The sequence below is a fragment of the Salarias fasciatus genome, chromosome 1, assembly GCF_902148845.1.
Source record: "Salarias fasciatus chromosome 1, fSalaFa1.1, whole genome shotgun sequence".
Classification (NCBI taxonomy): domain Eukaryota; kingdom Metazoa; phylum Chordata; class Actinopteri; order Blenniiformes; family Blenniidae; genus Salarias; species Salarias fasciatus.
Genome location: NC_043745.1, coordinates 1,431,341 through 1,501,822, shown reverse-complemented (window position 1 = coordinate 1,501,822; position 70,482 = coordinate 1,431,341). Strand labels below are relative to the sequence as shown.

Here is a 70,482-nt window from a genome sequence, read left to right as displayed (position 1 = left end):
TGAAAAGAACAATAGAGAACAATATATCCTCGTATAAAAGATGATCAGAGAGGTTTATTTGTTTGAACCGTCTGTGACGTTATCATGATTATGACAGCTGAAGCGCCTGAAGGAAGCAGAGACCATGATGTCTCCAGATGGACAGTCACTTTGTCCAGGACATTTACAACCACTGATCTGTGGACAGGAGAAAATTTTCCTTCCATCTTTCGTCAGCATTCTTTCATCCATCCATCTTCTGTACTCTTTATCCTGGTCAGGGTCGCAGGGCGCTGGAGACAATCTCAGTTTACTGTGGGTGGGGACAAAGTACTCCTGGACAGAGGAGGACAGGTGAAGACGGGGGTACGGGCGAGGACAGAGAAGGCACATGTACAGTATATACAGCAGCTTTGATTTTCTTCTGTTGTTTTTTTTTACTTGAAAAAACACAAATTTTATCAATGAACTTATTTACAACAAAGGTTTTATATAAAAACAACAAAAAAACTAACTGTGTTCTCGCCACCCCGGCGGTATCGTGTCTGTCTCCTTCCAGCTCGGGTCCTCTACCAGAGGCCTGGGAGCTGGAGGGTTCTGCAGGATCTTAGCTGGTCCTAGGATTGCGTTCTTCTGAACAGAGCTCTCAGATGTTGTTCCTGGTCTCTGCTGGAGCCATCCTCCCAGCTCGGGGGTTCCTGCTCCCAGTGTCCCGATCACTCCTGGTATCACTGTTGTCTTCACGCCCCACACTCTCTCTGTCTCTTCCCTCAGCCCTTGGTACTTCTCCAGCTTCTCTGCTCCTTTTTCCTGATGTTCCATCACTTGGGATTGCTACATCTATCACCACAGCTGTCTTCTGCTGTTTATCCACCACCACTATGTCAGGTTGATTGGCCATCACCTGCTGGTCAGTCTGGATCTGGAGGTCCCACAGGATCTTGGCTCGATTGTTCTGGACCACCTTTGGAGGTGTCTCCCATCTTGACCCTGGGACCTCCAGTCCATACTCGGTACATATGTTCCTGTACACGATGCCCACTACCTGGTTGTGCCGTTCCATGTCTGCCTTGCCTGCCAGCATCTGACCCCCTGCTGTGATGGTCTGTCTGGCTTCTTGGCACAGTCTGCACCTGGGGTCTTGTTTGGTGTGGTGGATCCCGGCCTCTACTGATCTTGTGTTCAGGGCCTGTTCTTGTGCAGCCATGATTAGTTCCTCTGTGCTGTCCTTCAGTCCAGCCTTTTCCAGCCACTGGTATGTTTTCTCAATGTCAGCCACTTCTTCAATGTGTCGGTGGTCCATGCCATGCAGGGCTTTGTCTGTCCATGATAGCTGCTCTGGCTCCTCCTTACTGGGCTTTTGATGTCTGAGGCATTCACTTAGCAGATCATCACTGGGGCCATCTTCTTGGTATACTCATGGAGGCTCTTGGTTTCCTCCTGGATAGTGGCTCTGACACTCACTAGTCCTCGGCCTCCCTCCTTTCTCTTGGTGTACAGCCTCAGTATGCTGGACTTAGGGTGGAACCCTCCGTGCATTGTAAGGAGCTTTCTTGTCTTGATATCAGTGGCTTGCATTTCTTCCAGTGGCCAGGATATCATGCCAGCAGGGTATCTGATTACTGGTAGGCAGGATTGGGGAGTAACGGATGACATGTAACGGCGTTACGTAATCAGAGTACAAAAAAATTGTAACTGTAATCCGTTACAGTACACGCAAAAAATGTGTAATCTCGTTACAGGTACTTCTGATAAAAACACGTATTACTGAGGGGGATTACTTTTGAAAATCAGACAGAATATACCAACAACAGCCGTATACACACGTTGTGACACTTTACAGCACTTTACGGCACAAACCGCCACACCGTGGATCTATAAACAATACACACCGCAGATATAGATATATAGACACCGCCGCATTGACCGCTGTCTTGGAGCAGCCTCCCGCTCTGCTGATATGTTTAATTGTAAATAAACAACTCGTGCTGCCGTGGATTTTACCCCCTGCTGCTGGAGTCATGGCTGCTCCAGGGAGAGAAACTCTTCTGGCTGGAAACGGAGACATTTTGTATTTAAAGGGACTTAAGGCAACTTTTCAAAATTTACCTCAGTTCTGCCGCGATAGGCGCTGCGGGTAACTGCAGCCACCAGCCAAGGCGGCACGGGAGCGCGCACAAACATTTTACAGAATGTCCGTCTTCACAGCGCTGCACCAGGGATGCTCCTGCTGTTTACTACGTCGCGGATTACTGCAGGACCACAGCGCATATTATGTGATTTTTGTAAGCATCCATTTTCACTCCCAAATGCAGCTGAAGTTCCCTCCATGAATCAAACGCATATCCAATATTTATTCGGGTGCCTGCCCGGCTTCGGTCATGTTTTTATTTTTTTTATTTTTTTTTTTTTGACTCACGAGATAAGGCTGATAATAGGACTGCGTTAAACGATTACTTTTGTAATCGATTAATCTAGGAAATAGTTCTTCGATGCATTCATTAATCTAACGATTCATTTTTAAATCAGTCGCGGAGCTCTCCCGTCAGCCTCCGTGGGGCAGCTCCACTCGGCCCGTGGAAGCCGCCGCCTGCTTCACGCGCCTCCGTGGAGCAAGCCGCGGCGCGGCAGCTCCGGATCTCCGCTCCCGGGCGGAGACGCGCTCCGTGCCGGCCGCGGAGCGCGCGGGGACCCGCCGCATAACCACGGAGGCGCGTGAAGCAGGCCGCGGCTGCTGGAGCTCTCCCGTCGCCGCCGTGGAGCAGCTCCGGGCCGTTTACCCAATCGGCCCCAACTCAGCAGGGGGCGCTGCTGAGACTGGCCGCCTGTGAGTGCTTTGGGACGGGGGAGGGACTCACGCAGCACCCGCTGCTTGCTGAGAACAGCGGAGACGTCCTGTCACGTCTCCAGAGCACCAGAAAAAGCCGCTAAATTTGTCGCTAGTTACTTTTGACAAAAAAAGTCGAAAAGAGGCTTTGAAAAGTCGCCAGATTTAGCGAGAAAGTCACCAAGTTGGCAACACTGCCCGCCCCTGATCCCAGCAGTGTTTGAGTCCGTGTCCACGGCGGCCATGTTCTTCCTGTTTGGCAATGTGCATACAGCGTCAATTTACGTCACATCCTCACGATTGCGCGGGAAATTCGGACCCCGAACAGCAACAAATTATTTGGCACACAGCCTGTATAAGGCAACAGACAGATACGCGGATTGGCCTGTTATTTTAGGTTTTTAATGCTTCACGACCCATTAGCACTGAATAAACTGGAAATGCATGTGTAGTTTTTCACAAAACTTGCCTTAAGTCCCTTTAAGTCAGATGAGGCCAGAACTTCTCTGTACAATGTAAACTCTGCCTCCAGCTGTGAAAATACTCTCATCATCCAGGGACTCATCAAACCTGAAGACACATCTGCAGGTATGAAACACATCTGAACTCACAGTGAAGCTAAAGTGTTGTTAGCCTGCTAACCTGTCAGTAACCTGCTAACCAGTCAGTAACCTGCTAACCTGTCAGTAACCTGCTAACCTGTCAGTAACCTGCTAACCAGCCTCACCAGGCTGAACTCAGAAGAATCTGATGGAGGAAATAATCTCTTCAGCCTGGATGGAGGATTTACTGGAGACTGCATGTTTCCTTCTGTCACTGAGGAATGAATCAACTCCGAACTCTTGAAATAATACTTTGCATGGCCGACCTGAAGACAAACCTGCTCCTCACTGCAGCAGTACAGCTACACAGCAGACTGAGGATAGAATAGAAATGTGTGTTAACACTGTCAGTCCGGCTCCTGGTGCTGCTGGACTGTAGAACTACTCGAGGAACACAGTCTGGACTGATGGAGCTGATCCTGAGTCAGAAAGACAGAAAGTCAGATTCTCAGTAGGTTAGAGGTTAAAGGTCATGTTGTTGGTATTAATTGGGGCTGAACACAGAGTTCAGCAGAGTTCAGAACACTCAGAGCTTTTAGTGTTACTGTGTAGAGCTGTCAATACACTGTGGGGACGACACATTGTATTTGTCTTTATTTTTATGTTTGCTGGTGAAGTAATCTCAAAGTAAGTAAAAGTAATCTGGTACGTTAGTTTTTAATTGAAGTAATTAGAGTAAGTTACTGATTACATTTTTTGACAAGTAACTTGTAATTGTAACGGATTACAATTTAAAAGTAACCCTCCCAACCCTGCTGGTAGGGCGTAGGTGTTTATGGCCTGGATCTTATTTTTTCCATTCAGCTGGCTCTTCAGGACCTGTCTTACTCTCTGTAGGTATTTGGCTGTGGCTGACTTTCCAGCTGCCTCCTCATGGTTACCATTTACCTGTGGGATCCCCAGGTACTTGTAGCTGTCCTGCACATCTGTTATGTTCCCTTCAGGCAATTCAACTCCTTCCCTCTTCTAGATACCATTCGTCCACACTTGTCCAGTCCGAATGACATGCCGATGTCATTGCTGTATATCCTGGTGAGGTGAATCAGGGAGTCGATGTCACGCTCATTCTTGGCATACAGTGTGATGTCATCCATGTAGAGGAGGTGGCTGACAGTTGTTCCACTCTTGAACCGGTATCCAAAGCTGCTCTTGGTAATGATCTGGCTGAGGGGGTTCAGGCCTATCAGAACAGCAGGGGGGACAGAGCATCACCTTGGTATATGCTGCATTTGATGCTCACCTGTGCCACTGGCTTTGAGTTGGCCTCTAGACTGGTCTTCCACAGCCCCATTGAATTCTGAATGAAGCTCCTTAGAGTCCTGTTGATGTTGTACAGTTTTAATCACTCCAGTATCCACGTGTGTGGCACTGAGTCATATGCTTTCATGTAATCAATCCAGGCAGTGCACAGGTTGGTGCTGTTGGCCTTGCAGTCTTGGGCGATTGCCCTGTCAACCAGTAACTGGTGTTTGGCCCCCCTGGTGTTATTGCCAATCCCCTTTTGTGCTTTACTCATGTAATGATCCATGTGCCTACTTATCTTGGTCGCTATGATGCCTGATAGGAGTTTCCATGTGGTGCTGAGGCAGGTTATGGGCCGGTAGTTTGATGGTATTGTTCCCTTCTGGGTGTCCTTCATGATAAGGACTGTCCAACCTTGGGTTAGCCACTCTGGGGGGGTCCCTGATATTAGCAGCTGGTTCATTTGTGCTGCAAGGCGTTCATGGAGTGCAGTTAGCTTCTTAAGCCAGTAGGTGTGGATCTTGTCGGGCCCTGGAGCTGTCCAACTCTTCATTTTGGCCACTCTTGCCTGTACATCTGCTGTTGTAATTACTACTGGGTCTTGTTCTGGGAGGTTGCTGTGCTCTGCCTGCAGGCCTGCCAGCCATTGGGCATTGGTGTTGTGTGACACATCTTTCTCCCAGATACTCTTCCAGTATTGCTCAGTCTCAGCCCTGGGTGGGTCTGCTGTGGTCTTACTACCCTGCCACTGAGAGTAGACCTTAGCTGGATTGTTGGAGAACACCCTGTTTATTCTCCTGGTCTCCACTTCTCTGGTGTATCTCTTTAGGCAGGTAGCTAGAGTTGTGAGTCTTTGCTTAGCAGTCTCCAGTGCCTCAGTTATTGACAGCTTTCTGTATTTCTTGGGCAGTTCTTTCTTGAGATTCACCCCTTTGCTTAGTTCTGGGAGGAAGCTGACTTCTCTCCGTGCTGCCATGATTTTTGATTTTTTATATATATATATATATATATATATATATATATATATATATATATATATATATATGTATTAAGACACTCATTTAACAACAATTAAGAACCAAACAAACCAAACTGAGCTTAACATCAGATTACATTTATTCACCAGTGGGTTCAATTAAAATCCAACTGTGTGGGTTTCATGAATCTCAGGTTGCCACATTTCCTGTTGCCCCCTGAGGGAGGACAACTTTTCCAGAATGCACACCTCACATCCAGTATCGAGCCATTCCTCCACGGTGGGATCTACTGTAAACCACTTCCTCCTTGTAGTTTTCTTACGTGTTGCCAGCATTGTCAACCATCATGTCACCCAAATATATTGTTTCACACCAAAGAGGAATGTTTAAACCACATCTCTTATGGAAATGCTCGTGGAACGGTTCCCATTAAGTTCTAATAACCTGGCACTCCCAGAATCCGTGAAAGTGGTTAAACTTTCTTCGTCCCACAGAGCCTCAAACAAGCATCTCAGCTGTTGGCATGTCCCTCTGCCAACAGCTGGCCCTCCCTCGGCGAGGAGCTGAACCTGTTTTATGACTAGAGACAGTAATCAGCCAGTGCTGTGGCCACGCCCTCCAGCTGGGCTGCATCAGGCTCCGAGCCGAGAGCACTCCAGGTCAGGCTCTGGCTCCGCCAGGACCCAGGCGGTGCAGCAGGCCAGGTCTGAAGGGACTGTGCTGACCGGTTGGCCGAGGTTTTCATTGACATTCTCAGTCAGTTCCTCGCCTTGTCGTGTGTCCCTCTCTGCCTCAAACATCCACAATCATCTCAGTTCCAAAACAGGAAGTACATGCCTGAACTCCTCCGGCCGGTGGCTCTCAGACCCCTGCCAGCCAGTGCTCAGACAGACTGTCCTCCGGTGTCCTGCATGTTTCAACTCTGTCCCCACGTCTGTCCTCATTCTGGTCCTCATGTCTTCACCACGCTTCTAAAGAAGCAAAGTAAGGAGCCCTCCTTGAAATCAGGTGTGTTGCGACCAGTGATGGGAGTAACTGTGTTCAAATAAATGGCGTTACTATTTTTACAAATGAGTAATCTAATTACTTTCTCCAGCATTACAACGCTGTTATAGTTACTGACAATAATATGAGGCGTGGTTCTGTTACTATACTTCACCTTCCAGCTGGTTTTTCCTCCTCCGGAGTCCAGCTGAGGGCGGAGCAGGAAGTCTGGTCCAGAAAGAAGGAACCGGACTGGAGCAACGTGATAGAGATACAACCATAGAGCCTGATCATTACAGCAGATAGAGATACAACCATAGAGCCTGATCATTACAGCAGATAGAGATACAACCATAGAGCCCTGATCATTACAGCAGATAGAGATACAGCCATAGAGCCCTGATCATTACAGCAGATAGAGATACAGCCATAGAGCCCTGATCATAGAGCAGATAGAGATACAGCCATAGAGCCCTGATCATAGAGCAGATAGAGATACAACCATAGAGCCCTGATCATAGAGCAGATAGAGATACAGCCATAGAGCCCTGATCATAGAGCAGATAGAGATACAACCATAGAGCCCTGATCATAGAGCAGATAGAGATACAGCCATAGAGCCCTGATCATTACAGCAGATAGAGATACAGCCATAGAGCCCTGATCATTACAGCAGATAGAGATACAACCATAGAGCCCTGATCATAGAGCAGATAGAGATACAGCCATAGAGCCTGATCATTACAGCAGATAGAGATACAGCCATAGAGCCTGATCATTACAGCAGATAGAGATACAGCCATAGAGCCCTGATCATAGAGCAGATAGAGATACAACCATAGAGCCTGATCATTACAGCAGATAGAGATACAGCCATAGAGCCCTGATCATAGAGCAGATAGAGATACAACCATAGAGCCTGATCATTACAGCAGATAGAGATACAGCCATAGAGCCTGATCATTACAGCAGATAGAGATACAACCATAGAGCCTGATCATTACAGCAGATAGAGATACAACCATAGAGCCCTGATCATAGAGCAGATAGAGATACAGCCATAGAGCCCTGATCATAGAGCAGATAGAGATACAGCCATAGAGCCTGATCATTACAGCAGATAGAGATACAGCCATAGAGCCCTGATCATAGAGCAGATAGAGATACAGCCATAGAGCCTGATCATTACAGCAGATAGAGATACAGCCATAGAGCCTGATCATTTAAAGGCAGCTTTTAAATGGAAGCACAGACATCTATTAATATACATCTATTGTGTTTTTTTTATTTTTTTACAAATGTAGAAATGCTGTTACAAATGAAATGTGGTTGGAGTGTTGTCTCATATCATCACACAGCAACGTTTGATTCAGATTAATGTAGTGTTTCCTGTTTGTAATTTATTCTGTCAACAGTCGATTTATTTCATTAATCATATTAGTATATACAGTTTTATAATCAATAAATGAACGTGCATCTTAAAGCTCCATTAAGAGAGAATCTAAATTATTTGACATATTTAAACATGTCTTTTTTAAAGCGATACTTCAACATTTGGGCAAATTGGCCCATTTAGGGCAATTCCCTAGTCATTTAGAACAGCCTACTTACTTTTTTTGTGAGGGCGAGCTGTTGTTTATTCAGCGGTAGGTCTGAGGAGAGCTACATAATGGAAGTGGACGGTACAGTTGCTTCCCTCGTCAAACTCATCAAATACACAATCCAACAACCCCAAAACACTTTGGTGGACACGTTATAATCCACACATTCACTGCGCTGTGAAATATTAATGCAAAATTACGAGATTGAGTGGTTTTTGCAAAGATTGCTAAGACGGAACTACTTACTAAACATGGCGTCTGGGCGTAGTGATCTCAAAAGAAAAAGTAGTTCCCAGTATTTGCTTCAGTGTCGTAACGCTACAATATTATTTGTTGGTGTTCCACAGCGTAGTGAATGTGTGGATTATAACGTGTCCACCAAAGTGTTGTGGGGTTGTTGGATTGTGTATTTGATGAGTTTGACGAGGGGGAACAAAAATACCATCCACTTCCATTGTGTCCGTCCTGAAAACCTTCCCCGACTCACCTCTGAATAAACAACAGCTCGCCCTCACAGAAACAGTAAGTAGGCTGTTCTAAATGACTAAGGAATTGCCCTAGATGGGCCAATTTGCCAAAATGTTGAAGTATCGCTTTAAGTAATGCAATAGTTGTGTTGCCTAGTAATTACTTACTTTTAAAATATTGTATTATTAACTCGGTTACTTTTTTGAAGAAGTAGCTACAAACTAGGAGTATCAGCATTTACAGTGTTTTCTACATGTGTGACCAGGACTCTGACCAATGTGCAACCAGACCCCGCTCCGGAGGAAAATAGGTGGGGGGCCGGGGCTTGTTTTGGGGGCCAGTAATCACTCATTTTCCTTTATTTTGAAATGCATTCATTTAACGTTTCGAAACACATAAGGAATTTGGTCTTCAATACAAAATAAAATAAAATAAAATAAAATAAAATATTCACTTACTCAGTGACTTGTTAATTTACTCAGCTAAACTTCAATCATACATTTCAGAATTTTTAGGAACAATAAATCTCCAGATTCTAATCGAAGTGCTTGCAAAAACCAAAACAAATAAAATCTTAAGAATGGAAACTTGAAGCTGACAATCTATAAACTTCTGAAGAGAAATTAAAATGTTTCTTTAAATCTATTTGTCATTATAATATTTCCTCTCTTAAATGTAAACCTAAATGTAAAGAAAAACAGAAATGTGGAAAAACACAAATCAAAACATTGACATTAAAGCTAGGGTTGGCGATCTTGGAAAACTAGCATGTAGCACGAATGTAGCATCTCCCAAAGCTCCGCCCAGCTCCCACCCCATTGGAGGAGCTCCGTTGGCGTAACCTGTCCTCAGCGCTTCGTTTCTTCGTTTTTCTTTATTTGCACTACGCCAAGTTATGGCGCACTCACCGGTAAGTAAAGCCCCAAACATTCTTCTCCGCCATTCTGCAACGACGCTCCGTCCTTCTACGCGCACTGAATCAGGGTCAGTGCACGCCATTGACATGTACGCGCAGGGGGCAGGTCGAACGGCGAAGGGATTTGATTGGTTTAAAAAAAGGTGTCCCGTCAAGACGATTGGTTGCTGTTTTTCCTGTTTTACTCCTGCTGTAGGGAGCAGATATTTTCCAAACTACTTTAAGAACACGCCATGAATTGCTTCCCATCGGGTCATAAAGATCATTTTAACCAGTATTTAAAAAAATGTATCTCATTCAAATCGCCAACCCGAGCTTTAAGTGTGTGTTTTTGTGCCTCTTTGTGCTGAAAGTGCATCAAATCCTGGACACGAGTGCTGCTGCTGCTGCTGCTGCTGCTGCTGCTGCTGCTGCTGCCATGCAGTGGTGGACACTGGTGAAACTGATGCGCTGGCTGCACTCGCATCACTGACGATGGAGTTAATGTAGGATTAGCAGCATCATTACTCCTTACACTGGCTGTGCTCTTTTTTTAAACCACATTCTGATGTCCATTTTGGACATTTAGGATAATAATAGCGTGGAAAATGACTCTTCTTCTGTGTGCCTCAGTCTGTGAAACACAGCACTCTGCTAATGTGACAGTCCGTCAGTGTGGTCCTCCATGTCTGGAGAACATGACATGAAAAGCTTACCGGTAATCATAAACAGCCACTAAAGTAGTTGCAGCTTCATTTAAAATAGTGTTGTAATCTGTCCATGGGCGGGCCTCTAGGCCCGGTCTGCGTGTAACCGGTTACATGAAGTCACAGATTTGTGATCTTTTTCTACTGCAGATGCACTATATATCCACTAGAGGGCTCTGTCTCCACTGACATACAGTCCCTAATAATCCCATTAAATCAAAGACATTCCATTAGTTGTCAAACAAAAGGGCCAACATTTCAGCTATGAAGTAGCTGATGTGTTCACTAGGTGTTGTGTCACACTTCTTCGATTTGTTGTATGTAAAATCCGTCATGCTAGTCTGTGAACTGCGGTGCTAGCTAGCGGTAGCAGCTGTCAAAGCACAATGTCAGATGTCAGAAAGACATCTCTGTCAAGTCATTACCACATGAAAACTCAAAACCGACAGTAACTAAATAACGCAGTGACTCCTCACTACTGAGAGTGACGTCTCCGTCGGTCCCTCCAACGGAGATACGGTAAATGGTCTACACTTATATAGCGCTTTTACACTGCATTGACAGAGCCCAAAGCGCTTTACACCGCATTAACGCACTCACCCATTCACACGCACTTTCACACACCAGTGGAGGCGGCTGCCATGCAAGGCGCTCAGTCCATCCACTGGGGGCAGTTCGGGGTTCAGTGTCTTGCCCAAGGACACTTCGACATGCAGACAGGGGGAGACAGGAATCGAACTAACAACCTCCCGATTGCAAGACGACTGCTCTCCCCACTGAACCACAGCCGCCCCAGCAGCGACCGTCATCACGGAGCCAGACCTTTAAACGGCTCTTTCAGAGGAACCGCTCCTCATGAACCAGCCAGAATCCCAGCTCAACATCAGGCAGGCGGCACGGCGCTGCAGTGGTTAGCGCTGTTGTCTCACAACTAGATGGTCCTGGGTTGGAATACCGGTCATCCAGGTTTTCCTGGGTGGACCCTGCCCTCATCCATATGAAGCTGTGACTGGCTCCGACCCCCCACCGAGACCCAGACAAGTGGCGAGGAAAATGAAAGACTCGCAAAAAAAGTCTTGCATTTAAATGGAAACATTCTCAAAACAATGTCAATTTACATCCCAGCAGCAAAAACACAGAACACCATGTAGTTTTCAGGCTGGTCCACTAGTTGGTGCTGTTGGTTGTTTTTGTGATGAACCTGCTGCAGAGATAGAAATACAGGTTACCAGAAGTCACAAGTTCAGGTTCAGTCATGTCTCCTTTATTCATGATCAGCAGGTGACATCTGTATTTGGAAGTCAGAAGATAAAGGACATTTTACAGAGAAAGATTTAAAGCATGTAAATATATAAAAGAATATAAATGCAGTGAAAACATTCTTCACTTCTCTCTTTAGAGATGTACAAATGTCAGACCCACCATCAAACCAGGGATCAACAAAATGTGAAGTGGAAACACACACACACACACACACACACACACACACACACACACACACTAGAACACTTCATTACAGTTTAAAGAGTTAAGTCGTTAAGTTGCAACAGGCGAACGCTAACGAATGCACAATTAAGTTGGAGGCCGGCCCCCCACCTCCAAAAGGAGGCCCAACAAAGAGAGGAGATGCTTTGTTGGCGACAGGAAGGACGGCCTGAAACACTGGCTGCAGTGTGACGGCCGGAGGGGGGGGAGGGGGGGGGGGGGGGGGGAGGAGGAGGAGGAGGAGGAGGAGGAGGAGGAGGAGGAGGACACACGGGGGAAACAGTCAAAGTACCACGCTGGCATCATGGGAGGAGCTGGGCTGTAAACAAATACATCCCAGAGGAGGAGGAGGAGGAGGAGGAGGAGGAGGAGGAGGAGGAAGACGAAATGGAAGACATCCATTGGGATTCTAGTGAAAAGCCTGTATCTGTCTGGATATTTGTGACTTTCTCCCATGAAAACTGTCTAACTTCTCCAGCTCTGAGGCCCCTGTTGGTCCTCTGAAGGCACAGCTGATAAATAAACAGACCAAAATGAACAACATTCATCCAGGAACTCCAGCCAGGAACTATGAGAGGAACTTCAGGAACAGCAGCAACCGGAGTGTACTGCCCCGTTTACAGGGCTTCCCGTGAAAACACGTGGTGCTGCGTTTTAATTTCAGAAAAGTTTCTTGTTTATACGGCAACATTTTTAAAATGATGTCTGTTTCCATGGAAACAGCAAAATCACTGAAAACCATGACGTTGTCATGTTGGTCCACTAGGTGCTGTTGGTTGTTTGAGGGATGAAACCACAGAGAACAATACACTCTAAATATTAACACTGGAGAAAATATGGACAGAACACCAGGTTGGATTGTTATCACAGTGACTGTCAACTCTAAAACTACCAAGTCCAGGAGGATCTGGACTGGAACCAGCACCTGGAGGATCTGGACTGGAACCAGCACCTGGAGGATCTGGACTGGAACCAGGACCAGGAGGATCTGGACTGGAACCAGGACCAGGAGGATCTGGACTGGAACCAGGACCAGGAGGATCTGGACTGGAACCAGCACCAGGAGGATCTGGACTGGAACCAGGACCAGGAGGATCTGGACTGGAACCAGGACCAGGAGGATCTGGACTGGAACCAGCACCAGGAGGATCTGGACTGGAACCAGCACCTGGAGGATCTGGACTGGAACCAGCACCTGGAGGATCTGGACTGGAACCAGGACCAGGAGGATCTGGACTGGAACCAGCACCAGGAGGATCTGGACTGGAACCAGCACCAGGAGGATCTGGACTGGAACCAGCACCTGGAGGATCTGGACTGGAACCAGGACCAGGAGGATCTGGACTGGAACCAGCACCAGGAGGATCTGGACTGGAACCAGCACCTGGAGGATCTGGACTGGAACCAGGACCAGGAGGATCTGGACTGGAACCAGCACCAGGAGGATCTGGACTGGAACCAGCACCTGGAGGATCTGGACTGGAACCAGGACCAGGAGGATCTGGACTGGAACCAGGACCAGGAGGATCTGGACTGGAACCAGGACCAGGGTTTCAGGAAGATCACTTCCCCCCATTTCCATGGAGCTCCATGAAAAGTTCCACCTTGTTGCTTAAAGCTGTTTCACTACTATAATATCTGCTATACTTTCAATATAAGCGGTCAGTTTCTCGGCTGAGGAGGAAGAGAACACTGCAGACATGAGTTTTAAGCTCAGTAACTGTGCTCAACAGCAATGAGGTCACTGAATGTATTTTCCATCGTCCACACTTTTAGCTCTTTCTCCCAAACCAGTGCCTGAATCAGCGTCAGCAGCAGTCATATCCAGGTCAAGTACCATGCTGCGTGTTTGAACAGTTGGCGGGCAATAAGAAGACGAAATCAAACATCAACAAGGCCATAAAAAGGAGAGAGAGCAGGACTTCCTGCTGTGACGGACGGAGAGAAGGGTTCTGATGGAGCTTTAGGGCCTGTCTGCACCACAAAGTGTTTGAGTGACAACCTAAAACTTCCACGGCATTTTGAACGCTTGTTTACCTCGACGCTGCTCAGATCACTGAAAACACAACCTTCGGTAAACAGCTCTCAAGGTGGAACTTTTTGAAAACACTCAGACTCTGCCTCTGTGTAAACAAATTAAAAACTGAAAACAAGCTTCATTTTTATGTGGATGGTCCTGGTCCCGGTCCTGGTCCTGGTCCTGGTCCTGATCCTGGTCCTGGTCCTGGTCTTGGCCCTCAGTGTGTTGGTCTCCATGTTCTCCATTATTAATGCGTGGAGTGTATCGTTCTCTGCAGCGTGTGTGTGAGGTTCCATTACGAAAACCAACAACCAGCTCGACCACACGGTCTGCAGTTGCTGTCAGGTCTGTTCCGACTGGAACCGGTTTCTGTTTTCTGTAGTTCGACTGTATTTTGGCCTGTTGAGTCGTGAAATGAACAGCTGGACTCACTGGATCCTGGTTCAGGTTTTGGACATACAGGGTTATATACAGTAAGAAAAACAACAATGAAAGACGAGAGGTGGACCAAATGGGGGGCTGAGAGGAGGTGGAATTAAGGAAACGAGGGTCTTTGTGCTTGAAGGTGGAGTGAAGGTAGGAAACAGGTGGAGAGACACAAGAAGTGAAGAAAAGAGGTGGAGGACGGATGAGAGGAGGCCATGATCCCAACATGACTTTGATGCCAGGGACAAACGATCCGTCTCCCTCCTTCCCTCTTTAATCCGGGCCTTGATCCATTCTGCCTGGAGAGGCAGTGGAGTGGCTGCTCCACTCTGAGCCACGCTGCCCACACCAAACACTGTTTGTTAACCGGGACCCCGAGTTCTTCTGGCTGGGGAGCGGGAGCGCATAGCAACCCTGCGGCACTTCCTGTCGGGCCGGGGCCGGCCTGCCGGCGCCCGTTGTTCGGCGCCGTGGCCCCTCCGCCTTCAGAGAGGCGGGCGGGAAGCCGTTCGCGGTCAATCGGCTTTGTGAGGAGAAGAGAAATGAGCGGAAGGCCGAGGAGCCGAGTTCACCGCAGCCGGACCCGGATCTGCCTGAGGGTCCAGACCCAGACCTGCGACTCTCACTCCAAACGCCGTGTCCGTGGAACAGTGTGCGGCCGCAGCTTCTCATTTCACAAAGAGAGCAGTGGAACCTGTGGCAGAGCGAGCACACACACTCACACTGAGCGCATTCACTGGAGTCCAGTGAAGGTGATCAGCGGGAGTTCAGCTCCGAACAATGAGCGGAGCAACAGAGTCCAGGCCGTGTCAGGATTTGAACCTTTACAGTGAAGGACTCATCTGATCATGTTTCATCGATATAAAATAAGAAACCAGTCCCTGCGGGAGGATCTGACGCTAGCTCTTCAGTACTGTGTGGGCTCAGCTCATGACCTCTGCCCCCGGCCATGAATCATTTCCATCTGCAGTACCGAACACAGCCACCTGGCGCAGCCTGCTGTGTGAATGTGGCAGCAACCGCCTGCTTTTCTCCACATTCACTCGCAGTTCACGTCAGTTTTTATTGGCGTCCTCGTAGGGCAGTCAGCGCCGCAGTGAAGTTAGAAACAGACATACTTATTGAGCAGCGGGACAGTGCAGCGTGCTGACTCAGTACGAGGTCAAACACACTGAAACAGGTCCGCCTGTTGTACTGATCACCTTTTCTTTGTTCCCTTTGAAGCTCTTTGTTTTAGTTGACTTCAGGTTCCTCTTCACCTGTGACCAGGCTCTAATGAAATGGTGAGGAGCTGCTTGTCAGGTGTCCCGGCCTGGCCTCCAGGCACACCCACAGGTAACTGGGACACCGACGCCTCGGGATCGGGTTTCTACTCCCGTCTGACCAGTTTTCTCCTGCGCTGGCTGGTGAAAACACTGGCCGCCGTAGAGCAGCGTTTGTTAAATACACTCACATCACGACAGATCTTCACTGAGAACCACAGTCCAACGCTCCATACACACATTATGGCAGAAAGGCTTGAAACAACTCAAGGAGCAGCTGAAGTCGTGTGTGTCTGAAGTGGAAGACGGACTTTAAGGTTTCAGACTGAACACGGGTCCGGACTGTTTTCACACAGGAGGCTGAGCAGGCTCCGACTCCTGACCTCAGAATCACATGAGAGCACACTGTTAGTGAAGGGAGCAGCCAACACCACCCAACACCACCCAGCACCAAGAAACACCACCCAGCACCAGCCAACACAAGCCAACACCACCCAACACCACCCAGCACCAAGAAACACCACCCAACACCACCCAACACAAGCCAACACCACCCAACACCACCCAGCACCAAGAAACACCACCCAACACCACCCAACACCACCCAACACCAGCCAACACCAAGAAACACCACTGAACACCACCCAACACCACTGAACACCACCCAACACCAAGAAACACCACCCAACACCACCAGGAAACACAGCCAAACACCACCCAATCACTTCCAGTAGAAATAAGAGTCATGAGAAAAGGTAATTAATTCCTCCAAATATCCACCTGATGGAAACAATGAAAATAAGCATGAATGAAGAAACAAACTCAGACGGAAGTGATCTTTCATCACAAAACCAAACCAGAAAAAACAGGAAGACATTTAAATTTAAGCCTTTGGCGCCATCTGGTGGTCAGAAGAGTAAGTTACTCTTCAGTTATCTCAAACAAATGCTTCACACCAGCAACCAGCCGCTCCATCACCAAACACCACCCAATACCGCCCAACACCACCAAACATCCTCCAGCACCATCTGAACCACCCGACAACACCACAGATCCACAACCGGATCCACAGTTCAGGGCCAAGGTCCCTGTTCTCCAGGAAGGTTCCAGTTCTCCAGGAGGGTTCCAGTTCTCTAGTCAGGTTTTAGTTCTGTTTTGATCACATCAGTGTGCAGAAACCTGCTGAATACATCCCGGTAGAGAAAGTTCACTGACAAACAAAAAGTTCCTGTCATGAAGCTCCCTGCAGGACGAGCAGCTGAGGCTCGGCTGGTGGCTGCTCTACGATCAGATGGTTGTAGGTTTGGCACCATCGGTACTTGGTATAAAACAAAAAATAAATAAAGTTTTCAAAATAAAAAGAAGGTTGTTGGTTTGATTCCCAGTTTTTACCAAGTGTTTGTGAGCAAAGTGCTGAAGGGAGGAGGAATATCCCTGAGTGGATTGATACAGTGTGATTAGTTACTCATTTTTTGTAAAAAAGAAGAACAGTTTTTAAAGAACTCCCGTTGTGTTAGTTTCGAATTGTTTTTCATGGTGAGCTTCATCCAGGAGCAGGAATTAAGGAATTACCTGCCGGTCAAAGCAGAGCCTCGCCGCCACACAGCATCAGTCTGCAGAACCAGAGCCTGCAGAGGAGAATGGCTGCAGTGAGCCTCCACCCCTCACCCCGCTGCAGCTGCAGACCAACTGAACCTGTTTACCACTGCAGGTGAGTGCAGAACACCTGATTCCTCCTCACGTGCAGCACCGGGCCACAGGCCTCCACCCGCCTCCTCCGCTTCACTTTACACATCCAGCTGGAAACCAGGAGAGCTTCGCCCACCAGCTTCCTCCAGCCTCTCCCCCTTGAGAGGCTCTGAGGGTGGAGCTGTGTTCATGTTTGGCCCTCAGCTGCCATCAGTCAGGAGATCCTGACTGGCCAAGTCATTTAGTCCTGCTGGAGTTCTTGTTTTACAGTCTGTTTGTTGAGGTTCTGAAGAGTCTGGATCTCCTTCCAGGTGCAGCGGGTGGAGTCCCGGGCGGATGGACTGAAGTGGCGCGCCTTCCCCTCAGACACACCTGGTTTATGACCCACATTCATTTCAGACCCACAAATTAAAAACTCCTCTGAGTCCTAACAGTCAGGAGGCCTTCAGTCAGTTCATTTAGCCTTTTGAATTAACTGACAGTAAGTTTTATTTCATGTTTTATTCTCGATAGTGTCAGTAATCAGACTTTGCTGTTAGCTTTTAGCATTTCAGATTAATGCTCTTTTTCAAAACTAAGAAAGTTATTCAACAAGAGTGAGGTGTGGTTATGATGAGTCCTCTCTGAGCTGTTTTCATGACACAGTATGAATGAACAGCTGATCAGTTCCTTCCAGCAGGAGCAGGAACAGATCAGGTGCTCTGTTCTCAGGTAAATGACACCAATACTCACTGCTCATGTGATCATGTGACAAACCCCAGAGGGATTGGTGTGCTCACATTTACCTGAAGTACCAGAAGAAATGAGCATGAGTCATCTTCCACACCCATTATCCGCTTCACTCACAAGCACTGCATTTTAGTCTATGAACTGTTTTATTCTGGTTTCATTTGATTTATTATGAAGTTATTATTTCACTGTTATGATTAAATCCATTCTTGAATACTACTTTTACCAATTCGTATACTTTATATTGATTATTTATTCATTCAATAGCTTGAAAGTAATTTCATTTATGCTTTTACTTATAATTTATTTATTTTTTCCCTTGTCCTGTTCGGCAGCTGGGGCGTGCATGATTGTAGCCTTTTAGTATCCAAACAGATTTTAATGTTAGCAGCAGGACGAGACTGAGTCTCCTCCTGCTGCTGCCTTTATTTAAAGCTGGCATCCAGCATGGCTGAGGACAGGACCGGGACGGAAACGCTCAGAGAGTGAGAGACAGAAAGAGAGAGAGATAAAGAAAAGGGGAAGGGGGGGGGGGGGGGGGGGGGGGGGGGGGGGGGGGGGGCACAACCTATGTACAAATTCACAATACAAAACAGTGTCGTCGACACACCACACGCAACCAAGAACAATCCCAAACCCCAATCTAGAACAACACCAAAACACAGCCGACAACCAACACAGAAACTGACAGAACCAGAACCGATATTTTCTTTTTTTTCCCCCCCGATGAACCATATTAGTGAACAGACCAGGCCACGAAAATAAAAGGAGGTGTAGGGAGGGAAGGAAGTGCAAGGACCCCACAAACCGTTTTTTTTTTTTGAGAATATAGCTAGTAGTAACTAGTAGTAACTAGTAGTAACTAGTAGTAATTCGGGTCGTGCATCAAGAGAGGTCAGCTACAGATCACCATTAGTCTCACCACCACAAGAAGACAAGGTAACCCAGTATGTGAAGAGTGATTAAAGATCAGTGTGATCATGAAAATATGATGGTGATAGTGATGGTGATAGTGATCATGCATATATGACCTCTGACCCCTGAGAAGGCCAGAAGCAGGCCAGAGAGGCCCTCAGAGCCCAGACAGCCGGCGGTCATCACAGAGCCTGGATCCAAGCCGCCCCCCCAGGCAGACGCCCACGCTCCGGTTCAGAAATGGGGCAGAGGAGCCGCGGAGCCAAGACCGGCATGAGCCGGTCCACCCTGGGCGCCGGACGCCCGGGGTGGACAGAGCCGAGAGCCCAAGGCCCAAGAGCCCAAGAGCCGACCCCCCACACAGGCGGAGGGCCATGACCCCCCCGGGAGAACCGGCCCACACGGGCAGCTACCCACCCCAGGCCAGTACACCCCCCAGCGCTCCGGCCACGCACCCCGAGATCCAGGGCATCCCCCCCCCCGAGCCCACCCCCCCTCCACCCCACAGTCCACCAGTCGCTTTTTATTAAGTCTGTATTTGAATAAACGGGCCATTTGATCTGCCTGTGGCTGCCTAGTAAGAAGAACAGATTCAGAACCTGATGAGAAGAACACTGGGATCTGGAATAAAGACTGACACAGATAGTTCTGGAGACTCGAAGCTGCTCTGGTTCTGGAAATGAAAATGAAAACAAAAAAAATTACCTTCAATAATCATGGATAGAAGGTGGTGAGCACTGTGTGCAATGAAAGTATCTCCATCCATCCGTCCATCCATCCGTCCATCCATCCATTCTATAATGCCTGATCCTGTATGAGGTAAATCTAAGAGGGCAAACTGTGTGTTTGTGTGCTGTCTTATTTTATTTATACTTATCTATTATTATTATTATTATTATTATTATTACTGTAATATAACTATTTCATTAATATAATATAATAATTTAAAGCTGCTGTAGGCAGGATTTTGCTAGTCAAGGCTAATTTTTCCGTGTTTTCTTTGGATTAAATGTTAGAGCACCCATTGATAATTAATTAATAAAAACCTTTTCTATTACAGGTATTTTTTTATTTATTTTTTGTGGCACTGTAAAACAAAGTGAAATGTTTTATTGTGATGGAACAAAAAATTTCCATACAACCATCAGTTTGTCTTTTGTTTTCTTCTCACCTCTGTCACGCTCCGTGGAGGGCTGCTTTGGTCCTCGGGCCTTACGTTGCCCCTCCCTCGGGTTTGTCCTGCACAATTCTATACGTCATTGGTCCTGCAGGTGTGTGCGGCGCTAAGCCCCTCCCCCTGTGGGCGGAGCCAGGGAGTCTCCGGTGAAGTGTTTGAGCTCAGAGCTCAGAGCAGACGGCGCTGCGGACTCACACGCGCTCGGACTCTCTCTCGCGCTCTCTCTCTCTCTCTCTCTCGGCTGCGCTGTTCGCTCGGAGCCGCCCTCGGGTCGCCTCTGTCACCGGTCTCACCTGTCCTCCTGTCTCACCTGTCCTCCTGTCCTCCTGTCCTCCTGTCACCATGACGGACACGCTGAAGCCCGGCGGAGGAGACAGCAGCTGCTTCCGGAAGGTCAGTGTGGAGCCGTTTATCAACACACCGCTGATGTGTCAGCCACAGCGGCACTGTCAGCTTCAGGTGTGTGTGTGTGTGTGTGTGTGTGTGTCACCAACAGACTGAGGACATTTTTTTCAGTCTTCATTTTTCGACAGACCTTTTTGAGGGTTAAGACCTGATTTTTGGGTTGGGGTTAGAATTAGGTTCGGGTCAGGGTCAGGGGTCAGGGGTCAGGGTCAGGCTTTTGTCTCTGATGGTTAGGGTCAAGGGCGAGGAAATGCATTATGTCAATGGATGTTCTCACAGCTATAGAAGTGTGTGTGAACTAAGAATAGCTTCAGCTGCCCTTTATCAGTGTGGTGTGTGTGAGGTGTGATACATACAGCTCGCTGACCTCCAGTGGTTCCCAATGTGTGGGGCGAGTCCCCAAACACAGACGCCACAGGGATGACCTGAGGGTCAATATGCGGAGGGTAACTCTGAGAATCGTTTAGTGAAGCACAATTTTTCATATTAAAAAAAGTCTAATCGAAGTGAGAGAGAATTCCACGGCGTTTTGCTGCTTATCAGTGTAAACATCGGTTATACCTCACACTGTGGCGAAACAGGAAGTCGCGCCTTCAGAACATGTGAGCGTTGGATTTTTGTATGTGGTTAAAAACAGTTTCTTCCAGTATGATCAAACTCTGAGTAATTGATTGATGGTGCTTGAAGTGTGTGTTTTAAAGCATCAGGAGGTGCTGCTCGTCCCTGTGTGCGTCTCGCCTCTGCTGGGTTAAAACCGTTTCACCTGGTCAGTTTTCCGTCTGGCAGTGATTGATGAGTGTGTTTCTCTCCGGCCTCGCTCTGTCACGCTCTCTGGAGTGTTTTCATAGTCTGAGCTGTCCTTTGTGTCCGCGGATCCCCTGAATCCCCCCGAGAGCGCCGTCTGGATTCAGCCGCTTCCTGTGTGTGTGTGTGTGTGTGTGTGTGTGTGTGTGTGTGTGTGTGTGTGTGTGTGTGTGTGTGTGTGTGTGTGTGTGTGTGTGTGTGTGTGTGTGTGTGTGTGTGTGTGTGTGTGTGTGTGTGTGTGTGTGTGTGTGTGTGTGTGTGTGTGTGTGTTCCTTCATTACTGGAGCCCACTGTCACGTCTCCAGCTCGCTGCTGTTCAGACCGCAGAGCGAGCTCTGATGAGATCTGCAGTTGGGACACTTCCTGCCGGGCAGATCGCAGTGCGCCTGCTGCTGCGCGGCGCTCGCTCCTCCGGGGTGGGATGAGTGGAACGGGGAGTGGGCTGTGGTCCCTCCCGGCAGGATGGAAAGATGGCAGAGCAAACGGCCGAGTCGGCGTTTCTGCTCCCCGTCCTCCGGCCGGCGGCGGCGTTGACGTAGCATCTGGCTGAGGCGTCCTCCAGCCAGACCACAGACGCTAATGGACAACATGTGTCCTGGTTCACAAACCCGCGAGCTCCCTTCACTCACACACACTCGGCGGGGTGTGTGTGTGTGTGAGTAGGACTCTGGGAGTGGAGAAGCCGTCAAAGCGTCTGCCGCCATGGCTCAGCTGAACTCTGCTCAGGTCTCGTCTGTGGAGCAGGATGCTGGCTGGAGCCCCGGGAGCCCCTGGAGCCCGCGGGCTGGTCCAGGGAGGCCGTAGCGTTGGGCTCTCGGTGCGGAGAGGCGGACTCTCCGGTGGGCGGAGCTAGCGCCCTGCAGCGCCGGTTTGACCGACAGGAACGTGCTGGAAGCTGCGGCGCCCGGTTCTGACGTCTTATTGGCTCGCTGCCTGCAGCTGCCTCCTTCATCACCTTCACCTGACACTGGCCTCGCTCTGAGCAGCGACCAGGTCAGCAGAGGGGATTGTGGGCCGTCAGTCAGACCCAGTTCAGGTCCTCCGGCCTGTTCGAGACGTCCACAGTGAAAAAGAGAGAAACGCGGCCTGAAGACGTTCCCGGGTCTGTTCAGCGTTTGGTGTGTGTGTGTGTGTGTGTGTGTGTGTGTGTGTGTGTGTGTGTGTGTGTGTGGTGTGTGTGTGTGTGTGTGTGTGTGTGTGTGTGTGTGTGTGTGTGTGTGTGTGTGTGTGTGGTGTGTGTGTGTGTGTGTGTGTGTGTGTGTGTGTGTGTGTGTGTGTGTCCGTGGTGGGCTGGGAGTGAGGCGCTGTACCAGTCACCACCATCACATGATCCAGGAGCGGCTCGCCGTCACCACATTGGAATGCATCTGTCCTCCCGATCGGACAGCCTCCAGCTGAGCCTCGCCCTCCTCCTGAGTTTTGATGTAACCTGTGACGTGACGGCGTGACGGCGTGACGGCGTGACGGTGTGACGGTGTGACGGCGTGACGGTGTGACGGCGTGACGGCGTGACGGCGTGACGGCGTGACGGCGTGACGGCGTCTCCTTCTAAAAATAGCAGGACTCGGACTGAGAGATGTGAGGAACAGAACGCGTGAATCGCTGAAGCGTTCCAAACCGTCTGGACTGGATTCACTCCAACACTCTCCCTCCGTCTCCTCCTCCACTGCCAGTGAAAGGGAAAACCCTGCGCTGTGTTTTGGGGTCGGTTTCCATGACGGAGCTGCTGGAAGCGGCTCTTTGTGGAGACCTCGGGGTGGTGGTGTTGTTGTGTTCGTGTTGCTGTGATAAAATGTGAAGTGTCGGTCAGGCGTTATGTAAACGAGAGCCAGACGGTTGTGACAGAGCGAGTCCGCCGGTCTGCAGCAGTAATCTGTAAATCAATAGGCTGATACTTTGTAAATCTGTTTCGAGACTCCTTCTCTTCGCTCATAGTCTGAGATTGGCCCTCGCTCAGTGTGACGTCTGACGACCTGATAGCAGCCGTCTCCCTCATGTGAGATCACAGCCGAGGGGGCGTCCGCCACAGTTTCTGCTGATTCTAAGGTTTTTATTTGAAACATTGAAGGTCCGTGTGTGACGTCTGAGTCCTTGCTGCTGCGCAGCCCTGTGGCCCCTGTGGCCCCTTGTCTCTGTGACCCCTGTGGCCCCACTGGCCCCCGTGGCCCCACTGGCCCCCGTGGCCCCACTGGCCCCCGTGGCCCCGGGCCCCGGTTCAGTGAACAGGTTGGTCTGTGCTGACCGGTCTGCCACACCTCTCCGTGACTCAGTCGGTAGTAATGCCTGCAGCCAGTTTATCTGTGACAACCTGTTGACTTAGTGAGGCAGGTACACCGTGCTCACAATGGACACACACACGCTCACACCCACACACACACACACACACACACACACACACACCCACACACACTGAGCTCAGGTTTGTTTCTTCAGTCCTTTGAGTAGGAAAACATCTACAAGTGGAATGAAGCATGTTGGAATCCTGTTGAAAGGAAAAAAGAAGTGTTCAGTGTTTCATAAAGAGACAAGTTGCCCTAATATTTAGATATTCAGTGAGCGGCATGGTGTGATGCTGGATTTAGTCACTTCAACACGTTCTTGATGCAGTAATGAGAGAAACGCCGCTTCATCCAGTCGTTTCGCTGCGAGCTGCGTTCCATCCCTTACTGTTCAGAGTGATCTGTGCTGTGGAAAGACTGTCGGGTTAACAGCAGCGATGCAGGACGGTCATCATAATATAATGAAGTGTCCTGCACTGAAGCCGTGTTTTGATTGGCCAGTGGGACCCTCCGTCACTTGCTGTGTGTTTTCTTGACCTGTGTGCCGTCTCTCCTGCTTCAGGGCTGCAACCCGTTCGCCCAGACCGGACGCAGCAAGCTGCAGAACAAACGAGCCTCTCTGAACCAGCAGATCATCAAACAGATGAGGATGAGGGCCGGAGCCGAGAACCTGCTCAGGTACACACACACACACACACACACACACACACACACACACACACACACACACACACACACACACACACACACCTGTTACATAAGACTTTGTCTTTTCTGCTCCCCTGCAGCACGTATGACGGTATTGGTGAGTTTTCCGTCATCGTCTCTGTTCAGTCTCACCTGGTCCTGGTTGAAATCACAGCAGGTGGTCTGAAGTGGTAACTGTGTGAGGGGTTACCCCCGGATCCCACAGCAGCGTCTCCCTGCGGCGCGCCGCTACGCGTTCACGTCCGTTTGTGTGTGCGCGCGTCAACGCCCACTGCAGGCCTTCTCCTGCTCTCCGCTCCGTCACAGCAGAGCGCAAAAACATTGTGGAGCGCGAGATGTTCAAGATTCCGCAATATACTGAGAGGACTAAAAGCCGGAACAACAACAACAACAACAACAACTCATTCATTCGTCGTTTCTTTGCCAAACCGTTTCTCAACTTCCACGACGAGTCTCTCTTCATCCATGGCGATAGTTTAGCTGCGCACCCGGAAGTGAACACAGACCCGACCCACTCCGTCTGTGCTGCGCGTTTAACTCCATGACCCTTTCACAATAAAATGAGCACACAAGCGAACTGTATTCAGGGGACAAACATCACCACTACAAGGAAAACAAACCATATGATATTTTTTTGACTCCACAAATGTATTCAAATATCGAAATATGCACATCTTCAGTTTCTTGGATATTTGTGTTGAGCTTTATTTATGACAAAATGCATAATATAAAACAATGTTGTTACAAATAGATGTATGACTACATGACTGACCAAAACCTGTGACCTGGCACAATATAAGTACTGAAGATCATACAAAGACACTTCAGTGAACATCTCTGACAACAACCAAAAATGTAAACGTTTCACATTATTTAATTTTGAGAACACAGAAGTTGTTTCAGTTCTCGTTCCTGTTTGGAGCTATCCGAGCAGCGGAGCTTGACGCGCTCGCGTGCGGCCGCGGCCAAAAATAGGTGGGACGTGTATTTTTATCCCGGACGCGGCTGAGCGCCGACGCGAGCGAACGCTGGATGTGGAACTGCTCCCGACCACTGCAATGGCAACGTATTTGCTGCATCCAGCGCGACGCAGCGCGACGCCGCCGAACGCTCCAGAAACGCGTGCTGTGGGATCCGGGGTTAAAAGGCCCAGCAGCCCGTCGGGCTCGGCCTGTCTGCTCTGCAGCGGCTGAACAAGCTGAGCGACCATCAGGAATCAAACCAGGGTTTTCTGCAGTCCTTTGGATCCTTGTTGTTATTTATTTGGTGGATTTAATGCTGTGTGTGCACAACGCTGGAGTCTGGGAAGTCACAGTCCATAGATCTGTGTCACCATGCATTGCTACACACCTCCTCCAGAGGGTCAACGGTCCGTCCTCTAGCTTTTCACGCAGCCTGCTGTTATATTTGCAGAGCTTCAGCTGTTAAACAACCAGAGTCAGGACTGAGAGAGCGTCAGTGGATCCTCTCCGGTGTTTCTTCTGTCATTAAAGACATTTAATGTGGTGAAACTCTGCTTGACGGCCGCTGCTCCTCGGTCAGCAGAGCTCTGTTTGACCCTCGCCTCGCAGCAGGACTCCGCCTTGACATGCAGAGTGTGAATGACAAACGTCGTTTATCACACTGCAGTTTGTTTGGAGTCCGTGGTGAAGGGTGAGGGTTGGGCTGAGCCCTCCGGGAGCGAGCAGCCCCTCCTCTCCAGCAGCCGGCGTCTGGTCAGACGTGGTGTTTCTAGAAATGCTGCTCATGGTTACATCAGCCCAACCTGCTGGACAGGAAAAACACCCGGCTGCCCGCCGAGGCAGAATGCAAAAGGCAAAGTCATCTTTTTATGACAGTAATCTGCAGGAAATGATGGAGAATAAACTCCCTCAGAGAATGGAGGAGGCTCTGCTGAGGGGAGCGTCGCAGAGAGCCTTAAAGAGCCTTTTCCACAGAGTTCCTGTGGCTGAATTCTCCTGCCTGGCTCAGGAGGCTCGGAAAGCCGCCGGGTTCACCGGACTGAAGGCGCAGTCGGTGTTTTGCAGCCTGCCGGCTGCACAGTGGCTCAGAACTGTTTGTGTTCATTACTCCTGTCCAGGCCGCATTCCTGCAGTCCTGCACATGGTCTGGCCCGCTGAGGCCCGGGGCGGGCCCGCCCTGTGTGAGCGTCTGGCCCAGCTGCAGTCCAGAGCACGGCCTGGATGCACTGCTCAGTCCAGCTTGATCCAGAAATGAAAGGCAGCCTGGCGGACGTCCGGCAGCGCCTCTGGCTCTCATGATCACCTCTGTCCCTCACACAGCTTTAGATATGTGACTTTACAGCTCTTTCTGTTGAACAGATCACTCCAGATCCTTGTTTGCAAAATGGCTGCGTTTTGTCATTTTGTGTCTTCAGTTTCTCAACTCGTCTTTTCTTCTTCTGTTGTTCTGCATTCCTCTTTCTATCAGCCACAGGTGGAGTCTGTCCGGTCCAACCAGTTCTCTCTTCTCTTCTCTTCTCTTCTCTTCTCTTCTCTTCTCTTCTCTTCTCTTCTCTTCTCTTCTCTTCTCTTCTCTTCTCTTCTCTTCTCTAGCGTTGTTTTTCATTTGTTTGGACATAATCCAGCCCCTCGCTGAAGAGCGGTCCGGCTCAGTCTGGAGATAGCTCAGCTCCACCATTCGCTTCACGCCACTTACAGAAGCTTTACAGGCTTCCGGAAGCTTCTGGAAGAGTCTGAAACTCGCTAAACGCTGACCTCCAGAGTCCTGCAGCGAGCCTCGAACTTCAGCAGACTTTAAAATCTCATGGAGTTTTTGAAGATTGAAAGGAAACTTCAAGCGGATCTGAATACACACAATGTTTTCTGGGTGTTTTTCTCTTTTGAGATGAGTCGGCTCTTTTTGATCAAGATTCTCATTTTAAGAGTGACGTTATCGCTGCTGTGAAAGGCTCAGGCTGAATCCCGTGTGTGTTCTTGATGTTGTGTTGATTTGACAAGACTCCACAGCAGCTGTGAGGCTGGTGTCAAATTACAAACACTAAATGCCACATTTCAGCAGAAACAGGGACTTGGTGTCCGCTGTCCAATCAGAAGGACTGAAGGTCAAACAAGTGGTCTGAGACGCCAGCGCTCCGCTCCAGGAGAGAAGCACTTCGCTCTGCTGAAGTTTTCCAGTTATTTATTAAACCGCTCTCTGCACCGGCTGTATTTCACACTTCAAAGGCTCGGAGCAAAAATCCAGCCAGTGGTCTGCGAGCCAGGAAGCAGAAGCAGAGGAACATGTGAGGAGTGCAGGACTGGGTCCAGACGTTCCCATGCCGCCGGCCGCATCTCACAAACAACAAGTGGCTGATAAGAGCCGGGGGGGTGGGGGGGGGGGGGGGGGTGTGTTCTGGCCCGCTCCACACCTGCCTCCGACACCAAGGGAAGCACCGGCTGTGTGCGTGCATGTGCTTCGTTATGGCTAAGGCAGAACTTGTACAGACTCACAGATAAGCACCACAGAGGTGCGTGTGTGTTTCTGTGTGTGTTTCTGTGTGTGTTTCTGTGTGCGTGCGTGCGTGCGTGCGTGCGTGCGTGCGTGCGTGCGTGCGTGCGTGTGTGTGTTTTATCTGGTGTCACCAAGGATGCAGGCGATTTACAGGTTTTGTTTTCTCACCTTCTCAATGCATCATGAATCGTGTGAGTTTGAAAGGACGGGCAGACGTGTGGGGTTTATCTGAGCCCTGCAGGGACCTGAAGCTCCCTCTGTCCTCCTCAGACGGCCCGGCTAAACAGAAAGACGCCACAACGGCGAGACTCGTGCAGAGAAACTATTGCAAGTGACTCTGTCCTGACTTCAGCCTCCTGTAAGGCTGCCGGGGTGTTTGGGTGTGTTCAGGTTCGCTTCACTGATGATCGGAGCACCGAGTGCAGAGGACGCTCTCATGTTTCAGTCGTCATGTTTTGGAAGTGGAAACCCCTTCATGTTCTGAATGAGGCTGGCGCTTCCTGCGTGTGGAGCTAATGATTAACACTGGCCAGCACTGAGTGAGCCCCACACACTGCACTAAGTGCTGGAACAACCTGACAGGTCTTGGTTTTCACTCACACTCGCCAGTGTTGATTTTAAACGGTATCAAAGCGTCCTCACGCGTCTGCTCTTCAACACTCATGTTCTGAGGGAAGTTTCCGTTGTACTGGCTGTGCAGAGGCTTCAGTCAACCAGACACTTGGGTTTTATACACACACACACACACACACACACTTTGTGCTGCCTCCACTATGAACACACTCTGCATTTGAAGAGCAGCATCTCTGCATGCTGCTGTCTATCGATAATAATTAGCGATTTTCAGAGATGGTGATGGACTATTACAAGATTTGGGATCTGATATACATGAGATATCTCAGGACACCACCTGTTTAACAGGAAGTGATAGCCCATTCTTAGACATCAAGCTCATAACATACACTAAACTATTAATTTGGAATTTGGATTCGTACCATTTTCAAAGTGAATAGTAAAGCCTGAAGGGTTTTGGAGTGCTTGACACAGAACAGATTGACATTTCATTCTCATTTGTGAAAAATTAATAAGACAACAGGTTTGATGCTGTACTGTGACATCCCAACACAAACAGCTTGTAAAATACACTGGGGGGGCAGCCGAGGCATGAGCCACGCAGCCTTCAGATTGCAGTGTGCAGGTTAGCTGTGGGTTCCACATGGGCAGAGCTGGATGTGACTCACGGCTCCTGGTTGAGCGCCGGAGCATAAATCCAGCGCACGGCGGGCCGAGTGACGCAGGCCTGTGGTCAGGAACACATGTTCTGATGTTCAGCTGCAGCTGCCTTCAGCCTCCCCTCTCTGTGCGCAGGGCCACGTCCAACAACAAGGTGAAAGAGATGGTCCTGCTGGAGCTGAGCTACGTCAACTCCAACCTGCAGCTGCTGACCGGGGAGCTGGACGGACTCAACAGCTCCGTGGACGTCTACCAGAACTCACAGTAAGTCAGAGAGAAGGCTGGTGCGGACTCCTGCAGGGTGAGGCTCAGCTGATGAGACGGCAACACGCCTCCTGACCCACTTTAGAACCACATGGATTAATGTGTGCTGCTGGCTTTTCTTCAAACATGTGGGTTTAAAGTCACTGACAGGCCATGTGCTGGTAAATAACCTCCGGTGTCTTTAAATATCGCCATTAATGGAAAGCTTGCTGTCCACCTTACCTGTGGTCCTTCCTCGGGACAATAGAGAGACTGACGGGTATCACAGGACAGACACACAGACAGACACTCGGTTTCAGCCCAGTTTCAGACTCACGACATGGATCAGAGAGGAATTACAGAGAAACTCACTCATGCAAACTCCACACAGAAACACCCAATCAGACTCCAGCCAGAGATGGTGTCACTGTGAGGTCAGAGCACCAACCACTGCACCATTGCCTCTCTTATTGTACTCAGGTGTGTTTGAGTCTAAAGTCTATTCTTTTTTCATAGAGAAAACACCTTCAGATCATCTCTTGCACTGCACTCTGCAGCACTATAATGTGAACCATAAATTCTGTCCTGATTTCTATAATCTAACGTTGCTATCAGGACAGGAGACTGTCGGGTTGGCCGTCGGATCAGGACGAACAGATTAGAATGCAGATGCGTGGAAAGACATGACGTCTGAGTGTGGCGGTGTGTTGTTGAGCCGGACCAGCAGGTTTCACCAGGACACGCTGCTGATCTGAACCTGCATCCAAACCCTGAAAAACTGTCACAGAAACCTCCTCAGACCGGTGTGGGGCCGGTGTGGGGCCGGTGTGGGGCCGGTGTGGGGCCGGTGTGGGGCCGGTGTGGAGCCGGTGTGGGGCCGGTGTGGGGCCGACGTGGGGCCGGCGTGGGGCCGGCGTGGGGCCGGTGTGGGGCCGGTGTGGGGCCGGGGTGGGGCCGGTGTGGGGCCGGTGTGGGGCCGGTGTGAGGCCGGTGTGGGGCCGGTGTGGAGCCGGTGTGGAGCCGGTGTGGGGCCGGTGTGGGGCCGGCGTGGGGCCGGCGTGGGGCCGGCGTGGGGCCGGCGTGGGGCCGGCGTGGGGCGTGTCCGCCGGGTCGCTCTGGAGTCGAGCCTCCATCCAGCTCCGTTTATGTAGTGCTGAATACAGGACGGTCGTTCCTAAACACTGTTACAGTGCAAACCCAGCACAGTGGAGCTGAGGTGATGAGCGGGTGGGCAGGAAGTGGAGGATGGGGGATTGTTCGGTGGTTGCTGTGGTGACGGCTCCTCTGAGGGTCATTGACACGGATCCTCCATGTTTGACAGTGCGACAGGCGCCGATCAGTCTCCCTGCAGGTAAATATCTGGGGGATTGTTGGGCGATCAGGCCTGTTTGGATCCTTTGAGTAAATTCTGACATAAATCTGCACACAACCTTATAAAACCCCTAAAAGCAAACGTGTGTTGGGAGTCGGACTACTGTAAACCCAGATTAGGGTGTGTGTGTGTGTGTGTGTGTGTGTGTGTGTGTGTGTGTGTGTGTGTGTGTGTGTGTGTGTGTGTGTGTGTGTGTGTGTGTGTGTGTGTGTGTGTGTGTGTGTGTGTGTGTGTGTGTGTGTGTGTGTGTGTGTGTGTGTGTGTGTGTGTGTGTGTGTGTGTGTGTGTGTGCCTTCTGCTCATGAGTTTGGGATTCGCATGTTTCTCATGTTCAGCTTCTGTCACATGAAGACATCCCATGTGTGTCTCAGCTTCTTACAGAAGCTCCTGTGTGTCCGTGTGCAACATCCAAAGTGTTCACATCATCACACACACACACACACACACACACACACACCGGATCACATGCCGATGAAGAAGTGTTTCTCAGCAGGTGTCTCTCTAAACGACGCTACAGGGCAGCAGAGGAGGTGCAGCCTGCGCTCAGCCTGAAATACAAGCTCAGTCTTAAGTACAGAAACCAAACACCGCTGCTCACCTTTCTAGGCTTTTCCGCTTCGCGCCACTTTGAATGGCGTCTCAGCTTATTGTTCCTTCAGACCAGCTCTAGCTGGTTTTCTCACATGAGGTAATGCAGAACAGAAAGTCCAGTACATGTGCTCTCCTTTGATCGACGTAGCTGCTAATCGCTGGATTCTTTACTGCCTTATCAAGCATTAGAACACTCTGCAGGGCCGCAGTAGAACGTATCGTATGAGTGGAGCTGTTCCCATCAAAGATCTGCTGGTTCTGTGATGCAGAGCGTTTCCTCCGTGCAGTGTTCCTGAACCGAGCATCGGGCTCCATCATCCCCAGAGTTTCTGACTCAGCAGAGCCGAGCTGGTGGCTCACTGGAACGAGTCAGGAAGGAGAGAACCCAGAGAGATCACTCGCCAATCCGCCTGCTGCCGCATGAAGTTTGTCTGATTTCTTGGGTGGGATGTGTCAACATGTGGTCTGTGTGCTGACGCTGGTGTAAAGGCAGCCTGCAAGATTACTTGGTGTGAAGCTGAGAAGCTGCAGCGGCGCAGCGTCAGTATTGGTACGGTGGTTCTCCTCCTCCGCTACATCAGCTGAACTCAAACTCTCCTCACAGCAGGTAGTCTGTGAAGCAAGCTCAGCATCGGCTGTGAAGAGAGTTTCAAAGGTAAATAAAGCTGTTCAAGGCCCCGCTGACACAATGCTTAAGGTTAAAACTCACAGTTTTTGCATTTTTGTTTTAGAATAGTTGGAAACATCCTGAAAACGTCGGTTTTCATGGAAGCAACAGAAACACTGAGAGTGAGGTTTTCATGTTGGCCCAATGTAGCAATGGAACCACACACACATTCTGCAGAGAACAATATGCTCTAAACATCAACAATGGAGAACACGGACATTCATATGGACAGAGCACCAAGTTAGATTGTTATTACGGTGACTGTCAACTCTAAAACTACCAAGTCCTGGAGAATCTGGACCAGGACCAGTATTTCAAAAAAGTTGAGTTTCTACAGAGACGGAATCGGAGCATTTCAAAGGGTTGTGAAACGGACTTCAAGTAAATCTGACTGATAACTGTTCCTCTGATCGTGTATTAGCGTGTGGTGGGGTTTCAGTCTGGGCCAGCAGTAACAACAGCCCCCCCCCCCCCCCCCCCCCCCCCCCCCCAAAAAAAAAGCTAAGTTCATGTGGAGGGATGCCAAATGGCGCATTGGCCGCCTTAGCCGTGGCAGAAGTGCTCTTAATCCCCAACTGACACAATGAAAGCAAAAGGCTTAAGGTTCCTGTGATGAAGCAACACTGGTTAGTCAGGTTCCTCCAGTCTTCATGTCAGTGGACTCCTTCAGCGATGGAGCGACAGTGAAACGTGAACATCCACTGAACCCACAACACTCCTGAAAAACACTCTCCAACCTGTGGCGCTGGTGCCGGTCCAGAACCCTGGGGCTGCTCCGGGGGACTGGGGCCCGGCTGGTCTGGGGGACTGGGACCAGGCCGGTCCTGGGGGCAGGCTGGTCTGGGGGACTGGGCCCAGGCCGGTCCTGGGGCCCGGCTGGTCTGGGGGACTGGGCCCAGGCCGGTCCTGGGGCCCGGCTGGTCTGGGGGACTGGGCCCAGGACGGTCCTGGGGGCAGGCTGGTCTGGGGGACTGGGACCAGGCGGGTCCTGGGGCCAGGCTGGTCTGGGGGACTGGGGCCCGGCTGGTCTGGGGGACTGGGACCAGGCCGGTCCTGGGGGCAGGCTGGTCTGGGGGACTGGGACCAGGCGGGTCCTGGGGCCAGGCTGGTCTGGGGGACTGGGGCCCGGCTGGTCTGGGGGACTGGGACCAGGCCGGTCCCGGGGGCAGGCTGGTCTGGGGGACTGGGACCAGGCGGGTCCTGGGGGCAGGCTGGTCTGGGGGACTGGGACCAGGCGGGTCCTGGGGCCAGGCTGGTCTGGGGGACTGGGGCCCGGCTGGTCTGGGGGACTGGGCCCAGGACGGTCCTGGGGCCAGGCTGGTCTGGGGGACTGGGCCCAGGACAATCCTGGGGCCAGGCTGGTCTGGGGGACTGGGCCCAGGACGGTCCTGGGGCCAGGCTGGTCTGGGGGACTGGGCCCAGGACAATCCTGGGGCCAGGCTGGTCTGGGGGACTGGGCCCAGGACGGTCCTGGGGCCAGGCTGGTCTGGGGGACTGGGGCCAGGCTGGTCCAGAGATCAGTTGCTGCTGTTTGAATTCTTCATTACTGTTTGGAGGATTTAAATAAGATGGAAAAATCTCAGATAGTCCAAGAGTTTCACCGAGATTGATTAGTTTAGCTGACTTTATGTACTTTGTCGACTGCAAACCCTGAATACTCACCGCCTGTTGATGTAATTGATTCGGTGTATTAGTTACATTTACTGCTCATGTAATATTTACTTTCCAGTTAGAGTGACTTTAAATATCCTCCACTATCAGGCTGGTCATATGATTCTATCTTAACTATGATCGCAAAACGGGTCAGAAAAATTTAAAGAAATGTATGTTTGGTTAAAAACTGCACAGTGGAAATCTGTGGAGCTGCATTTATCCACTCTGAAAACTATTTCCTGATAAGAAAATGAGGATAAAACAGTACAATGCAGCCGCAGGGGATAAGAAGGTGGGTAGCTGTTGCACCGCAGCCAGAGGAGTGCAGTCTGACGAGCTGAGCAGTGAAAGGCTGTAAAGTCAGGTACGCGGTGGAGGTGAGATCATTTGTTTGTGCTGCGTGTCGCCTTGTCGCTACAATGCAAAGCAGCTGGGTTTACTGCTGGGCTGCGTCATTTCCTCAGTAAAACCTCCTGATGAGCTGTCGGTGAGTGTTGTCACCGCCTCTCCCCACCGCCAGCAGGTATGTGTCGACGTAGGTCTCTGATAACGAGCTCAGCCTGCTCTCCATCTGTCGGTAACAAGCTCGCTCGCCGTCCTGCTTCAGTCGGACGGAGGAAGAGCCGGGACCTGGGAATGGTTAATGAGTGTGAGGAGACGGCGGGCCTCCCTCACCTTTAAATCCTCACTCCTGCTGAGAGTGTTTACAGCACCATCTGCCTGATCCAGACTCTCCACCGAAGATTACACTCAAACATCCACTTTCTCAAGCAGTAGAGCCATCATTGACGTGATCCGGCGGCTGTGCATGGTGCACAGGCTTTAACCCATCTCTGCTGAAGCTTTATCTGAGGCCACAAGGCCATCCTGTCTGAATCTACAGACCTCATCTGCTGTGCAGCCACGTGACTCTACGGTTCCTCCATAGTGACTCCACAGCTCCTCCATAGTGACTACACGGCTCCTCTATAGTGACTCCACGGCTCCTCCATAGTGACTCCACGGCTCCTCTATAGTGACTCCACGGCTCCTCTATAGTGACTCCACGGCTCCTCTATAGTGACTCCACAGCTCCTCCATAGTGACTCCACAGCTCCTCCATAGTGACTCTATAGCTCCTCCATAGTGACTCTTCAGCTCCTCCATAGTGACTCCACGGCTCCTCTATAGTGACTCCACGGCTCCTCTATAGTGACTCCACGGCTCCTCCATAGTGACTCTATAGCTCCTCCATAGTGACTCTTCAGCTCCTCCATAGTGACTCCACGGCTCCTCTATAGTGACTCCACGGCTCCTCTATAGTGACTCCACAGCTCCTCCATAGTGACTCTATAGCTCCTCCATAGTGACTCTTCAGCTCCTCCATAGTGACTCCACGGCTCCTCTATAGTGACTCCACGGCTCCTCTATAGTGACTCCACGGCTCCTCCATAGTGACTCCACGGCTCCTCTATAGTGACTCCACGGCTCCTCTATAGTGACTCCACGGCTCCTCTATAGTGACTCCACAGCTCCTCCATAGTGACTCCACAGCTCCTCCATAGTGACTCTACAGCTCCTCCATAGTGACTCTTCAGCTCCTCCATAGTGACTCCACAGCTCCTCCATAGTGACTCTACAGCTCCTCCATAGTGACTCCACGGCTCCTCCATAGTGACTCCACGGCTCCTCCATAGTGACTCCACAGCTCCTCCATAGTGACTCTACAGCTCCTCCATAGTGACTCCACAGCTCCTCCATAGTGACTCCACAGCTCCTCCATAGTGACTCCACAGCTCCTCCATAGTGACTCTACAGCTCCTCCATAGTGACTCCACAGCTCCTCCATAGTGACTCCACAGCTCCTCCATAGTGACTCTACAGCTCCTCCATAGTGACTCCACAGCTCCTCCATAGTGACTCCACAGCTCCTCCATAGTGACTCCACGGCTCCTCCATAGTGACTCCACAGCTCCTCCATAGTGACTCCACAGCTCCTCCATAGTGACTCCACAGCTCCTCCATAGTGACTCCACGGCTCCTCCATAGTGACTCTACAGCTCCTCCATAGTGACTCCACAGCTCCTCCATAGTGACTCCACAGCTCCTCCATAGTGACTCCACAGCTCCTCCATAGTGACTCCACGGCTCCTCCATAGTGACTCCACAGCTCCTCCATAGTGACTCCACAGCTCCTCCATAGTGACTCCACAGCTCCTCCATAGTGACTCCACAGCTCCTCCATAGTGACTCCACGGCTCCTCCATAGTGACTCTACAGCTCCTCCATAGTGACTCCACGGCTCCTCCATAGTGACTCCACAGCTCCTCCATAGTGACTCCACAGCTCCTCCATAGTGACTCCACAGCTCCTCCATAGTGACTCCACAGCTCCTCCATAGTGACTCCACGGCTCCTCCATAGTGACTCCACGGCTCCTCCATAGTGACTCTACAGCTCCTCCATAGTGACTCCACAGCTCCTCCATAGTGACTCCACAGCTCCTCCATAGTGACTCCACAGCTCCTCCATAGTGACTCTACAGCTCCTCCATAGTGACTCCACAGCTCCTCCATAGTGACTCCACAGCTCCTCTATAGTGACTCCACGGCTCCTCCATAGTGACTCTATAGCTCCTCCATAGTGACTCTTCAGCTCCTCCATAGTGACTCCACGGCTCCTCCATAGTGACTCCACAGCTCCTCCATAGTGACTCTTCAGCTCCTCCATAGTGACTCCACAGCTCCTCCATAGTGACTCTACAGCTCCTCCATAGTGACTCCACAGCTCCTCCATAGTGACTCCACACCTCCTCCATAGTGACTCCACACCTCCTCCATAGTGACTCTACAGCTCCTCCATAGTGACTCTTCAGCTCCTCCATAGTGACTCCACAGCTCCTCCATAGTGACTCTTCAGCTCCTCCATAGTGACTCTTCAGCTCCTCCATAGTGACTCCACGGCTCCTCCATAGTGACTCTACAGCTCCTCCATAGTGACTCCACAGCTCCTCCATAGTGACTCCACAGCTCCTCCATAGTGACTCCACACCTCCTCCATAGTGACTCCACACCTCCTCCATAGTGACTCCACACCTCCTCCATAGTGACTCTACAGCTCCTCCATAGTGACTCTTCAGCTCCTCCATAGTGACTCCACAGCTCCTCCATAGTGACTCCACAGCTCCTCCATAGTGACTCCACACCTCCTCCATAGTGACTCCACACCTCCTCCATAGTGACTCCACACCTCCTCCATAGTGACTCCACACCTCCTCCATAGTGACTCTACAGCTCCTCCATAGTGACTCTTCAGCTCCTCCATAGTGACTCCACAGCTCCTCCATAGTGACTCTTCAGCTCCTCCATAGTGACTCCACAGCTCCTCCATAGTGACTCTTCAGCTCCTCCATAGTGACTCTACAGCTCCTCCATAGTGACTCTACAGCTCCTCCATAGTGACTCTACAGCTCCTCCATAGTGACTCTTCAGCTCCTCCATAGTGACTCTACAGCTCCTCCATAGTGACTCTCCATCTCCGTCGTTACTCCTGCAAACCTTCATGACATTGAAACCAAACTGAAAACCAAAAACTAAATATTTACAAAGGTTTTTTTTTTAGCAGCGTGAGGTGATAAATATGACAAAATAATATATCTAACGTTCACTGCAGGAGATAAATGTGGAGTTTTTTTAAAACAGCTAAAAATGACTAGTTTGAAATATAATAAACTCTGAGTGTTTGAGCTGTGTTCGCTCCATTTAAAGGTTAAACACGTTTTATCAGGTGAAAGTGGTGAAACTGGGAGAGTTAATAAAATGTTTGCGAGCTCTTTTCTGTTCTCCACAGTGAAGCGATGAATGAATCTGGAGCTTTTCTCTTTGACCTCCATTCTCCGTGTTTTTCATGAGAGCAGTTCTTTGATGCTTTTGTGAGAGGAATCCTGTTGTCTTGCAGTGTGTGTGTGTGTGTGTGTGTGTGTGTGTGTGTGTGTGTGTGTGTGTGTGTGTGTGTGTGTGTGTGTGTGTGTGTGTGTGTGTGTGTGTGTGTGTGTGTGTGTGTGTGTGTGTGTGTGTGTGTGTGTGTGTGTGTGTGTGTGTGTGTGTGTGTGTGTGTGTCCACCCCTCCTCTGCTGTATTGATTATTTCCTGTGCTGTATTGATTGTGGGATTAGTAGCTTGACTGAAGCTGTTGCTCTGTGCTCTCTAGGGAAACGGCCAACATCCCGCTCATTGCTCTGGGTCTGAAGGAGACTAAAGAAGTTGACTTCTCCGCTCCATTCAAGGTACAGAAAAAACTGCCACGGTTCAGGCATTAAAAAAAAAAAAAACAAACTCCGAAAACATTGTAAGTGATCAAATTCAAAGACAGAATAGGAGCTCCAGTGGAAAGATGTGACTTTGAGCATTTCTCAGTATTTTCAGTAAAGCGGCTTCATGTTAAACTTGAATTAATTTTGTTTTCGCAATAGATTTTTGCCCTGAAACATGTATTGTTTGTGGCGACTCAGCAGAAGAGAATTTTGACTTGAGGGCTTTGACCTGGAGTTGTGAAATATTAGCAGGACAATCTTTTAATGCAAAGCCTTAACATCTGCAAATGTTTGTGTTTTAATGCTTCATGAGAGAAGTTTGATATTTTCGGTGAGAACAGCTACTTCCTCTGGAGGCTTTCACTCAGACAGCAGGTACCTGGATAGCTGGACAGAGAGCTCCAGTCAGGAGTCTTTCGGGTTTTCCGTCGTCGAACTGGATGCTCAGTGAGCCACAGCGTTTCGTGACTGAGAAGCTCCAGGCTGTTTGAATACAGGGAGTGCAGCCCAGATGGGTGTGTAGCCCACACTGGGAGGTATTTAGGTCACGTTCTGAGCTCCGGGTACACATGGCGTTCTGTGTGTGTTTTATTTAAGAGCAGATTGATCTCATGATCAGAAAGTGGGTCAGTGGTTCAGTGGCATTGTTGAGTCCTCGTAAAGAAAGTATTTTCCCGTGAGGAGAAGTCTCCAACTCTCGTGGCACGCTCACGATGTGACTCGTCACGCCGCCGCGGCACGACCTCGTCACGGCCTCGTCACCGCCGCTCCCTGAGACGATGTTCTCAGGTTCTGCTGGAAGTGTCCACACCTGACCTTCAATCCCTTCATCAATAGGCTGCTGTCAGCAGGACACTCTGCTGCCTGCTGTGTTTACTGTGTGTTTACTGTGTGTGCGTGCGTGTGTGTGTGTGTGCGTGTGTGTGCATGTGTGTGTGTGTGTGTGTGTGTGTGCGTGCATGTCACAGGACTTCATCTCGGAGCATTACAGTGAAGATGGGAGCCGTTACGAGGATGAGATTGCTGACCTGATGGACCTCCGACAGGTACAGCTTCATCTGCACTGCAGCATCCACTCCTGGACACACTGGGGGGACCGGGGGGTCCAGAGGGACGGGGTTAATGCTGCTTTTGAATTACTGCTTTGACTCTCTAAAAAACATTTGACCTTTCCAGAGAGTTGGCCTTTGTCTCCTGAAGCTCACAGAACGCCAAGTGATTCTTTGTTTTTAACATCTGAAGGGATTTTTATGTTTGGAGTCAGATTTAAATAAAAAAAAAACCAATCACAGCTGCATTGAACAGGACTATATTTAGGGATTTGTCGTGATTTGAGTGTCTTTACCAGATATCCTCCAGTTCACACTCCGGGATGGGAAATGTTGAGATGCTGGATGATTCAGGGCTTTATCGATTCTCTTATCGATTCTCATTTGGAAAAAAAAAGGAGGCGGAGGCATTAATTTAATGTCAGCAGTTAGTGTTGGCAGGTTTTACAATAAGATGATTGGGGTACTTGATAGGCAGTTAGTTAGTTAGTTAGCTAGCTAGCTAGCAAGCTACCTGCAGTATGAACAGCAGCAGACATGCTAACGCTGCCGCTGCTGGGTTGAGATTCACTCCGGAGCGATGGAAACGCCTCATTCCATCAGCGTTATCACATGCTCTTTCTCTTGGTAGTATTTGATGCCTTTGATGAAATATCCACTCGGTAGACATCGCACCTTCCTCCTGAAACACCAACAAGCTCTTGAGCATCTGGCCGATATGATTCCTGCTTCCTGCTCTGGTTAATGCCATCAGCATGCACGTCATGTCACTGCAGTCAGCTTCCCAGCGTGCTTGGTGCCGTTATTTACGCCCACTGGAATCAATTTGGAAACGTTTGCAAAATAGGCAAATAATTCGATGGAACTGGAACTGGGCTGAAACCGGCTCTCGACAAGAACCGGTTTTCCATTCCCATCCTGAGTTCACACACATTTGTATGGCCACATACGAATGAAAAACACCTGCTGCAAACAGATATATTCCTGGCTTCACACAGAGCTGCAGGAATATCTGAAATATCTCTCGCTGTTTTTTAAACAAAGATGGCATGGATAAATGAAATGAATAATCTCCATTTGTTTCAACGTGTGTGACTTAAAAGAAGACGGCATAAGAGGGAGGAGAGTCTGGTGTAAGACGTCCTGTGGTGTTTCAGGCCTGCAGAACGCCCAGCAGAACCGAGGCCGGGGTGGAGCTGCTGTCCAAATACTCCAGTCATCTTCCTCTGGTGGAGAGCCGCTTCTTCTCCCCGAACAGACCGACCGGGATCTTCTTCACCTGGTCAGTTCTGGTGACTCTGAAGCAGCAGTGTCCAGAACGTGGCCCAGAACTGGCTGTAAACCCGTCTCTCCTTCAGGTACGACTCCTTCACCGGCGTGCCGGTGTGCCAGCAGAACCTGTCTCTGGAGAAGGCCAGCGTTCTCTTCAACATGGCCGCCCTGTACTCTCAGATCGGCACCCGCAGCAACAGGCAGAGCGCCGCCGGCCTGGAGGAGGCCATCTCCTCTTTCCAGAAAGCTGCAGGTACGCAGCCACACGCCAGCGACGGGCCGAGATAACAAAGTGGTGTCGAAAAGTCTGATTTCTTATTGTTTAATCACATCTTGTGTTTCAGATCAGATTCAGAGACAACACAAACTCAAAATGCTGTTTTGAAATGGTTTTGTTTCGTTATTAAGGGAGGAAAGAAAGTCCAAGCCCTGTGTGAAAACGTGTTTTGGGATTTTTACTCTCCCTTAATAATGAAAACCTTCATGTGGACCTGCGTTGTTCCACCAAACGCATCATGAACCTCTGACTTTCTGACAGGGACTGTGTTTCACTTCTGTCCTGAAAGTGGTTTTCTCAGGACGGCGGTCCTGCTGGGGGAGCTGGAAACGTCAAGGAAGGCCCTGCTGCTGTATGGTCGTGGCAGAACAGAGCCATGCCGTGTATTTTCACCTCCACTCTGCCTCACAGCTGATTGGTTTACTCGGCGTGAGAGAGCGACCGGCCTTGACTTACTGTCACGAGGGAAACACCGCAGGCTGAATGACAGCGGCGACGAGTGAGAAACAGACTGAGCTCAGTGAAACGTCGTGTTGTGGCGAGCTGAGAAAGAACGGCGAGATTTCTCTGATAATTTCCTCTTCGGCTCAGACAGACAGACAGAGAGAGAGAGAGAGAGCAGTTTATTTAAAGTGGAAATGTTTTTCTTCTGGCTGCGGCAGTGCGACGGCGGCTGTTTTCTGCTTCCTCTGACCTGCGTGCCTCCGTGAATGATGAACGTTCCTCTGGCTGCTCGCCACAAAGCTTCAGCCCTCCGAGCTTTCAGGAGGCGCTGATGGAAGCATGACTTGGCAACACGGGCAGCATTGCTCCATAATTACACCCCTGAACATGGTTTAGTTATGCTGCTTTGACGGCTGTCGTTTTGGCCTGTACCAAGTAAAACGTCTACGCTGTGACGGCGGGCGGACGCTCAAGGAGGTGCAGCACGGCGGAGCAGGGTGAGGAGGGCTGCGCTGAGAGGCCGTCTGGAACCTCATTTCCTGCTGAGGAGGAGCACTGACGGACAATGATTCACATCTCTTCACCTGCAGACGGGTTTAAATTTCCTCTATCAGCGCTTCGCTCAGCTTCATTTCACTGACAGGACTTTAGACTCCTCTCAATACCTCAAGTCACCTGAAATCATCAACCTCATGTCCAGAAGGACTAAAACCCGCCGGTCCTTCTGAAGCAGTGTCCACTTCCACGTGTTGTTTTCAGAGGTCACAGATCAGACTGACTGCTTCAGTCAACACCTGCACTGCTGCATTTCTGTAAGAAGCAGCTGTAAAATATTTGCAGCTGTGTTTCTCCTGTTTGGAATGTGAAAGACCGACATCCTGTCCTCCACTGGATGTGTTGGGTGAGGTAACGGAATGAGGAAGTCGAGAGTCCGGCGACTTCAGCCGAGGCTGAAATGTGACGAATCTGCTGGAACCTGGAGAAAGCTGACCCACTGACTGTAGGTGCATTAACATGAACTGCATCATGGTTTGGATTCGTATATACAGGCCAGAGGTTATTTTGCCTACCTTGACATGTTTCGGCTGCCAAGCTGCAGCCTTCCTCAGAAGTGTCACGTGATGTTGTCTGGTCGGCTGATTTATACAGGTTTTGGCGCCAGCTTCCTACTGGGTGCAGTAGGACGACAGCGCCATCTGCAGTCCGACTTCTTCAGAACTGTGTCCCAGGTATGGGAAAGTTGATACGCCCCCTCTGCCCGGTTCACAGTCTGGGGGGCACGTTTCCGGATCTCGATGGCCTCCCTGATCCAGCGGTGGTACTTGTTGCTTTCCGTGCCGATGATCTGGGCATGGTCCCAGTCCATGAGGTGGTTTTCCCTCTTGCAGTGTTCGGAAACGGCAGACTTTAGCTGTTCCTGCTCTGCCTGTCGTTTGGAGGAGCGTGTGCACGCTTTAGATGTTTCTTTTTCGCATTCCGTGCGATGTTCTTTTGTCCTGATGTTGAAGGCTCTGCCAGTCTCCCCGACGTAGGATTTGTTGCACGACAAACAAGGTATTTCGTAAATGATATTGCATTTGTGTTGTGGCTCTATTTTGTCCTTGGGATGTACTAGTAACTGCCGTAGTTTTATGTGTGGTTTTACTGGGGTGCTGATGTTGTGCTTATTCATGGCCCGTTGTATTCTCTCTGTGATCCCTCTGATGTATGGAAGTGTCACCATGGCCCTGTTTTGTTTCTCAGTTTGTTTAGTTGTTGTTCTCTTTTTTGTGTCTTTGTTTTGTTTTGCTTGTTGGCGGCCTTTGTTTATGGCCCACATCGGATAGTTGCACTTTCGTAGTGCTTTTATGATGTGTTGTTCCTCCTCTTTTCTGTCTTCTTCCTGCGTGATTAGTTTTGTGCGTTCGAAAAGGGTTCTTACGACTGAAAGTTTGTGGTTAATGGTTAATCACGTGACACTTCTGAGGAAGGCTGCAGCTTGGCAGCCGAAACATGTCAAGGTAGGCAAAATAACCTCTGGCCTGTATATACGAATCCAAACCATGAATACAAAAAAAGGCCTAATGAACCTTATCGGACTATGAACTGCATCAGTTTGATCAGTGAGAGAGCAAGATTCGTTGACCTCTGACCCAAAGCGTCTGCTGTAAAGTCATGACAGAGGAGGTTTTTCCTTCCCTGCAGACCTCAGACTGCAGTCTAAACGTTAAACACAGTTTCCTGAGGGTCAGGCAGGTTATCTCAGCTCACACGCTGATCCATCGCTGTCAGAAGGTCCAGAAGTGAAATGACCTCCGCTCCCCCCTGCAGGCATCCTGAACCACCTGAAGGAGACGTACACACACATTCCCAGCTACGACATGAGTCCCGCCATGCTCAGCATGCTGATCCGGCTCATGCTCGCTCAGGCGCAGGAGTGTCTGTTCGAGAAGACGGCGCTGCCCGGAGTCCGGAACCACTTCTCCTCCCTGATGAAGATGGCTCAGGAGGCTGCCAAGGTACACACACCCCCACACACACACACACACACACACACACAGCTGTGCTGCTAACGCTCCTGTCCGTCCTGCCAGGTGTCTGAGATCTACGACCAGGTCCATCAGTCCATGATCCAGATGCCGATCAAAGACCACGTCCCGTTCTTCTGGTCCACCATGTCGCAGGTCAAAACCAACCACTACCGCTCCATGGCTCACTACTTCGTGGCCTCGGCTCTGCTGGACCACGAGCGTAAGAGAAGCACTGAGACAGCCCACATAATGCTGCACATCCCGAGATGATCAGAGAGCCAAGGTTTTTATTCTGAGCAGAATCCTCCCTGCTGTCTGCGTCACTGCAGATTTCTTATGAGTCAATTCAATCATTAAATGTAATCCATCTTCATTTGTTTCATCCTGTAAAAATCCCAGTGGAAGGAATGAGGAAGGTTTTTTTTTTTTTTTTATATATGAAACATCAATTAGAATTTTTTCAAACAAACAGAGGAAGTGTTTTTGACTTATTTCTCTTCAATTAGTGATTTTTTTCCCTTCTTCAGTAATAAAAGTGAACACAGGCACACACACTCGTTCTCACCTTCAAACACTTGCATGTCCTCTTCAACAGTGGCTTTTTTTTCAGTGAGCCAGATGTCAAACACAAGGGGCTGCGCTGCTCTGTTCTCCCAACACATTATTTAGCCCCATCACTTCTAAACCCTGTTTACAGTAATCAAAGCTGCTGGAGCGTCTGCTCACTGTGTGTCAGCTAAGCAGTGTTTACAACGCGGGGATGAACACACACGGTGTGTTTTCACCTGCTCCTGCCTTGAAGTGGCGCTGGGGCCGCTGGGCCGGCTGGACTCGGCACAGCCTCTTGCATAACTGCTATTTGGGGATCCACACACTAAAGCCATGTTAAAGAGAGGCTGTGTTTCCAGGAACCGTGGCCCTGGAGACGGGCGGAGAACAGATGGGTGGAGTGGCCATATAGCGCTTTTCCTCTGCATTGGCAGACCCCAAAGCCCATTCACACTCACATTCACACCAGTGGTGGCGGCCAACATGCAAGGCGCTCAATCCATCCACTGGGGGCAATTTGGGGTTCATTGTCTTGCCCAAGGACACTTCAACATGCAGACAAGGGGAGACAAGAATCGAACTAACAACGTCCCGATTGCAAGATGACTGCTCTCCCCACTGATCCACAGCCGCCCTGTGGAGCTAAACTGCTCCATGATGGAGCAGTTTAGCTTGAACATGTACTGAACAGTGTTCAGTTTGGAGGGTTTCCCACCTAAAGCCTCCGTCCTGCTTCTCAGGCACGCTGGTGCATGATGGGTGCAGTGGAGGCCGACTGAATGGAGGAGCAGCTCATTAACAGATTCCTGTGTGAATGAGGAGAACAGAGCAATTAACCAGCAGCGGGTAGGGTGCAGAGCGAGGCCAGAAACTGGACTGAATGAGACAGATTAACACAAACACGGCCGAAAGACGGGCCTGGCAGCGGCAGAGGCGCTCTGAGGATTCAGACCCAGTCAACCAGCAGAGGAGACAACGCAGCGCAGCCCTGAGCTCCACAGGTCCTTCAGAACCAGCTCAGACCGGCCTCTCTCTGCCTCACGCTCCGTTTGACACTCACAGTTCTGACGAGGTTTGTCAGATGAGAACAACATGGAGTGTGTTTGTGTTCAGTGAATCCCAGAGACGACGAGGACCAGCAGGAGAAGACCTTATCGCAGGTGTACGACAAGTTTCCCGAAGGCTGCTCGCCGATGGACATCCTGAAGAAGAAAGAGGAGCGCGATCGCATCGGTAAGGCGGCCAGGGCGCCTCCGGTCCGGCTGTGGAACATCCTGTATGGCTCTTCCCGCCATTTGTCACACGCTGAAACCCCCCTCTTCTCCCCAGGGAAGGCTCACATCCGCCGGGCCATCCTGGGCCACGAGGAGGCTCTGAGGATCTACAGCCTGTGCCACAACCTGAACAAACTGGACGCTCTGCAGGACATCCTGAGAGCCAGCCACCAGCGCTCCCTCAACAAGTACAGCGAGAGCGAGAACGAGGAGGAGTTCACCGACTACATGGAGGCTCCAGACATCCTCCGTGAGTTCCGTAGGGGGTCGGGAGGGGGGCAGACACTTCAGAAGTTCATGAGTTTCCTCCAGGTATCACTGTTGTCCCCTCAGGGGAACCACCACAGACTCCTGACAGGGGGGGGCGCTGGTGCGCTGCTCTGGCCTCTCCGTGGCGTTGGTCTGCATGGAGCTGCTGTCGTGTTGACGGCGTGTGAGGCCTGACGGCTTTGTTCTTCCCTCCCCAGCTAAAACAGAACACCGAGCGGAGATGGAGTTTCCTGCAGCCGCAAAGGTGAAAGTCACCGACTTTTTCCACAAGCTGGTATGTGGGTTACTAACACTCTTCCACTCACACTTTCACACACACACACACACCGCTTGGTCTATTCATCCAGTGACATGCAGCGTCTCGGAGCTCAGTCTACCAGAGTCTGCTGTCACTGGTGGATACAACCAACCGAGGCTGAGTCTCCTGAAAGCTTGGAAACATCCGACAGACTGTTTCCTAAGCATCCTGGAAATTCATCCCCCGCTGCGGAGACGGTACTAACATTAACCACTGCTGCGCGCCTCGGCGGTCAGACGGAGGACAGGCGACTGTTCCTTCTGGCAGGAGAACAGTCAGACACCGAGGGTTGTGTGTGTCCTGCTCATTACGGTAGAAAACAGCAGGTCTCCACAACCCCTCCTGACTGACCGGCTTCAAACTGTTGCGGTGGGCAGACTCCGACCACTGATCTGGTTTTACGGAGCTTTCAGAAGGCGCTGCGCTCCGTGCTGCAGATATTTCAGCAGTCCTCCTCACCAGGCCCCGTCTGCACCACGTCTCAACCGAACAACGCATTTCTGTGACGTGGAAACGGTCATCATTTCTAAGACGTTGCTTTATTAACACGGACCTTTTCTGAAACCAGAAAATGTAAAGAACGATGTGTTTTCACTTGAAGCGTTGTGGTGTAAACGGGGCCTCAGATGTCTCCTCCCTTCAGTACAGCAGCAAATTAACATCAAATCCTCAGCACCTTCAGTGTTTTGGAAAGATGACACTGCTGTGATCTACTTCTGTCTCATATTGAGACGTCAGATGCTGATCGTTTTCAGTGTCCATGTGAGTTCTTACGTTTCAGATGGTAGAGAACATGGGGTCTGTTTGAACACCCTGTACATGGATATGGAGCAGATCAGAATGAGGTGGTGCAGAATAATGACGATAAAGGACGTCCTCTGACAGCCTGACTTTATGCTGGTGGTGGGTTGAAGGCGTCCTGCCATCTAATGTTTCTGAGATTTGTGTCTACTGTTCCCCTCTTCTAAAACACGTGCTGGTGTCCTTCATAAAGGTTTGAAGGTCGCGTTCCCAGACTGCAGGTGGAGGATCTCTGCCTCCTGTTACAAAACATCTTCATTAACAGTCAGGGCACCAAGGCTGAAATCCCCGCAGATCTCTGCAGGAATGTGGGCCTGTGGTTTTAATCCAGCTCTATCCGTCTGCTCAGGCAGCAGGCCGAGAGGCGAAGCTGGGCTGCTGCAGGGAGTGGTGGCCGGGTTCAGGCTGAGAGATGAAGCTGGGTTATTACAGGGAGTGATGGCCAGGTTAAGGCTGAGAGGCGAAGTTGGACTGTGACAGGGAAGCACTTGGCCACGTTAGGTGAAGCCGGGCTGTTACAGGGGGTGATGGGCCGGGTTCAGGATGAGGTGAAGTTGGGCTGTTACAGGGGGTGATGGGCCGGGTTCAGGCTGAGGTGAAGTTGGGCTGTTACAGGGGCTGATGGGCCAGGTAAGGTGAAGCTGGCTGTGACTGTATACGACCCACCCCCTCTCTGAGAGGTCGTGACCCCACAGTCCTGGAGCCGTACTAACCAGTGCATCCTGTCCGTGTCCACTCAGGGTCCTGTGTCGGTGTTCTCGGCCAAGCAGCGGTGGACGGCCCCGCGGACGGTCCGCTGCCGTCCGGAGGACCGGGACGTGGGCTTCACCCTGAAGGGGGAGTCACCTGTCCAGGTGGTCTCCTTGGACCCCCTCTGCCCAGCAGCGGTGAGTTTAGGGGACGGAGGACAAGTAGAAGAAGAATGTTCTCTCATCGTCAAACAGTCTTTCTCCTGCCAAATATTGACTGAAACCATATCTTTACCCCTCTGATGTTTAACTAAGCACATAAAGTAATGAGTAACTGGGGCTGTTTGTCCACAGGGCTGAACGCTCAGGTTACATCAGACTGTAATGTATTACAAATGTGCAGACCGACTTGAGGTAAAAACGGCTGAGTGACACCCGGAGTAAACTAGAGACATGAACATCATCTGCATACGTGTTTGTATTTATCACAGTATGTTTCTCTAATGTGGCACAAGCCTGAATAAAGTATTCTCAGTAGTTTACGAAGAAAAACAAACTTCAGCGTCCTCTTCCTCGGCTGCTTTTCCCGCTGATTGAATGAAGACAGTGGCAGTGTGCCCCCCCCCGGCCCTCTGCAGGCTGACGGCTCATTAAGCGCTGACAAAGAGCAGATTCCTCTGAAGTCCTCCTGCCGATTCAGAGAAACAGATTAGCGGGATTGTGTAAGCCTAACGAGGCCGAACTCCCCACAGTCAGTGGGGTTTTTATTCGGAGCGGTCTGACCCTGCTGAAGCCATGCGGACGGGTTTCCACAGCATGTTTACACTGATGGAGGCACGTCTCCCTCTTCCCGCCCCCCCAGGCTGACGGGCTGAAGGAGGGCGACTACATCGTGGCGGTGGGCGACACGGACTGCAAGTGGATGAGCGTGGGCGACGTGATGAGGCTCCTGAAGGATGTGGACGAGGAGGGGATCGACATCCAGGTGGTCAGCCTGATGGACAGCAACCCCCCCATGGTACGAGCCGTCTAACGCCTTCAAACGGATGTAGTTTTCATGTTGGTCCACTAGCTGGTGCTGCTGGCTGTTGTTCTAATTAAACCACACACATGCTGTGAACAGTAGCAGTGTTAGAACTCGGCCTGTGTTCCCATGAGAATACAGACCAGGACCAGGAGCAGGTTTTCTGTCTGCTTCCTGGTTCCACTTGGCTTGGTTTCCATGTAAACGTTCCCTGAATAGTGTGTGAGCTGCATGAACCTGCACCTGTGTGACTTCTATATCTGGACTGTGTGTGTGGCGGTTCATGGAGCAGAAACCTAAATCAGGAGCACATGTCCAGCAGGGCCTGGATCAGGGTCCAGAGTCCACATCCAGACCGGGAGGACAGCACCTCCACCAGGACGTGGCCAGCGCCAGGGCTTCTCTCTGTGTTAGAGTCAATAAGCCTCATCACACTTGACAACAGTTCAGAGATAAAGGTTGAAAAGCCTCCTTCAGCTGTCTCTGGTCTTAAAGTTAATGTTTACACTGTGACTGTTTTAGCAGTTTCAGAAGTTTTGCATGAGAATATTTTCATTTTCTCATATAAGAAGGTTTGATGTGCTGCTGGATTTGGATGACCGTCCTCTCTGCAATTCACCACAGCCTGACGTTAGACTGATGAAGTGTGATGACTCCTCATTCATTCATTCATTCATTCATTCTGACATGATTCATCTCAACATTGATAAGAGGCACAATAGATCATCAAAAGTCTCCTCTGAGTTTAGGAGATTGACTCGTTGAACAAACTGAAGGTCTGACTGTGTTGTGAAGACGTCGGTTTGCTGATTTCTCTTGCTTTCTTCACAGCCGACAAAGAGCGCCACCTTCTCTGGGAACCTGCCCAAGACCTACTCCATGATCTGCCTGGCCCACAACGACCAGGACAAGAGCTCCAAGTCCCGCAAAGTGGCCAAGAAGTCGTCGTTCCTCAGCTGGGGCCTGAAGAACAAGCTGAAGAGCGCCAGCACGCTCAGCCTGCCCACGGCGGACCATTCGGGGGCGCTGCCCTGGAACAAGCCCCGGCCCACCTTCCCCAGCTCCAGCCCCTACAACGATGGCGCCCTCTACTGAGCACGCTGCGGCGCGGGCGGCGGCGGTCTGCTCGTTGTACCGCTGCCTGTGGAACAGACGCGCTGCTGACGCTCATGTATATAAGAGTGACGATGTTGATACAGGAGCGAACTGGAACACTCGACACAAGAAACACAAGCTTATCCAACACTCTCAGGGTGTGCTGCTCTGCTGTGGGACAAACCTGGCAGTGAGCAACACACACACACACACACACACACACACACACACACACACACACACACACACACACACACACACACACACACACACACACACACACTCCGTCGCTGTCACCTCAGTATTGAGCAGCAGAAACAGTCCACACTACTGGAAGGAGGAGAAGACGCTGCTCCGGACGGTCCTCCGTCTCCTCGGGGTTGCAGGATTGGACGGAGGCGGCTTGCTGCTGCGCCGTGCTCCCAGAAGGCCGTTCTGGTTGAACCTGTTGATTGACTCGTGGCCCCAGCATGCTCACAGTACAGACACATGTTCATTAGGCTTGATAAATGTTGCAGCAGAATGTTCAGCAGTCATTGAGGGACACGTTTTTTCAGAGGAGTTGAGTGGAATGTTTTACCAGCTGCTGAGAGTCCCGGTCCCTTGGTTCTGTTCTGAGTGCCATATTCACACAGCATGAGTATATAAGCAGGTAGCCGCTCCCTCCACAGCACCAGCATGGACCGCTACGGTTAATGTGAATCTTGATGTATCCAAAGGGGATTTACTTTGTTTTCTCACTGCTAATCTGGGGCTGAAACAGACTAACTGGTGTTGATTCTCTGAACGGGTGGTGTTCTCCTGTTTCCCTCTAACAGCTGTCTCTCACAGCCCTCTCCTCTTCTGATCATCCGGCTCTCGGGATGCCTTTTCTCCTACAAGTGCTCAACCTGTCAAGATTGTAATTAGACACCAGCCTCGCTGTCTGGGAAGATGGTTGACAACAGAAATGTTTCCTCTGAGCTGAGTGTGGACGCAGCCGGCTTTGTCTCCAGAAGGGAAGAACGTTTCCGAGTGACGAGGCTCCTTTGGAAATGCGTTCGCTGCACCGTGACTTTGTTCAAAGCTCAGATTTCCTTTGTCTTAATCTCTCTCACACTTTACTGACACTGCAGTGTTGGACTATCTCTCTGTCTACAAAGTAGATTATTATTTTTCACATTTGATAATCAAATTATTTATGTAATGAAGAATACAAAATAAATATTTACCTGTCAGTTGTAGGTTTTAGTTTGTGAATCATCAAATTGTGAATTTTTGCACGCTGGATTTCTCGGTTTTTGAAGGAATGTATTTCACTTGCCTAGCTCCTGTGGTGAACTTGTATCTTTTATCTGTGTAAGAACATTTTAAAATAGTCCTTGTTTTTAAACGGTAACACTGAGAAGCTGGAGCACCTTTCTGTTTACCTGATAAAGTGCCATTCATGCTCAATCGGAGGAGAAAATGTCAATTTTCTTTATGTTGGAGCAAACTGTTGTGCTTCACACATCTTTTAGCAGGTGTTGTGGTGCCTTGCAGTTCTGGGACCGGCCTTTAAGAACCCGATAGTTTCAGGGTGCTTTCTTCCTGTCTGTGTACCCGGTGTTACATAGCTGCTTCGGTGGTCTTTGAGTCAAATGTATAAAGTTAAAATTTAATAAAGGCGGGGGCTTCAAAATCTCTCCATTTTCTGTGTGAGTGTGTGTGAGTGTGTGTCCAGCCAGCAGCAGGTTGGGAATGTGTGGAATGAAGTTTGAGCACTCAGAGCGCCACACGGTGAGTCTGGGCGGAGATCACATGACGCCTGACCCCCTCATCGCCTCTCTGGAGGCACAGCTGCTCTTCTCATGGGTTTCAGCTCCAGATAGTGGTTTTCGTCTATCTGTAAAACACCAGGAACTGTACAGCTATGAGCCATATTTTAGTTTAATAGGCAGTATACGCTCATCTGCCTCTTCTTTAGGAAGGGCACTTCAACTGCTACCCTAATAACTCCATTCTGATGTGACCTTCTCACGTAGACGTGAAGAAGAGCAGCTGATGAAGGTCAGATTGAGAATGAGGATGGAGAAAGGTAGTTTGAGTATTTGACTAACCTGATAGCTGTTTGATTTCCACACAGCCATCTCCAGGGTTTCCAGAGATTAGAGAGAAATGGATGATCTCCAGCCAGCTTCAGCTCTCTAGCACACTGAGAGGTCAGAGGTCAGTGGACAGACTGGATGGAGACGACAGAAAGACAGCAGGAAGTCGAAGATCTGGTTCCAACCTGCAGTGAGCAGAACATCTGGGAGCTTCTCCAACAGCTGGACAAGACCACAAAGGGAGTCCCTGCTGCAGACCACTCAGGACCAGGACCACCAGGACAAGCTGTCATTTAAGCTTCTTAGTATTGATTTACATTAATGTGGACCAAAGTCTTGTAGAGTTCGTTTGATAATGAAAGACCTTCTTTGACAAGAGAACCAGTCCCAGGTCTTCACACATGCTCATGCTGAAACAGTCATTATGTCCTTTTGTCTTCTTCCAAATATCTATTTGTCTGCTTTTATATGTCAGCTTCGTGTCTGTTTACATTTATCCGTGTCTTCTTACGTAAGTCAGTGAGTCTACGTCCGTATATCTACTCGTCCACTTTTATGTCTTTGTGTCTGTCTTCTCGTGTCTGCTCTTATGTCGATGAGACGCTGCATTGTCGCCCCCTAGCGGCCAGGCCGGAGGCTGCTTGGTTGGAGACCGTTGCTACGTGAATGAAGACGGTCTGTGATTGGCTGAGCGGTTCAAAAGCAGCCAATCAGCTGAGGCGTTGTTGCGACGCCCCTCCTCCGCTGAAGCGTCTGGATACGGAGAGCCTGTTGAGTTAGCTCCTGATTTATCCTCCTTTTTTTCAGGAAAACGGGGAGAAAACTGACGTAAACCTGCTGAAAGCCTCATGTAAAGGAAGCAGAGGAGAGCGCGTGTCCGGAGGAGGAGTCTGCGTTTACTGGAGATGTTTGCGAGCTGCTAAAGAAACATTAACATCATGTTGAAGTTCAGCTTCAGGAGGGACAGAGACAAGCAGTTTGTAAGTCTGTCTCCTGCTGTTTTTGAGTCCTCTGGTTCGGTTTCTGTTAGTCCCAGTCGGACAGCTGTTGGATCATGTCAGGAAACGTTTGCTGGAGTTTGACATTCTGAAGGCAAGGCTGGTTGATTTCTCTGGCAGCGTTCAGACAGGGAATGGAGGAATTACTTTAAAACATTAGGAAGTCAGAAAGATTATGGGGAAAAAAAACACTGATACCGACAGATTGAGAGCAGGATAAACAGGAACATGAATTATGTAATGACCTCATGGATATAGAGGTAAGAACATAAGTAAAATATAGCTTTTATTGTGAAGCCCGACTTTATAGTGTTCAAAGTCTTGATTCAAAAGAACTGAGTGTGTCATTTGTTCCACATGGAACAAGAAGCAGAGGAACTAAAAACTACTTCACCTTGTTTCTTTTGATTCTGACAAACGCAGGGGTCCTCTCCCCGAGGACCTCTTTGGTCTGGATCACTGAGTGAGCCTCTCCCTAAGGACCTCTGAGGTCTGGATCACTGAGTGAGCCTCTCCCTAAGGACCTCTGAGGTCTGGATCACTGAGTGAGCCTCTCCCCAAGGACCTCTGAGGTCTGGATCAGTGAGTGAGCCTCTCCCTAAGGACCTCTGAGGTCTGGATCACTGAGTGAGCCTCTCCCTAAGGACCTCTGAGGTCTGGATCACTGAGTGAGCCTCTCCCCGAGGACCTCTGAGGTCTGGATCACTCAGTGAACCTCTCCCTGAGGACCTCAGAGGTCTGGATCAGTGAGTGAACCTCTCCCTAAGGACCTCTGAGGTCTGGATCACTGAGTGAACCTCTCCCTAAGGACCTCTGAGGTCTGGATCACTGAGTGAGCCTCTCCCTGAGGACTTCTGAGGTCTGGATCACTGAGTGAACCTCTCCCTGAGGACCTCTGAGGCTTGGATCACTGAGTGAGCCTCTCCCTGAGGACCTCTGAGGTCTGGATCACTGAGTGAGCCTCTCCCTGAGGACCTCAGAGGTCTGGATCACTGAGTGAGCCTCTCCCTGAGGACCTCTGAGGTCTGGATCAGTGAGTGAACCTCTCCCTGAGGACCTCAGAGGTCTGGATCAGTGAGTGAGCCTCTCCCTGAGGACCTCTGAGGTCTGGATCACTGAGTGAGCCTCTCCCTGAGGACTTCTGAGGTCTGGATCAGTGAGTGAACCTCTCCCTGAGGACCTCTGAGGTCTGGATCACTGAGTGAGCCTCTCCCTGAGGACTTCTGAGGTCTGGATCAGTGAGTGAACCTCTCCCTGAGGACCTCTGAGGTCTGGATCACTGAGTGAACCTCTCCCTGAGGACCTCTGAGGCCTGGAAGGTTCATATTCTATAGATAAATCTGAGACTGTGAAGTGACGCCTCCCTCTGTAGCGACTCTGACTGCTGCCAGGCTGAAGCTGGACTCGGGGGTCTTGGTGTTCCAGACTCTGAGGGGTCTGACTCCACAGCAGTGAGGCAGCAGCAGGTTTCATGTCCAGAACCTGAACCTGGTCCCCGGCTGTGTTGGACCTGCTGCTGTAGTGCTGTGTCGGTGTGACGTCTCACTCTCCTCCTCTAACCTCTGTTTGTAGAAGCACATAGCTCCTGGTCTGATCCCCGCTGCTTCCATTGCTCCTAAGCCAGCCGTACCTCGAACCCCCCCTCCACGCAGCCCGAACCCCTCCCCTGAAAGACCCAGGTACCGACTCCGACCCCTCGCTCTCCGTCTCTGAGCTCTGCATGTCTTCTTCACGTCTGCACTTATGTCTCACAGTGGAAGTCTGTCCTGCAGTTAGCGTCCGTTGAATCAGGTTGAACAGACATAAACAAAGACTCTGACTTACACTGGAGGTCTGTGGAGATCTACTGCTGTCATGAAATGCTATACCATTTATTTGCATTTACAGCTTTTCCAGCTATGTGCTGTAAGTACGTTTAATCGGTGAAAGTGAAATCCAGGCTTCTCTTCAGACTGAAGAGTGGAGCGGCATGCTGGATTAACGAGTTAAATTAGATTGGATTTGGTAAAATCCAGTAAGTTACAATAATCTGAACAGTTTGTAATGACTGCATAAATAATGTCCGTCAGGGAGGGTGACTGTAGTCCACAGATCTGCTGCTGTAGCTTCTTCAGATTTAAAGTCACTAGAGTCTTCTGCTGTTATTACAGGAGCCTCTCACCTGTTCTGAGAGAGATTTCAGATACTCATGTGTGTCTCCTGAACAGGTCAGCCTTGGCAGCGGCGATCTTGTCCTCCTCGCTCACTGGACAGACGTGGGCCATCCCCCCAGTCCGGCCCCGGTCCTTCTCCGACAGCGACCGCTCCCCATCCCTCTGCTCCGAGCCCAACGCCGCGGCAGCGCTCTACGACAGGTAGACGGCCGTCTGTCTGTCCATGTATCCATCCCTCCCTCCCTCCATCCTCTATCCATCCATCCATCCATCTGGTTTTCTGATGTCTTTAGGTTTGTAGTCTCTGTCTACCTGATAGGAACTTACCAGTCAATGAGTTTGAATCTGTCAGAATGTTTCTTCTGTTTTTAAACAGCAATAGAGACGTCTGCAGTGAGGGTGTATTGATCCTCACCTTTTGTCGGAGCTCTTTATTGACAGTGATACCACTGTGACATTCGTTCTCGTGTGAATTTGATCTGTGAAAAGTGTTGCTGATTTATTGTCATCACAGTATCAGAGTCTGTAATGCTACGAGACGGAAGAAGAACAATCGAGAAAACAATACAGAAAATGGACTGGTGCAAGCTGCAGACAGACATTTATTCAAAAATCAGACTGTCTGCTTCAAACTGGGTCCAAGAAGAGAAGAGAAAGAGCACTGTGATCTGGAAGACATCAGCATCACAGACAGAACAGCAGGACACAGCTGTACTGCCCTGCAGCCCCGAGCCCCGACTGTCCTCCATCAGGCTGTCTCACGCTGTCCCCCCTCCCTCAGAAACAGGTGGTCGTCTCCTGATCAGTCCGAGGAGGAGCTGCAGGGTGGGAGGAGCGAGGAGGAGGAGCAGGAGCAGCAGGAGGAGCATGTGTACCAGACTCTGGAGCGACTGGAGAGACGTTCCATCACAGAACCCATCTATGCCCAGGCAGTGAAAACCAAGGTGAGGGAGACAGAGAGCTGTTGTTGTGGGCTCAGGAAGTCTGAGGCGGCAGGACTGAGGACAGATCAGTGGTCTGCAGAGGTCCGCTGCTCTGACCTCAGAACAGGCCAGAAGAGCTGTGAAGCTGACAGGCTGGTTCTCAATGCTCCTGTCCTTCTGGGGTGTTTGTGTCGATAAACTTTAGAGCCAAACTTCCACTTCAGCCCCATGAGGAGCACATTCTCACACATTTTCTGCAGGTAGGAACTGTTCAAAGCATTCGGCTCTGTAATTTCTGGTGTTGACAGCAGGATGAAGGAGCCGTCAGGCGCTGTGTGAGGCTCATTGTTTCACAGCTGCTCAGTCATTCTCTGGCACGATGAATACTTGAAACTCTGTCTGTCGCTGCTCCGAAGCTGTAGAATCAGCTCTGAGTCCTGCCGTCACCTGGGCCTCCTGTGGCGGGCCGGAGTCCAGGTGACGGGCTGGATGCTGTGATACCAGTGCCGTCCACCAGGAGGCCCCCTCATACGCAGTGCTTCCACTCAGTGCAGTTCTGGGTGATCTGTCTGAGGAGGCCGTCCTCCTGCAGACCGCTGCCGTAGCTCCGCCTCTCATGTTCCACAGGATCCCTGCGATGCTGTGAATCTGTAACCTCCGTCCTTTCCTGTGCTTATCTGCTGCTCACCTGCTGCACCTTCTTCACAGTCTGTTCTCTCACATGGGTCCCTGACCCCTAACGGCCCCCCAGGGAGTCCTCCCCCCTGTCATTGGTCTGGCTGTACCTGCCTGGATTCAGACATGGAAAACAGGACAGGATGATTCTCCTCAAGGTGGCTTTTTAACAGACCAGAAGAGTCCAGCGTTCACACCCTTTACAGAGCCAGGGAATCAAACATGAAGCCGGCCTGCCACACCGTCCAGTCCGGCCTGCCAGAACCTCAAGTCTTCATCTGGTTTCAGTTAATCCAGACGTTTTTAGCTTTGGTGAGCAGCAGTAACAAAACCCCAAGAGGAAGACGTGTTTTCTTTGACACGAGGAAATCCCCCATCCCATGCTTTGTGGAAACATGTTGGTAGTAGGTGATAATGAACAGACAGAGTTGTGGGTATTTGCAGATTGTTCATGTTGAAGATCTCATCTGACGGACGTCACGTCGGGCTTCACCTGAACTCCACACGCCTGAGTGACTCGCTGCCGCTCTGCAATAACACACTGGTGTGATTCATGTCTGTGGGACGACACCAAGAAACCACCGCAGATCACTCACACACACACACACACACACACACACACACACACACACACACACACACACACACACACACACACACACACACTCCTCCATCACCGGACTTAGTGGATGAAGCCCTGACTCCTCACACGTCACTGGTTCTGTTCCTCAGTCTGCTGTGACCACTGAAAGACCGGGACAGGATCTGAACCGCTTCTGTTTGTCCTGCATGTCTGATTCCAGCCCGGTCCGGAGCTGTCCGGTCCAAACCGTCCCGGTACAGACCTGTCTGGTCCAGACCGTCCCGGTACAGACCTGTCCGGTCCTGATCTGTCCGATCCAGACCGACCCGGCACAGACCGGCCCGGTCCTGATCTGTCCGGTCCAGACCGGCCCGATACGCCCCGTCGGAGCGCAGCTCGTGGCCGGAGAGCGCCCTCTCCAGGTGAGGATCTCCACACAGACATAGCATTTCATGTCTTGGTTGCCGGGTCAGTGTGCCGGTTGTACTGTATCAGTCACATCGTGAGAAGTCCGTGCTCTGTGAGAGTTCGCTTCACGATGGCCGGACCAGTCTGGGGTTCAGCTGTTTTCCTGTTGGAGCTTTGAGAGGATCTGATAAAGACAGATCCTGTCTTCATCAGGAACGGTCTGGTTCTTGTTTGAACCAAAACAAGATGAAATAAAGTGATAAAATTCAGTGTGAAGCCAGTGTATCAACAGCATCAGAGTGATTAAAGGCCGACCAGGGTGAGAACTCACTGGCGCTGTGTGAACTATGGGGGGTTTAAAGTAAGGGTTTCCCAATCTGATATTGATATCGCATATCGGTCCAATATCAGCCAAAAAACGAGTATCGGATTTTATCGGATTGCATCTAAAATCTCTGATATAAGCGCTCCGTTAAGCAGTATGTTTTCCGCTCCAGCACTTCTGACAGTAAAAAATAAGTGAAGTGGACTTGAATTGTTTGCACTTTAAAAGTATAATTTGTTTTTATTGGCATTATTTCGGTTATTTTAAGCGTCTTCTAATTTATTTATTTTTGTTTATTTTATTCAACTGTAGAACACTGCAGGTATTATGTTGAAGGTTGAAATTTTTGTAACCAATCGGTTAATAATAAATGGGTCAGTTTTTCCTCATACCTGCTGTTGCTGACTGTTGCTCTCTGTGTAACATCACTTGATCAAGCCTTTTCCAACATTCCACACCACAAAATAAGTAATAAAGTATGTATGATTTGCGCTGATATTGTATCGGACCACTATCGGTATCGGCCAGAACTCAAGGTTGCGATATCGGTATCGTATCAGAAGTGAAAAAGTTGTATCGGGACATCTCTAGTTTAAAGTGGTTCAGTGTGCCAACACCAGGTTACAGATGCATGCTTGTCCCTCTCAGATCCCATGAAGACATGTTCTTCAGTGTCTCATTTATCTGTGAATTCCATTTAAAGTTCCAGCACACCTGACCTTTGACCTCTGTGAACATCTCTGCAGTAAACGGAGGACTCGGGTGAGTGGACGGCTCCGTACTGCAGCTGCTCGGTCATCGCGTTGAGGATGTTTCGTGGCCGTGAGGCGATTCTGGAGTGTCGTCCACTGTGATGAGTTCCATCAGGGCTGTTACGGTCTTTCAACCCCCTGAAGTGAAAAAACATGAATCTCATAATGACCTCGTTTTTTGGTGCAGTATTTAGCGAATCTATCACAAAAAGCATCCAGTGGCAGAAATAGGAAAGGGCTGGATTTGAATTGTTCTTCCTTAAAGTGAGGCAGACAGAGACAAGGCCTCACCGTACTGGAGTGAAACCTTTAACTTGACCAGATGTGTTCAGATGACTCGGTTCAGGACGATTTCAATGATTAACCTGTGGAGAGTCTGAAACCTTGCTGCTGATGGTTCTGTGATCCACCGCTGCACTGCAGTGCTTCAGCTCTACAGGGAATCGAACGCAGCGGCGTGGCTGATCCACAGACGGACTCCGGACCCGTCTGAATGTTCTCCTGCGACGCCTTCAGTGAAGATGAGGCACAAACGTTTAGTGTTGTCTGCCTTCAGCCTCTGAGCAGCGCCGCCAGCCCTGGGAGCCGAGCGCCGCCCCCCCCCTGCCTGAACACAGCGAGGTGCAGAAGGACAAGAGGACGAGGATGGGAGACGATCAGAGGCTACTGGAGGAGAGGCTGCAGCGCCTGGAGCGGGACATCGGCCAGGCCCCCCCCCACAGGAAGCCCTCCCCAGGTAGAGTCTGACAGAGAGTGAGGGAAGGGGTTGGAACCAGAGCAGACCGGATGGCCCTCACTTCCTGCCTCCCAGAATGATGCTCTGATGTGACTCTTGTGTCTTGCGCCTCACCCTGTCTTCCTGAGCGTCTCTGAAGGTTCTGGCCTCGCCGCTGTGCTGCAGGCGGCCGGGCGGAGCTGCAGAGCCTGAGGCAGCAGGCCCAGGAGCTGGTGGACGAAAACGACGCCCTCAGGATGACGGTTCACCGGCTCAACGTGGAGCTCAGCCTGTACCAGAGCCGCTTCCGGCCGCTGACCAAGCAGGAGGTATGCACCGACAGCCCCGCGGGCCCAGAGGCAGCAGAGCGGCGGAGCCCTGCTCCTCCCAGCGGTTCCAGCTCCCCGCTCTGCCGCTCGGCGGAGGCGTTCCAGTCCGTCTTCCTGCTCTGCTCTCAGCTCGGTGTGAATTCTGCCGTCAGCTCTGAGTTATTGTAATCAAACCCTTTCACCTCTGATTCTGGAGCCTGCTGAGCCGGTTAAAGCTCTCCTTTCATCGGCGCCTCCATGTGATTTGTTGAACTAAGAGCTCGGTGTTCCCGTCCCGGCTGCCTGCTCCCCCTCGGCCCGGACCTCCTTGACATGGCCCAGAGCCAGCCCGGGTTTTCATGTGGCGACCCCCCGCCGTGCCGGCACACCGGGGGTCTGCTTCCTCTGCAGCCGCCTGTCACTGCAGCGCTCATTACCCAGAGAAACCCGTTCAAATCTGAAGCCTGGATGAAGACTTACAGCTCAGCGGTGCGGCAGCGAGCTGTAATTAGGCTCAGATGTAGATACATTTTTTTCCGCTGTGTTCGTTCTTCTTTCCAGTAGGAAGCAGTGCCTGAAACAGCCCGGTGTTCCGTCGCCGGTCTGTTAAATGCAGCGTTCAGGCCAGACAGCTCATGATCAAACGTTTTGAGGGCTTATCTGATCTTAGTTTGGGAGGCGTGTGGTGCTATAATGATGGAGTCTCCCTTCATCCTCTCTTTACCGTCCTCTCTCTCTCAGAGCTCCACGCTCAGTGGCTTACCGAAGACGGGCCCTCCCCCTCCCTGGCTGGTCAGTATCTCCGCACCACGCTCCAACCTGCTGCAGCTCAACCCGGCGCATGAATCCGGGTGGATTCCAGGAGAGGTTTTGCTGAATGTGACCGACGTTACGGCTGCAGATCATTTACACATGAAGAAGCAGCCCTCTTCAGTCCTGACACTGATGTTGAGGCTGTGGTGCGTCGTCTGTCTTTGTCCTTCCTCCAGGTGGACATGAAGTACTTATCTCCTCTGCTCCTGGCGTATGAAGACAGGATGAACGAGAGAGACGCACTCCTGCAAACCACCGAGGTAAAGCGGCCGAGAGACGCTGAAAGCACTTTCATATCAATCCTCTCATCTTTAATTAGCGTGTGGGCTCCGTCCTCTGAGGCTGGATGATTACTCAGTGTTTAATGTCTGTTAAACGGCATGATGGGAGCTCAGCCAACTGGAAAGGATAAAAAGAACATGAAACAATATGACTGACGTTAAAGAGAGCAGCGTTCCCTACTGATGTGCATCTGACTGCAAGTCAGGAACTGTCTCGTTCTCCATACGGGCCTCCGCTCTGAGCACCTGAGATCAGGGATCCTCTGCTCTCCGTGACCCCTGCTGAGAGGTCACGCCCTCGAGCGATGAGAGGAGCAGCTGCTTCACTCAGTGTCTATCAGAAAGCGGTGAACGGGTGACGGGGGCGAGCTCAGGCCTCCGTTTCACTGCTGGTTCAGAAGAGAAGAAGTCAGAATGTTGACTCTGTGGCTTCCTGTGGATGGAGGGGCGCATGAGCGCCGGAGGACGGCAGGCCGACTCCTCCTCCTGCCTCACCTCAGCTTCAGCACACTGAGGACAGGAGCAGGTCAGCTCAGGAAGCTGAGGGGTCAGGGGTCAGCTCAGGAAGCTGAGGGGTCAGGGGTCAGCTCAATAGGAGCTAAATCTTTGTTGTTTACCAACGTGGAAATCAGTCTGTGGCTCACCAGACCACGCTCTGCATAAAGAAACATCACCCGCGCAGAGGAATGTGCAGGAGGATCCTCTGCGCTGTAGAAGCTGGAGATGTTTTCTCTCTCCAGATGGATTACGGTAGTTTGGAGGAACACTGGCTGCCTGGTCAGGACCTCTGCTTTAGATTCCTTCATTTCTCGCATGATACGACGGCGTTGAGGAGCAGCCGTCCTCGCTCAGGGCCGGCTTCACCGACTTCCTGAAAGACTTCCTGCACTCTGCCGCTGACGCCATGACCTGCGTTTGTTCCTGCAGTCCTCAGAGGGGGTTCAGGCGGACAGGCAGCAGAAACATTCAGCTGCAGAGGAACTTTGTGCAGGAGGAGAACACCCTGCTTTGAGGCCCTGGTCTGAGCGCGGCGCGCCGTCTGTGTTTCAGGAGGAGGTGAAGAGGCTGCGTGTCCGAGTGGAAGAGGTGGTCGAAGAGAATGAGAGGCTGCACCGCCAACTTTCAAAGCGAGGAGCTGTCAGCCAGAAGGACTGGTAAGAAGAGCCGGCGACAGGAAGAGGAAGTGTTCTGGTCAGCCGCCTCTGTCAGCCACTACAAAACACACTCACACACGCACACACAGACACACACACTTCCGTTTGACCTAATAAATCAACTCTGTCGTGACGTCTGGCCTGAGGAGGAAAAAGAAAGCGCTGGGGAAAACCGGTCTTTCTGTTGAACTGCTTGAATCAGTCTTTTGTCTTTTTGTCCCTGTAGTCACCAGCTTCAGCAGCAGGCTGTCCTGGTTCTGCAGGAGAACCAGGTCCTGCTGGCCCAGCTGGAGGCTCAGCATGTGAAGGCCAAGGCCAGCCACAGCAGGCACACCTCTGAAGGTACAGACCTCCGGACCGGGCCGAACGCCGGCCTCCTTCAGGGCCGTCACGGACCCGGCGTCCCTTCACGCTGTCCTCCCCGTCCTCTGTCCAGTAACCAGACTGTCCAAGCAGCTGCTGATGCTGGAGGCAGACAACCTGCGTCTGCAGGAGGAGCTGGAGGACAGCAGGAGGGGGGCGCAGAGCCACACGAGGGACGTCCAGGGTCTGCAGGCCCGCCTGAAGGACGCCGTCTCCTGGGACGAGCACTGCAGCATCGCTGGCAAGCTCAGAAGGTTTCAGCACAACTCTGCAGCGGACACGAACATACAGCGACACCACATCTCTGCTCTCAGACCATCAGGGTCAGACAGGAAGCAATGTTTTAACCCTTAAAGGTGCATTAAGGAGTTTTTCAACCTTAAAAATACTTATTTTCCACCATAAATATGTTCCACATTTTTAATGCTGTGTACAATGTGCCCTGACATATTCATTACAAGTTCCTCTAACAGCGCTAAACTGTCACTTGAAAGTCGCAGTGCCGGTCCGGCACCAGCTTTTTTTGGGGGAGAATTTGAAAGGAATGACGTAATGCGCGCTCCGGCTGGCCTGATTTAGTTAGGTTTCGTTTTGTCCGCCATTACTCCGCCAGATGCTTAGTGAGCAACAACTGAGCAGGATCTTCCAGAAAGTCAGAACAGACTGGCTTCTAGCACTGCAGCTCCACACAGACTCCACCAGGGAGAAGAAACTTACATTTTACTTGAGCGCTACTAAAAGAGCGAGGAAGGAGTTCCCCTCTTCAAGCCACAGGCACGAGGGTTTCACTAAGCTGCATTTCGCCCAAGGCCTGCAGGGGGTGCTGTTTCGCATAAAACAAGCACACTCCTTAATGCAGCTTTAAGACAGACTGATAGAGGATGATCGAGCTGGAGCAGGACCAGAGTCTCACGTCGGCAGCAGATGCCTCCAACATGTCCGAAAACCTGGTAAATTTGCCGCGTTACTCAGAGTCAGACAGAAACAGTGAAGCAGATGTCCTGACTGGACAGTGTGAACATTCAGCCCCAGACTGGACAGACCAGGGAGTTTTACTGGCTCACTTAAAGCCGGTTTACTCTGAGAACAGCAGCTTGATAAACCCAGACAGCACCGATACACCGACCATGATGCTGAGGGAAGGAGGCGTGTCTGATGGAACAGGGAGCATTCAGGCTGTGAGGGGCTCCACTGATCAGTGATCCAGCTGATCAGATCAAGAGTCAGGCCTCAGATCAGTCTGAACCCTCCTCTTCTTACTGGGTTAATCTGCTTCATCCTGATAGAATCACGGCGACAGGAGCAGCAGAGGTGCCGTCTCCCTCTGCCCTGCGCTCGTCATTAGCATTAGCTTCATCATTAGCACAATGCAGAACTCTCTGGTGAAATGTAGCTTTTAATGAAGCTTTCTACCGGAGGAGGAGCGCCTCATTACTGCTGAAAGATGTCCTCCTCTAACCACCGCAGCTATGATCAAAATAAGCTTCCCGTTTGAAGAGAGGTTCAGTAAATGGTTTCCCCTCAGCTCTCACATCCGCTCCGTATCGCCGTCATGCTGTCTTAAAGAACTGGACATTAAACCGACCCACAGAGCCATGGCCAGCCCGCCTGCTGAACACATGTGATAACCTGCTGTGAACTCCTCTGCTGCTGCTCAGAGAACTGCAGGAGCAGGAGAGGAGGAGCAGGACGGAGGCGGAGGAGGCGCTCCTCAGAGCCTCCGCACTGCAGGACGAGAACAGGAGCCTCCGGCGGGACAACGCCGACCTGACCGCCAGCGTGAGGACGGCCGAGTCCCAGCTGCAGCTCTGCAGGCAGGCCAACAGGTAACCAGCGTCCCGCCGGCTGCAGGCGGCGCCCAGGCGCCAGCGGGGTCTCCTCAGCCAGCGTGAGTCAGACCAGACCCACGTCAGGGTCTCAGTCAGACCAGGACCGGGTCAGGGTCTCAGTCAGACCAGGACCGGGTCAGCGTCTCAGTCAGACCAGGACCGGGTCAGGGTCTCAGTCAGACCAGGACCGGGTCAGGGTCTCAGTCAGACCAGACCCAGGTCAGCGTCTCAGTCAGACCAGGACCGGGTCAGGGTCTCAGTCAGACCAGGACCGGTCAGGGTCTCAGTCAGACCAGGACCGGTCAGGGTCTCAGTCAGACCAGGACCGGGTCAGGGTCTCAGTCAGACCAGGACCGGGTCAGGGTCTCAGTCAGACCAGGACCGGGTCAGGGTCTCAGTCAGACCAGGACCGGGTCAGCGTCTCAGTCAGACCAGGACCGGGTCAGGGTCTCAGTCAGACCAGGACCGGGTCAAGGTCTCAGTCAGACCAGACCCAGGTCAGGGTCTCAGTCAGACCAGGACCGGGTCAGGGTCTCAGTCAGACCAGGACCGGGTCAGCGTCTCAGTCAGACCAGGACCGGGTCAGGGTCTCAGTCAGACCAGGACCGGGTCAGGGTCTCAGTCAGACCAGGACCGGGTCAGGGTCTCAGTCAGACCAGGACCGGGTCAAGGTCTCAGTCAGACCAGACCCAGGTCAGGGTCTCAGTCAGACCAGGACCGGGTCAGGGTCTCAGTCAGTGTGTGTGTGTGTGTGTGTGTGTGTGTGTGTGTGTGTGTGTGTGTGTGTGTGTGTGTGTGTGTGTGTGTCCTCCAGGACGGCTGACAGGAGGCTGAGGGCGCTGAAGCAGCAGCAGGAGGAGTGTGTGCTGAAGGAGGAGAAGACCCGACACTACCTGAGCTCCGTCATCTCCGTGGCGGAGCTCATCTCCCATGAGAGGGACTGCGTGCTGCACATGGTACGGCAAAACTCCCAGAATGCAACAGTGACAGGAGCGGTTCAGAGGACGTTACTGGATTTACAGCAGAGAGCCTCAGTAAACCGGGCTTTATGCTGAGATTGGAGGATGTTTCAGTTGTGATTGTTTGGTTTTTGTGAAGCTGGAGACATTTTCACGCTGTTAGAACAAAGAACGTCTTTATGGTTTTAATGAAAGGTTGTGTCGGCATTTCGCTGGTCCGGACCGCTCAGGGGGACACTGGACTGAGTGTGGAACCTGAACTAAAACGTGTTACATCCCTCTGATTGAAACGCTCCCTGGATGTTTTAGCATCGTTTTGCGTTCACGTTTACGAAGCCGCCGTCTGTCAAACCCAGGGTGAGACAGCAGAGCGCAGCGAAGCGTGTTTGGAGCTGGAGTGTTGGCTCATTCAGCCTTCAGGCTGTTCAGGCCTCTAAAGCAGCGTGGGAGGATGTTTGTCCGTGATCCCCTGAGTCTGCATCCTTCTGACCAGAAGAGTCTTTTTTTAACATCTCTCCATGAAATAGACCGGCCTTGAGAAAGACAGTGTTTAAAGACAGCACAGCTGTACGCATACTGGGCAAAATTCTTCATATATGTGACAAACGTAGCGGTGTTTTGAGATCTGGAATGGACTGTGGTGGTTTGGCTGTTTCCACCTGGAGCTCACACGTTGTGTGGTAGATGGGTCCATGAGAAGTCAGTCTCAGAACAAAACACTGGCGTGAAAACATCAGGAAACACGAAGCTTCCAGAAGCTGAAGCTCTGAGACTGACCGACCTGAGGCCAGCTGCTTCGTCGTTATTCAGCCAGCGGCCGCAGTGAATGGCACACTGCGCCGTGCAGTGGGACGGACTGATGGCGAAGGCTTTCTCACTGTCCAACAGGAAAGATTGACTAAAAAAAGTATCAAAGCTTGAAGATAATTTAGGAAATGTTCATGACTTGTCTGTTCTTGCTCCACCTTGCAGGTCCTCTGACTGTGCTGTCCCCCCTCTGTGTGGTAGATCAGTAACCCCCCGTCCTCCCTGTCCGTCTCCGTCTCCTCAGGCCTCCGCCCTGCAGCAGGACAAGCACAGATCCATCAGCAGGATGCTGAAGGGCGCAGTCCGCCTGGAGAGACTCCAGGAGGAAGTCACAGTGAGTTCTACTCCTCATCGCTCTGGCTCCCTGTGGAGGACTGATCCGGATCAGACTCAGTGAAGTGGTTTGACTCAGCTCCCTGACTGGAGCACCGGTCTGACTCCCCGCCTCATTCCTGGACACACCGTGTCAAAGTGTTTCCCCGCTCAGGTTCAGCGTGCTCTGGATCAGAGGTGACAGACGTGGCGATGCTGCCTGCCTCATGTCGCAATACGATAGTGATAGGCCCTTCACAGAGTCTCCGTCTGGGGTTCACGGTTTGAGTCCGTCTGTATCAGTGACCACTTCATAATTTTGTGTTTTCAGCTTCGGTAAAAGTCTGAAAAACTAATAATTTTGAGCTTGATTTGGATTTTTCTCCAGAATGATAAAACCCCTTGATCAAGGGTGTCAAACATAAGGCTTGTGGGCCAAAACACGTCCACAAGAGGCTCCAATGTGGCCAAGCCACCAAGCAAACTGTAAAGATTTCAAAGAAAAGATTTTGTTGTTTGTTTAAAGTGTCAGGGTTTACTGTCAGTGAGCTGTTAGCTTAGCCGTTAGCCCCCGGAGTGTCAGGGTTTACTGTCAGTGAGCTGTTAGCTTAGCCGTTAGCCCCCGGAGTGTCAGGGTTTACTGTCAGTGAGCTGTTAGCTTAGCCGTTAGCCCCCGGAGTGTCAGGGTTTACTGTCAGTGAGCTGTTAGCTTAGCCGTTAGCCACCGGAGTGTCAGGCTTTACTGTCAGTGTCAGATTTTTTCACCAGGTATTGTTTCACTGTGTTGTAAACATCGGCTCCCCCTGGTGGAGGTTTCAGTGGACGAAGCCTCAGAAACTCCTCTTTCGTAGAGAAGTGACTGAATTCCATCCGTGAAGACATCCAGCTGTGCTGAGTCCCTGGAGTCCTCAGACTCATCCCACTGCACTGAGAACCCGGAGCACCGTTCAGGTGCCCCTCCACCTGCCTCTTGGCCAGTGAAGGGGGTCAAAGGGCGCTCGGACCCCATCCGCGGCGATTTTGATTGGCTGAAACGCCGTTCACTGGTTTTACCCAGAGACAAAATAAATGCATCGTATTCATCCTTTCACTAGCTGCTGGTGAAGGCATGGCGGGTGACGTGGTGGACATGCCCGGTTCAAAAGAAAGTTTCTGCCAAGACAGGTGAACCATGGGAGTGATTTTAACAAATTTTACAGTGAATATCTTACTTATTTTACCTTTGACATTTAAATATAGAGGTTATTATGGCTCTGTTTCACCAATCCAGACCAAAGAAAGTAAAATTGGATCAAAGTAACTGATCTGGACTCTACCTGTCCAGGATGCTAAAGTACAGGTGGCACCGTGGACAGCATGTTGAAACACATGCAGCTGGTGTGAATGGGCTCCTGGTGTAGGTCGCCGTTCAGCGGTGAGGACAATAGCTGCAGCTGACTCACATCATCATCATCAGAGTGGCATTCCAGGAGGTTCGGCCTCCGATCAGAGTCAGCTGTTCAGTAACAGCAGAATCCACAGACTGTGTTTCTTCTCTGTGACTCCGCTGCAGCCTCACCATGAGGTTTTCATCAAACCAAGTACAGGCGTCTGCGTTCGTCTCTCCTGTGTAGATCACCGTTACCTGCTTCCACTATGGCTGATGCTAACTGTTAGTTTTGTTTGTTTTTCTTTATTCAACATTTGAGGAAAACTGCACCGAGCCGTCAATCTCAGCTGGAGGAAAAAAACAAGGTTTTGTATTTCAGTGGATTGCCATGGCAACCTTTTCTACATGTCCTGTACCTACAGTGTCACGCCGTCTGAATCTTCCCCCTGTGGCTGACTGTTGTCCTGCAGTACCGGCTGCTCCTGCTTTCCTCATGGTGTGTTCCTCATGCCAGCCGGTGGAGAGCAGCGTGAGGCGGCGCTCCGGTCCGGCCCCGCCTCCGGTCCGGCCCGGGCGCCGGTCCAGCCCGGTCTCCGGTCCGGCCCCGCCTCCGGTCTGGCCCGGGCGCCGGTCCAGCCCGGTCTCCGGTCCGGTCTCCGGTCCGGCCTCGCCTCCGGTCTGGCCCGGGCGCCGGTCCAGCCCGGTCTCCGGTCCGGTCTCCGGTCCAGCTGTCAGCAGCTGGCGTCGCTCAGGGCACAGCGGGAAAAACATTTCACTGCTCCTCACAGCTTTACTGCAGTCGCTATGGCAACTGAGGCACGTCTGGACAAAAAGCTTTACATCAGTGAAGTCAAACATAGGGCTGGCGGACTGAAACCTGCTCAGCAGAAGGTCCAGTCCGGCCGTCCTCCCAGAGTAAATGTGCTGGATAAATAACTGGGTCCTGTTCACGTGATGTTTTCCAGTGAAAACGGAAAACATCCGTAGTGTTTTGGGTGCCGTTTACACGACAGCGGAGCTGGGAGCCTCTGCACGCACAAATTACTGAAAACAGCTCCAAAGGTGGAACTTTTAGAAAAGAAGGGCAAAAGCTGGCTTGATCTTGATTTTCAGTATGAATACAGACCATAAAAGCAGGGCCTCACCATCCTTCTGACTTTCTGGGTTTTAAGCAGGAGGTGTCAGGAAAGTTCCCACAGGGAGAACTGGCTCGTGGCGGCCCAGCGTTCATAGTGACGTCGCTTTTTGACCCTTCGACGTGGGCTCTTCTGTCATTGTGAAGCAGAATTCACCAAACGATGGATCGTTCACCCTGCTAGCTTTACCCTGCTGTTGCTGTGTTGTTGCAGTAATAAATGGGTAAAAATCTGCTTGAGTTCTGCTTACATGTGGACGATAGAACGCTGCTGCTGCTATGACCGTGGTAACGGCAGGTCTGCTCATGCTCAGCAGGTGGACCATGAGAACAATGTTTTTCTCCTAAGCATCATGACTCCCAGTCCAGATTATCCTGGATTTGAAACTCATTGAGACTTGAAAGGAGGTGGTGTAAACGGTCTCTTAGTGGACTGCTGTGGTGGTGAGCCGCTATCTGCTCAGCTGCTCGCTGCTAGCTTGTTTGACGCGCTAACTGGGTTGAACCAGGTCAGCATGGCGTTCTCCCAAATGGATACAGCCCAGATAGGTGTGTGGAATTTTCCCACATACACTGAAAAAAATTTAACATTGGTTAAATCTAAAAAAATTGAGGTAATCATTCACATCCAAAATTTTTTCATTAACCCAACGTAAAAAAACGTGTTCCGTTTAATCTAAATGTTATAAATCAATGCAAACTGTTTTCTGACAGTGAGGCAAAGTAATTATTTTGAGTTGATCCAAATTACAAACAAACATTGTCTTGATTGACTTAACGTAAATATTCCTTTCAATTTAATGCAAAAGGATTAGTTACATATAAATGTAATTTAAGGTTAAAGCAAACTTACTGTATTAAATTGCCCTAAATTAATAAATATAAACTTTTCATAATACAAAATATGACTACTGTAATTTCTATAAATGCAATAAATATACTTTGAAAAATTGAAGAAACATCAAAATCATTGTGGAACATGTATTTATTGTTCTATTGCTTTACAACATTTCACATTTGTGAAACAAACATTCCTCTCTTTGGCACTTGGAACAAGTACAGTACAAATTTTATTACTGTAATACAAATACAAATCCTTTCTAAAGGATGTGACCTTAGATAATCTTTTAAAAGCACTTTGCCAACTCTGCCCTGTGATGTTGGTATACTATAAACTTTGATAAAACCATCTGTAAATACTGCAGTGAACATGCATTTATGTTAATACCCTGGGCTTTTCTCATACAGAACTCAAAAGTGTTTGTAGAAACAAAACAGAATGAAACAATGGGAAGACCGAGAGAGTCAGTGCAACTTAATTCTGTGTACTATGAGGTGCAAAGCTTGGTGCAGTCAGTTACCAGGTAATCATTTAACTTTTGAACCTTTGCAGACATATCTGTAAATACTACACGGCAAAATCAGTCCTTCAGTACAACCTCTGAAAATAAGCTTTTCCAACATTCTATAATAACACTTGGCAGACTTCAACCTAAGGCTGGTATTCTGTCAACCTGGGTTAAAACATTTGCAATTGCAATGAACATGCAGTCATGTGATTTGAACCTCCAGTACCAACCTCTCTTACAGTGACCTAATTGAAGTGTAGAATGTGGAAATAAATCAACACAAAATTAAACCAACCAATAGAAAAGGAAATAAATGCAGTGCGTCAGTGCAACTTAACTCTGCCTACTCTGAGCTGCACAGCTGGTTGCAGAGTTTGTTAACTTTCAGGCTCATCTTTTTCCGATCAAGATCCATCAAGACTTTTTGCACAAACTCAAAGGTGGATTCCATTTTCTTTGGATACTTAAGATTGAGTGCGTATATGAGCCCAAAGATCATGGTAAAAGCTGCTGCAACTGAAGGCAAACCACTGAGAACCTCTGTTCCTTCAATGATGATCTTGATGTCTTTGGGCGGGTGAAGAGGATCCTCCTTTCCTGTGGTCAATATTGCCATGGCTGTCTGCTGCAGTTCTTCGGCCTCGTTTTCTGGAACAACCTGTGAAAAATACATATAAAGATTATGTATTCACATTACTACAGAGGCCACTTTCATATCAACACTTTGCTTTAAAGGAATGTTGTCACTGTATTTATGATTAGACAAGTGGCCCCATGTATTTGTATCTTGAACACCATAGAAGAAATGGTGGTGTGAGTAGGGGTGCAGCTATTAACCGTTTTTTCTATTAACCGTGGTTTTAAACATTGCGGTTGTATAACCGCAGACATTCGGCAACACCGGTTATTTCTGCCCACAACAATACGTCAGTTTAGACTCCCATGAGGTGCAAAATGCAGCCAAAAGGTC

At 50.4% G+C, this 70,482-nt stretch overlaps 2 protein-coding genes across 4 annotated transcripts in view; both read left to right on the top strand.

Annotated features, from left to right (window-relative positions):
* Window positions 1-20,172: 20,172 nt before the first annotated feature.
* On the top strand, window positions 20,173-49,477 carry rhpn2 (rhophilin, Rho GTPase binding protein 2). Of its 2 annotated transcripts, none has more exons than XM_030094809.1 (15): window positions 20,173-20,378; window positions 24,036-24,151; window positions 29,003-29,131; window positions 37,581-37,656; window positions 38,652-38,729; window positions 39,890-40,014; window positions 40,091-40,257; window positions 43,036-43,223; window positions 43,299-43,455; window positions 44,898-45,017; window positions 45,114-45,308; window positions 45,526-45,572; window positions 47,168-47,314; window positions 47,979-48,134; window positions 48,972-49,477. In XM_030094809.1, exons 1-15 carry the CDS (start codon window positions 20,328-20,330, stop codon window positions 49,233-49,235), a joined length of 2,016 nt encoding a protein of 671 aa, XP_029950669.1. In that variant the 5' UTR covers window positions 20,173-20,327; the 3' UTR covers window positions 49,236-49,477. The 2 variants fall into 2 exon arrangements, with proteins under 2 accessions (XP_029950669.1, XP_029950660.1); XM_030094800.1 differs by having other exon boundaries at window positions 45,526-45,602.
* Window positions 49,478-52,124: 2,647 nt separating this feature from the next.
* cep89 (centrosomal protein 89) overlaps window positions 52,125-70,482 on the top strand; it is a 69,815-nt gene continuing 51,457 nt past the window's right edge. The window contains exons 1-16 of one of the 2 annotated variants that reach the window (XM_030098306.1): window positions 52,125-52,281; window positions 53,872-53,978; window positions 54,507-54,653; window positions 55,234-55,239; window positions 55,285-55,396; window positions 56,854-57,055; window positions 58,675-58,854; window positions 59,020-59,162; window positions 59,883-59,933; window positions 60,131-60,214; window positions 61,286-61,389; window positions 61,616-61,731; window positions 61,826-62,006; window positions 63,411-63,578; window positions 64,396-64,537; window positions 65,592-65,681. In XM_030098306.1, coding sequence (XP_029954166.1) covers window positions 52,240-52,281; window positions 53,872-53,978; window positions 54,507-54,653; window positions 55,234-55,239; window positions 55,285-55,396; window positions 56,854-57,055; window positions 58,675-58,854; window positions 59,020-59,162; window positions 59,883-59,933; window positions 60,131-60,214; window positions 61,286-61,389; window positions 61,616-61,731; window positions 61,826-62,006; window positions 63,411-63,578; window positions 64,396-64,537; window positions 65,592-65,681 — 1,875 coding nt within the window. In that variant the 5' untranslated portion in view covers window positions 52,125-52,239. Of the gene's footprint in view, window positions 52,282-53,871; window positions 53,979-54,506; window positions 54,654-55,233; window positions 55,397-56,853; window positions 57,056-58,674; window positions 58,855-59,019; window positions 59,163-59,882; window positions 59,934-60,130; window positions 60,215-61,285; window positions 61,390-61,615; window positions 61,732-61,825; window positions 62,007-63,410; window positions 63,579-64,395; window positions 64,538-65,591; window positions 65,682-70,482 lie in introns of both variants that reach the window. The other variant, XM_030098297.1, reaches the window with a different exon arrangement.

Bases quoted from the DNA above. Each gene is read 5' to 3' on its own strand.
- rhpn2 (XM_030094800.1), top strand. From the start codon at position 20,328: ATGACGGACACGCTGAAGCCCGGCGGAGGAGACAGCAGCTGCTTCCGG. The intron at 43,456-44,897 runs GTAAGAGAAGCA...GTTTGTGTTCAG, and splicing joins GGCTCTGCTGGACCACGAGC to TGAATCCCAGAGACGACGAG. The intron at 45,603-47,167 runs GTATGTGGGTTA...GTGTCCACTCAG, and splicing joins CCGACTTTTTCCACAAGCTG to GGTCCTGTGTCGGTGTTCTC.